Raw genomic sequence first — 72,089 nt, forward strand, 5'->3', positions numbered from 1 at the left:
GGGGAATGAAGGATGGGGGGATGGGAATAGGAAAGCTAGTAGAATGAACTTTTCTATGTTCATATATGAATACATGACCAGTGAAACTCCACATCATGTGCAACCACAAGAATGGGATCATAATTAGAATAAGTTATACTCCATGTATTTATAATATACTCTACTGTCATGTATATGTAAAAAGAACAAATAACAAAAAAAAATCCTTAAAATTAAAAAGGTCTACTCCCCCAAACTGGATAACTGAAAGCAGAAATTAGGACAATAAGATCAACTTCTTCCACAAAGTCATTGAGGCAACATTTATGGAATGCTCACTGAGTTCAGAGCATTGTGCAAAGCCTTTGGGAGACTAATAACAACAACAAACTAGAAAGCAAGAATATTAAGCTTACAAGAGCTTCTGGTGTAGTGCAAAAGATAAGCTAGGCAGGAGGTAGCTTTCACATTGCCTAGAGGACTCATTCATTCAGTCAGTATGCAAGGGAACTTACTATGAGCTAGCCAAAATACTAAGGACTGAGGTTACAAATATGAACAAGAAGGGGAAGACAGGTTTCCTTCCCTCCATCCTCTCAGCATCAAAGTTCTTATGATGCTTAAACCTTGGAGAGGAGACACAAAACCACACAGAAATTACTGAGCTTCAAAAGTACTTTGCCTCTGGCAGGATGGTGCATGCCTATAATCCCAGTGGCTAGAGAGGCTGAGGCAGGAAGATCGTGAATTCAAAGCCAGGTTCACTAAGCAACTCAGTGAGACCCTGTCTCTAAATAAAATACAAAATAGGGCTGGGGATTTGGCTCAGTGATTGAGTGCCCCTGAGTTAAAAAAAAAAAATGTACTTAGAGAACTCAAAGCAAGAATTCTTCCTTACCACCAGACATGCTGGAGAAAAATGTCTGGGAACATCCTTGGAGGTGACACGGGCTGCTCTATTTTGGGTCCTGAGCCTTGCACAGAAGCACTCCAGGGTCTTTGCCTCACTGACTCCTGCAGCTAGATCTCCTGACAAATCAAGTCCACATCCTGTGTCCATCAGTGCTCTCCTTTCTGACTGCTCAAGATTGCAAGGCATACAGGTGACAAGAACACGTTGCTCTCCTTTACCACAGTGTTTCCTGAGATCTAGTTGAGAACCTGGCTAGTCTCCATGTTTCAAAGAACCATTGTGCTCTTTGATTTGTCTAGGCAAAGGCCCAGCCTCGAAGACCCAGGTAAGGTTCGGCCTCTGTCCAGTCACCTCAATAGCAGAGACTGGTGGCTGCCATTTATAGGGTAGTTCTACATTCTTTCTGACTCCTACAACCCTGGTCAGCAGCCCCAACCTACCAGCCATGAGGTCTGGAATTAATTGCCACAGATGTGATATATCTGCCTCACTTTCCCTTTGTGACTAGATTCCCTCCTGTGAGACATTCAGCTGGCTCTTCTGAAACACTTCCCTTTGAGGGCTGGAATTTGCGCCCTTTATTCTCATCTGAGGTCCTTGCCTTCTTGCGATTAGTCCGATGGTGCAGAACCATGGAACTGATCCGTGCCTGACTTTGTCACCAGTGCTCTGAACCACCATGATCTCCACTAGCATCTGCAATGAAGGCCACGTTTGTGGCACTGTTTTAGATACTGTGCACCCAAATGACCATTTCCCCAGCCTCATCCTATCTTCTTCCTCACACCCCTGAGTCTCTTCTCTGACAACCCCCCATGCAAGCATTCATCACATTCAAGTCTGCCCTAGGATAGGTAACCCATATCAAACTTGGCCACCCTTCCTGACTCTCCCAGTCAGGATATCATCCCACCTCCCCTCACTGGGGTCCCCTTAGCACATCTGTACTACCCTGGGAAACCTTTTTTCCTTTGTATCACAGCTGCTTCTGTACCCAACATCATTTCTAAAGCATGAAAGCCAAGCACATTTCTTTTCATCTTTGTATGCCTCTAAGGTCACATCTGTGCCAACTAGACCCTCAATCACTGCTTGCTAAAGAGACAAAGAAATAGTAGAAAAATGCTAAGTACAAATTAAATGGTATGGAATGGCCTCGCTGCCCCTCTGCCCCTCTGCTCTCAGCTTGCACATTGCCTCTTATGCTAATCATTCCAAAGCACAGTCTTTCTCAGGTCAAAAGCAAACAGTAATTCCCACTGCCTATTGCAATAAATCCACATTCCTCATCCTGAATCAAACCTGCTCCCACCGGATCTGGCTGAAATCTGCCTGCCCAACCTTATCTCCTGACACTTCTTCCCCTAACACCACACATCCATCTCATAAGGGTCCATTTGTGCCTCCCCAATTTTTTTTGTTTGTTTGTTTGATGCCTCAAGTTCTTCCTCCTGGATATTTTCTTCTTCTATTCCCATCTTGCCACTTAGTGCAGTTTGCTTATTGGCCTAGATGAAACTCAGTACTAAAATATTTTAGGATGAAAAATGTCACCATTTAAATGCTATGAGCAGATTTTGTCTGGCAAGAAATGAATCTTCCTAAGTCCTTTAGGGGGTAAACTGCATCCTTGTTTTGGGAAGCCATGAAGTTGGACAAATGAAAACAATGATTTATCCAAACTTCTCCAAGGGAAAAAATCAGAAAGTTTTGAAACTAGAGCTGGATGTTTTTAGGTGGAGAAACTAAATGTTCTGTTTCTTAACAAACATAATGTGTACAGTTGTGTAGGAGTAAGGTTGAGAGGCAGAGAACATAATTGGAGTCACAACAAATTTAGCTGATACTGTATCAGAACTTGATTTGTTTCTGAAGGATATGGGATTTCTTTATTGAGAAATGCTTGCTAATAATAATAGCAACCAGATGTTACAAATTTACTTTGTGCCAAGGGTGCCAAGGTGCAGATAAATTCTCAGGAGGATTAACTCCTACAATCCTTATAAAAACTTTATGATTTTTCAGATGAAGAAAAGAAGAATCAGAGAAGAGGCAGGGCCAAGATTTAAACACCAGGAGTTGAATTCCACAGCCTGTAATCTTAATTCCAACTATCAAAGATTTTGTTTTAGCTTTCTAAAAATCTCATCCTTTAAAATTTTATTTCAGAATACGTTTCATAATCACTATAGTAGTGTATGCTTATTCTTTGAGATTGCAAACTCAAAAAATTTTGTTGTAGGGATGTCAATATTTTGCTACTTTTAAAATACATTATCTTGCATTATTTGCATACTTCTTATATTCATAGGTCATATTTCTCTCAGGGAATCTGGAGTGTCCTTGAAGGAAAGAATTATGTGTTTAACTTCTACTCTATTTCCCACAGTAGGTCTAACTATAGCATCCCTAAATACTCATTGAACTGAATTAAATGAGTGCTCTGCCAACCTTACTCTTGAGCAAGGCAAAGTTGGTGAAAATTGTTAGAAATATAGTAGATTTCTAGAGCTTCAGGGGAAGGCCGAAATGGCTTCCAAGCTCCAAAAATAGAACAATACAACAATTTAAAAATAATTCTGCTGTACAAACATGAAAAATGTTACCTCAGGCCCCCAGAGCTGTATACTGGATTTGAGCTTTAAAACACCAAAGGAAGTAGTGTTTAATTTAGGGTTTTCCTGTCTAGGGATCTCAAGTTGCACAAGGGTAGAGATCAGTGCTGTGGAGATAGTTATAACCCATGCTTTGGCTCCCTCTACCGGCAGAATTAAGAGGTTGCTTTTTTCCTTGAAGAATTCTTGGTTCAGACTCTCTTGCTTAGAAAAGTCAAGCTCTTCTTTTATGAAATGGAAACTCAAAACCGGCTTGATCTTTCTCCCTAGATGGCAACTAAAATGCATTTCCATTCTTTTAACATTCTAACATTGCTGTCTCTAAAGCCACACTCATTATAAACCTGTTATTATCAGAGGACTACCTAATATTTGTGCTGCCGTGACTTTCCCGGTCTTCTAATTGTAAGGTTTAAAAAGCACAACCTGATTGCTCACAGGATGCTTCACAAAAGCCTGGTTTTTACCACATTCTCTGCTAACTCTGTATGTGTGTGTGTTTGTGTGTGTGCATTTTCCATGACATAGACCAGGGACTTTGATCTCAACTAGTGCAAGAAATCAAATATCTAAAATTCTTTGTTTGATTCATGAAGTGGAATTAGGCACATGCACATTTTCCCTTGGCATGTAGTTTCCTTCCCAATTCCCCTTTCCAAGAATTTTTGTATGTGAGTCTGAATTGTTATTTAATCATGTTAATGATTTCTCAAAATTTGAGCTTTGACTCTAATGCCTCAAGCAGAATCCCTCTGTATGGTTTTCCCATAGGGACACTGGGCATCTCTTCCTCCTTTTGAGCTGTGAAAACCAGTTCCTGAGAACCAGGATCCTGAGATGTCACAAGAGCCTGGCATGTTGCAGAGTTCAATAAAGATTTGCTTAAATAAATATGACTTAGAGCAGGATTCTTTTTTAAGGGTCAATTTTTTGCCCATGTGAGAATTCCTCCAGCGTGTAATGCGAAGAAATACATTCTATTAATTTTACAGGAGCTTACCAATTTTATGCATACAATACTTGTCAAGAAACTGTTTACATCAGGGTGGAATGAAATAGGCCTGGCATCAGTTAGGGCTCTACCACTTAATGTTTGCAGAGGCAATTCACCATTATAGTATTCTTGCACGTTCTTGTTGGGTGTGCCAAGAATGCAAGACTGATCACTCTTTCCTTGGGTCATTTCTCAGGGTTGTGTTTGCAGTGAGCAATCTTGAAGGATGAGGTAATGTCTCCTGGTGGAACAAAGAACAGGCTTGCTTACTGCTCACCATAACATAGTGGGTCCCCAAGCTCAGCATTCCTCTTATAATGGAAACCATTTTGTGTGCAAACACGCAACGGGGGCCCATATGCTTTGTTCCTGTGAGAACTGGGGTTCAAAAAACCAACATAAAGATGCTGACGCTCTGGCTACTGCTTTTGCTGTACTTTCATCTCTGATCAACATGTGCTGTCAGCACCCACAAACTGTGAAAGCTAACACATTAGACCGCAAATAGAATAAAATTTGACTCTTCATAATTCTCCACACTCACTAGCTGGGTGTCCCTACGTGAGTCATTTAACTTCTTTTAACTGCAGTTTCTCTTCTTTATAAAGGGGTTTGATGGCAGTTGCCTCTCTAAAAATGTAAAGATCCCCACTGCACTAGACTCCTCCTGGGAATTCTCTTCCTCGCTTAGGTACACTGACAGAGACTGCTTATATGCCTGTTGACGCCGGGCGGGGTGGGGGTGGGGGAGCTCAGGAATACGGGGTGGGCCAGGGTTGATCCAGGTTTGGGAATAGAAGACTCAGGCCAGCCTGCCGCGCGCGCCCCTCTGCAGCCTCGAGATTCCTACGTAGGCGGGGCCCGGAGAGAGGCTCGCTGATTGGAGCAGGGGAGCCAGGGGTCTTGTCTGGCAGCGGCAGTTGCATAGCAACCTCAGTGCTTTTATTTAGATCACCTACTCCGAGTGGCTCCCGGGTCGTGCGGATGAGGATTAGTGGGGCACCGAAAGCCCGCTCCCTGCCCCCAGCCCAAGGTACCCCTGTCATTTTGTGACGATTGCGCCCTTCTGAGCAGCGGCGCCAGGCTCTCAGCGAATCTCCGCCGCCCGGGATCCCCGGGAAACCCCGCGAGCGCGCTCGGGCGCGCGCGCCCTCCGGCCGCACGCGCCAGCACACGCTTGCTCTCCGAGCTCCCACGCGCGCGATCGTACTCGGGCTGCCGCCCACTCAGCTGCGTGTCCCGGGTGCGCGAGCTCCGGGCGGCTGCGCGGCACGCTTGGAGGTAGCTGCTGGCGCTGGAATGAGCTTTTGGAGGATTCTCGGATGCTGCGGCGCGGGGCGCGTCGCCCCCCTCAGTCCACCAGAGCCCGGATACCTCAGAAATTCGGCTCTGGGTCTGTGGGGAGCGAAATGCAACCCAAACCCCCTTTTTTCCGAACCCCGCGCAAAAAAAAAAAAAAAAAAAAAAAAAAAAAAAAAACACGCATAAGCACGCACACAGACGTCGCCTCGGTCCCTGCGCGCCTCGGCAAGTCCTGGCCGCTGGCGGCGAGGGAAGAGCCGGGGCCCGAGAGGGGTCGCTGCCTGCGCCTCGCAGCCCGGGGGGCGGCCGCTGGGCACCACCGCTCACAGGTGCGACGTAAGTGCCTGGCGTCACCGGCCCGACTCAACGGCCGGCCGGGGCCTGCATCTCCGCGGCCCCGGCCGGGCTGGAGCGGCCGCGGGAGAGACCTGGTAGGCGGGGACGCTTGGGGCAAGAAGGGGGCCGGGAGGAAAGGGCGCGACCGAGATTTGTGCGGCTTGCCCGGGGCGGGCCGAGACTGGCTGCCCTCACCCCCACCCGTTAGGACCGGCGGACGGCGGCCGCCCTTCGCTGGCCCGGCTCGCCGTTCTCGCGACGGGCACCGGCCGAGAAAGCCGGGCGCCCAGGTTTGGGGCGGCTGTCCAAGCTGGCCCTAGTCTGGGTTCGGCAGTCCCGCTCCAGCGACAGAGACGACCAAAAGGGGCAGTGGGGAGGGCGCGGGGCCGTCGCCTCTGGCTTAACAGCGCAGATGCGCGGAGACTCCAACAGGTGGCTCCGTGGCGCAATGGATAGCGCATTGGACTTCTAGAGGCTGAAGGCATTCAAAGGTTCCGGGTTCGAGTCCCGGCGGAGTCGTGGGTTTTTTTCCCCCCCGCCCACCATCCTTTCTTTTTTCCTAAACACCTTAATTTGCTTCCCAGACTCTGCTCTCTCCGCTCTGCGTGCGGTTCCTGCAGCCCTTTCGCCTTCAGCGGCTCGCGGGGTCGCGCGCTGGCACCGCTCTGCAGCCTCGGCCGGGCCCAGCGGCCAATCCAGGGCCCGGGGAGAGCGGCCCGGACAGCGGAGCGGAGGGAGGCCACAGCCAGGCGAGGTCTTCGGTCCTGGCGGGCACCCCCGTGGCCGGAGCGCGACAGTGGCCAGGAGAGAGGGGCGAGAAAACCCGTCGTTGTGCGGTTTCTATCCCGCTCCGAGAGCTTCGAAATCCGCACGCCCCGGAATCCCGAGTGGGATCCTGTCAAAAACATAGATTTCTGGGCGCCCCTCTGGGACTCCAGTTGAGGGGAGCTGAGGCGGGGCTCCGGAACCCGCATTTTGGATGAAACCGCCCTCCCGCTCCGTGATGGTAGCGTCCGCCCGTTTCCGAGGCCCACTGTGCCCCTCGGCTCCCCCGGGCAGGAATTACTACTCACTTGTACCGGTTTTTCGGACTTGAGCTTTGCCCAAGGTTAAGATTCCACCTCCCTAAAGGCGAATAAAACAAGAAACGAATGGAGATTTGAAAACTCATTGCCACAATGAAACAGGCTATTCATGCAAAAGATTTTTAAAAATCCAAAATTGTCAAAGAGAGAAAAAGGTACAGGGAGAAGTAAACATCTTTGTTAATCCTACATCCAACCTATCTGCAGGAGCCGTTAGTAATAACGTTTTCTTGGAAGTAGATTCATATTTATTTCAGGCACATGTCCGCTCTTTTTGTATGTATGGTCATTCTGTTGGTTGTTATTGATATATATGTGACATGCGTCCTGAAAGCATTTAATAGTAGACTATACTTATTTCACTTAATACATGTAGGGCTGCCTTGCTCTTTGTGCATCATAAAGATTTAAGTCATTAATACTTGAATATTTAGGTGTTGGTTATTTTCCTATTGTATACAATGCTTCAGTGAACATCCTTATTTAATTGTACACAAGTGCAAGAATGTCTATAGGATAGGTTCCTAGGAAGCTGAATTGTTGGCCCAAAGATTTGTTCTGCATTTGCAGTCGGTGTATTCTTTAATAGTTATTGGCACATTGCCCTCATAGAGATTATACCCATTTTTCTCCCAGCAATGCTAAGTGAGAATGCCTGTTTCCCCCGCACACCATGTTATCAAACAGGCGAAAAATGGTTTCTAGTTGTAGTTTTAACTCATGTCTTTTGTCATGCTTAAACTAAGCATCTTTTCATACAAGGATAATTTGTGTTTTCTGTTCTTGAGCTGTGCCTTTTTTTTTTTTTTTTGTACCAGGGATTGAACCAGGCATGCTTAACCTCTGAGCCACGTCACCAACCTCCCCTTTTTTTTTTTTAATTTTTTTTTTTTTTAAACAGGGTCTCGCTAAGTTACCGAGGCTGGCTTTGAATTTGTAATCCTCCTACCTCAGTCTTCTGAGCCTGGGATTACAGGCATGCACCTCCATACCTGGCAAGAAAGTAATTTTTTAAATTACTTTGTAGGAGTTCTTTACACATTAAGGAAAAGAGCCCTTTGTGGTATGTTCCAGTATTTCTTTTCATCTACTGATTTTGCTTCTGATATTTAGCTTGTTTCTGTCTTGCAGAAATGTATATATTTGAATTTATCAGTCTTTTCTGACGTCTACATTTGAAGGTCATACTACACTCAGATTATTAAATGCTATCCTTTTAATGGTTTTATTTTTATGGTTTTTTTTTTTTAGATGTTGATGGACCTTTATTTTATTTATTTATATGTGGTGCTGAAAATTGAACCCAGTGCCTCACACATGCTAGGGAAGTGCTCTACCACTGAGCTACAGCCCCAGCCCTGTTTTTATGTTTTGTTTTTAAATATTTGCTTAATCCAGTATTTTTCTGTAAGGGGTGAAGTGGGAGTTTTGTTCCAGATAATCACTGATGATGAACCCTCCTCCTTTATTACATCCATTTTATTTTTTCCAGTACTGGGGTTAGAACTCAGGGATCCTCTATCAGTGAGCTATATCCCCATCCCTTTTTAGTTCTGATTTTGAGATAGGGTCTTGCTAATGTCTTGCTGAGGCTGGCCTCAAATTTGGGGTCCTCAGCCTTCCTAGTCACTGGAATTATAGATGTCTGCCACTGTGGCAGGCTCTAACTAATTCAAAATACCACTTTCATTATTTTCTAAATTCCCACATGAATTTGGGCTTTTGGAATATTTCACTGATCTAAATTTTTAAATTCACTTTAAAATCTAGTAGAATCAGTCCTCTCTTATCCCCTTTAAAAAAGATCTTTCTGCCTAGTTTTATTTAGAATAATTGTAATACTTAATATAAAGTAATTGTTCAAGGATACACAGCTGATAAGCTATAAGCCTGATTGGGAACCCAGGACACCAAGGTCTATAGGTAAACCCTCAATTCTGTTATTTTTCTCACATGAGCTTTAATTATAGTGAGTAGGAGATACTATTGTTGAAGTCATACTGTGCATCAGTATAGGGAGAATTGAACTAATTAGGATGTTGAATCTTTGTCTTTAAGAACTTTGGGAGGGAGAAAAGTATGCCATTTTATTTATTCAGCCCTTCTGGGCACTTTAGTGTCAGTTTTCCTTCATCTAGTTCTTGACTTTTTTTGGTTAACTGTACTCTTATCCTTTTTTGTTTGTTTGTTTTGATAATGGAGATTGAATCCAGAAGTACTTTTCCACTGAGCTACATCCCCCAGCCACCACCCTAGTCCTATCTTTCTTGAGACAGGGTCTTGATATGTTAGGCCTCAAATATGGGATCCTTTTGCTTCAACCTCCTGAGTTGCTGGGATTACAAGTGTGTGCCACTAAACCCAATTTAGTTTATAGTTTTTGTTGGGATATTTTCTTTCATTATATTCGTTAACAGGTTGTTGTTTTTATATATAAGAAAGCATTTGGTGTTTTAAAAAATAATTTTATATTCAATCATCTTATTGGATTATTTTATTACTATTTAAAATAGTTTTTCATTTCAAACCATGATGTGATACCACTTCACACCCACTAGGATGGTTATATTAAGAAAGACAAATGGCAGTTATTAAGAATATAAGCAACAATAATTGGTGGTGAGGATGTGGGGAAAGTTACACTCTTACATTGCTGGTGGGACTGCAAATTGGTACACCCAATCTGGAAAGCAGTATGGAGATTCCTTAGAAAACTTAGAACGGCATTTGACTCAGCTATCCCACTACTCGGTTTATACCCCAAGGACTTAAAAACAGCATACTACAGTGAGGCAGCCACATCAATGTTCATAGCAGTACAATTCACAATAGATAAATTGTGGAACCAATCTAGATGCCCTTCAATAGATGGATGGATAAGGAAACTGTGGTGTCTATCCACAAGGAATATTACTCAGCATTAAAAAAGAATAAAATCATGGCATTTGCAGGTAAATGGATGAAGTTGGAGAATATAATGCTAAGAGAAGTTAGCCAATCCCAAAACCCTAGAGGCCGAATGTTTCCTCTGATAAGTGGATGCTGATCCATAATGGGGGTGGGAGGAGGAACTTGGGATGAATGAAGGAACTCTGGATAGGGCAAAGCAGAGGGAGAGGAAGAGAGGGGGCAGAGGGGTAGGAGAGATGGTAGAATGAGATGGACATCATTACTCTAGGTACATGTATGATGACACAAATGGTATGTGTACATTGTGTACAACCAGAGAAATGAAAAATTGTGCTCTATTTGTGTACTATGAATTGAAATGCATCCACTGTCATATATAACAAACCAGAACAAATAAATTCATTAAAAAAAGAAAGATTATACAAATCTTGAGAAGCATCGAAACCCTTATATATCGATAGTGGATATGTAAAATGATGCAGTCTATTGTTAAACAGTTTGGTAATTCCTCAAAAAGTTAAACATTACAGTTACCTTGTTATTGTGTCAATCCATTCCTAAGTATATACCCAATAGAATTTAAAACATATGTCCACACAAAAATTTGCACAGGAATGTCATTAGTAGCATTGTTTTTAATAGCCAGGAGTAGAAATAACCCAATGTCCACCAGCTGATCAATGGATGAACAAGATGTAGTGTATCTTTCTGGTGGAATATTATTCTGCAATCAAAAGGAATGAAGTGCTGATTCATGTTACATAAACCTTGAAAACATTATACTAAGTAAAAGAATCTAGTCACAAATGACCACATATTATATGATTCCTTTTTAATGAAATGTCCAAATTAGGCAAATTCATAGGAGTTAGTCATCACCAGGGCTTGAGGTGGGGAAACCTGAAGTGACCAATAATGTATATGGGGTTTAATTTTGGGGTCATGAGAATGTTCTGGAAATAGTTTGGTAGTTGCATAACTTAGAATATATGAAAATTCACTGAATTGTACACTTCTTAAAGGTATGAATTTTATGGTGAATTATATCTTTATTTAAAAAATGAAAAAAAAAATAGTTTTTCAGTTGACTAATTTGTTTTCTGGAAATATTCTATCCACAAATTATGATGGTTTTATTTTCTCCTTTCTAAGTTTTATGCCTCATATTGTTTCTCTTATAATAGAATCAGCTGGTGTGTCCATACAGTGTTAAGTAATTATTTATGATAATGTTGATAATGAACTTCCTTGACATGTTTCTGCTCATTAAAGGAATGCTTTTCCAGTAAACATGATGCTGGCTTCTGAGATTGGTGTGCAAGTGCAAACACACATGCACTCACATACGCATAGATTTTATCACATTAATAAGATCCCATTGGTATTTCTCTGCATTCCTGAAACAATTTTTAGTTATTTTTTTGTACTAGAAAATGCAGGCAGTGTTTCCACAAAAATAACTGTACAGTGATTTGAAGTACAATAAATGAGGGCAATGCATGGCCTTCCAATAAAAGATATTTGAAAACGACAGAGAGAGAGAGAGAGAGATATCCCACTGGATTTGGTGGTGCACACTTGTAATCCCAGTGACTCTGGAGGCTGAGACAGGAGGATCACAAGTTCAAGGCCAGCCTCAGCAATTCAGTGAGTCACTAAGCAACTTATGGAGACCCTGTCTCAAAAAATAAAAAAGGATGGGGATGTGGCTCAGTATTAAGTGACCTTAGGTTCAGTTACTAGTACCAAAAAAAAAAAAAAAAAAAAAAAAATCCCTGTTAATCTTTGGAACTAATCTGTGTCATTTATTATGATTTTTTTCAAATACTCAGCTCTTTTTATAGATCTGAAATGAATCCCCCCTGGTTGTGGTACATATATATTTTTAATATTTTAATGTTTGCAATTATTATATATTTAGAAAGATTGGCATTTAATTATCTGCCATACAACAACAAAATGCAGCACTGTTTGTAATGGCTTCCAACTGGAAATGACCTAGCTATCTATCAGTGGTGGTCTTTTTGAAGAAACTATGGTAGACTGATGAAAAAATGAGATTTATAGGTTGCTATGGAAAAATTATTCAGGATTATATTTAAAAAGCTGATGTGAAAATGAGTATTTTTAAGAAGTCTCCATTTATGTCAAACAATGCTGATAATAACACTAGTATGTTTATGAATTTATGGTTGTGTGTGCATGGAAGATCTGGAGGGATATAGTGGTTACTTTAGAGCACTAAGTCAGGAGGGGACAGTATGAAAGAAGTCCGTCTTTTTTTTTTTTTTCCCGGTACCAGGGGCACTTAACCACTGACCCATATATACTCAGTCCTTTTTTATATTTTATTTGAGATAGGGTCTCGCTAAGTTGTACAGGGCCTTGTTAAATTGCTGAGGTTGGCTTTGAACTCATGCTTCTCCTGCCTCAGACTCCAGAGCCACTGGGATTATAGGCATGTGCCACTGTACCTGGCATGGGACCACCTTTTTCATTGTAGATATGGGTATAATGTTTGAGGCTTTTTCATAATGTCCCCTTTTTTATCCTTGTAGTATAAAAATTAATTTTAAAAAAGAGTTAAAATAATCCTGATGATGATGAAGGAAAAAAGCATGTGTCTATTTCTAGATCATTTTCAAGTCCGTTAAACATCTATAGGAGCTCCTCCTATTACGGATGGAAAAACAAAATGTCTCTTTAGATTGATTCCAGCAGAGACCATATTCTGAAGGTCTTGCGCACCATCTTAAGAGTGTGGTCTTTACCTAGAGGCAGTGGGAAACCACTGAGATGCTTTTAGCTGGAATCCAGTATGATTAGATGTGTGTTTTGTATCGTCCCTCTGGCTGCAGTATAGATTATGGGCCCCGGAATAATATAAGACTGGAGTCCTGGAGACCAGTTGAGGGGCCATGGTAGCCAACGAGGAGGGAAAATGAAGGCTGGAAGTAGGGAGGTGGCCTGGGGACAAAGCTGAGTGTACAAACCAGAGCTGTTTTTCAAGGGAGTCCAAATTAATAGGCCTGGATGAATTAATGGATAAAAAGGAGAGAATGGAAGTAGTTAGAATCTACCAGTTCTTCAGCAGATGAATGTGCTGAAATAGTCAATGGGAGAAGAAAGAAGTGGGTTTGAGAAGAAAATTAGTTCAGATTCTCATGTGATGAGTTTTGCGGTCCGCATGAAACACCCTAGAGATGTACAGTTGGCAGCTGGATATAATACAATACCAAGCACAGAGCAGGCTCTCAAAACGTGTTTACAGAATGAAAGAATGCAGGAAGGAAAGAATTTAAGGAAGGTAAATGTGGAGAGAAGAAAAACATAAGGGAGCTCAGGAAATAGGTCTAGGGTTGGAATTAAACTTGATTGTCCTCCTTTCCATGAGCACACCCTACTGGAGCATACCTTTATACTCTTTATAATGCTTTTATTAGTCTTTGTTATTCATTAAGCTAACATTTCTAGTACGTGAACCCAGTTTAGCGACAAGCCAAAGTCACTAAAACCTGTTTCTTTGCTTAAAAAGTGAAAAATAAAATTAATTCATTATTCAAATACAGATGATTTGACATGATTTTTTGACATTATCAAGGTGAGAAAGTAGTTTGCATCCAGTGGAAACCATACTTTGAATTTTGATCTTTTCCTGGGCTAGTGATACTCTCTAGATGCTAGGCAACGGTAGTGAGCCACCATTCCCAGTCAGCCATGTACTCACAAGAGTAAACAACTGGTAAGTCTAGTGTCCTGTTGCCAGCATCTTTTGGATTCAGATAGTCAGCAAATTATGAGGTATTCTATATTCCATTATAAAATAGTCTTTCTACTAAATGACTTTGCCTAATAGCAGGCTGAGTATTCTGAGTACACTTACAGTAAGCTATTGTTATGCTCGGTATATAAGACATATTAAATGCATTTTCAGTTTATATTTTCAACTTAAAATGGGTTTGCAAGGACATAATCCCATTGTAAATTGAGGTATGCAGATTATTTGTAGAATAGGAATCTTTTTTGTTGTTATTGTTGAACCTAGTGGCACTTAACCACTGAGCCACATCCCAGGACATTTTTTTTTTTTGTTATTTTATTTAGAGACAGGGTCTTGCTGAGTTACTTAGGGCCTCTCTAAATTGCAGAGACTGGCTTTAGACTTGCAATCGTTCTGCCTCAGCTTCCAAAGCTGCTGGAATTATAGGCATAAACCACTGCACACAGCATAGACCAGGATCTTAATAGAAAGTACCCTTTTTAGTCTCTTTTTCTGACCTTAACAAACAATAATATTTTTGGATACCATTCTTTACTTTGCTCTGAAGATTTAAAATAAATTTATGAAGCTCACATTTGACATGAAAAAGCTACATAAACAAATTAAAATTTATAGTTTTAATTCCTTATAATTTTTTTCAGTGCTGAGGATCAAAACCCAGAGTCTCATACATGATATATATATATATATATATATATGTATGTATATATAGATAGATGCAAAATTACATAGTAATTATAGTATTATTTATACATCTTTGATCTCTTTAAAGTTTTTGAACATATTAGCAAACTTTGTACTTCCTAAATATCTGTGATTTTTCTTTAAATAACCAAACACTGGAAACTTAATAAAAATGTTAATTATCTTACAATGGATGAGGTTCTTTTCCCTTTCAGCAGTCTAAGCCTGGATGGATCTTTTGTAGCCATACCTATTTTTATTTCAAGGGACATGTGATGGATTCTCTGTTAACCAACTTTATTTCCAAACAAAAATCCCTAAATAGAGCCAGTCTATATAAATATGATGGTTACATGATGGTGTTAGTTTTTAAAACACATTTAACAAATAAAGAGGTGACATAAAAGATTGTGGTACGGTTGGTGAGTCTTAATTGCGGAATTTCTTCTTCTTACGGAACTTTTTTCCTGCTGCATTTGCTGCTTTTTCAGCCATGATCTCTGAGTACTTCCTTCGGTTATATCTGGAAAGAAAAAACAAACCCAGGTTTTCTAAAGAATAACACATCAGATATTAGTAGTTAATATAACATTATGTAAGGGGTTTTAAATCTCAAGATTTTTTGCACTTTTCCTATTTATCAGTAAGTTGCCATCACATGTCACGAGCCACACTGAGAACTAAGGATAGAGCAGTGGACAGACAGCTATAGCCTCTGCCCTCACACAACTTGCTAAAGACCCATGACAATGTTAAACACAGGACATAAATGGAGATAAAAATGCAAAAAGAACAAGTAAAACAAAAGTTTACACTTATCTGAAAAAACAAATATGACTGGTACATATTTCCTAGAACTTTAGAAAACATACTAATGGTTTTCAAAGTGTGATCTGAAGACCCCTTCAACAGATCCATTCAGTAAAGACTATTTTTTTTACAAGTATACTAAGGCAGCAATTGTCCTTTGCCCTCATTCTCTCCTGAGTATACAGTAGAGTTTCCTAGATGCTACATGATGTGTAGTATCTGCAGAAACAGATGTGAGGCTCTGTCTTTTTTGTTTTGAGTACCAGGGATCAAACCCAGGGGGGCTCTTAACCACTGAGCCACATCCCCAGTCCTTTTTTATTTTTTATTTTGAGACAGGGTCTAAGTTACTTAGGGCCTTGCTAAGTTGCTGAGTCTGGCCTTGAACTTGTGATCCTCCTCCCTCAGCCTCCCAAGTCCCTGGGGTTATAGGGATATGATACCATGCCTGGTTTCTGATTGTCTTTAATTATGCCAGACATTAAAGAGATTTGCACTAAATTGCTTTTGTTATTTTCATGAAAGTATATATTCATGTTTATATATGAGGGTTATTTTAAATGAGTTAATATTTTATAATTAACTGAAATTTTATAGATTTCTGCATATTTTAAAGAAATACATAGATGTTACAAGATGAAATATAAAAATTCATTACCTTCTGAATTCAGAATCAGCCAGCAGTTCTTCCACAATAGTTCTTTTCCTTTGCTTCTTGGGAATTCGTGAATGGTAGAAATCAGCTGGATTGTCAACAATGGTTCCAACCTATGAACAATTGAATAAAATAAGTCATACAAAACCTGATTAAGTCATACAATGCCTAAATGCCACTGTTTACTCCATATTTCAGTGTAGTTTTGAACAAAGTATATTTACAAAAGGAGTGTAAATCACGAGCTTATAACAGTATTATAGTTTATCTTGACTTTTTTTAAGCTAAAATAAATCATCAATGAGCACAGTGATGTTATTAATGACAGAGTATATAGTAGATCCAAAATTTCTTTTATATACATAGTACTAACAGTACAGTTAAATTCACAATGAATAATAAAAGGAGAAAAGTAGAAGTTAATAAACTGCTCAATTTCCAATTCAAATACAAGTTCCATATACAGACCTACCTGATCTCCTAGACTATCATAAATACTGCCTTAGTAACTGCTCTGCATTTGTTCATTCAACTGACTAAAATTACAGAATGCCTACCGTGTGCCAGGCACTGTGATAGGTTGAGGAAACAAAGACAAACATTTAGTCCTTAGCAAGGTTCCAGTTTTAAAGAATATCAAAACAGAAAACTGAAGAATTAAAGCATAACATAATAGACACTGAACAAAATATTACAGAAGCTTTGAACACTGAGTGACAAATTCGGACCAAAAGGAAGAAAAGAAGACAAAAGGATGTAATTTTAGCTTGGATTTATATAGGTAGAATTAAATACTGGTATGTACACATTCTGAGAAAGGGACTGAGTAACTGAGCTTGTGTGAGCTTAAGAGGGCTATGACAAAAAGAAGAGTTGGTTTACTGGTTTGGGTGCAGATTATAAAGAACCAAATAAAAGGGTCACAAAAACTTCTTAGCAGAGTTGTAAAATGAACAAAATTTTTTTGTTGTTGTACTGGGGAAGGAACCCAGGAGTGCTCTACCATTGAACTATATCCCCACCCCTTTTTACTTTGACTCAAGGTCTTGCTAAGTTGCACAGGCTGGCTTTGAACTTGTAATCCTTCTGCTTCAGGCTACCAAGTTGCTGGGATTACAGGTATGTGCCAAGCTTAAAGAATACATGTATAACTGGCTACATTTGGAAGACGGATTGTAAGACAGAGCAAAACTTGAGAGACCAAAGACTATTAAAGTAATCAAGAATGAAAACTTTAAGGATAAATCAATTGGAGTTTCATCTGAGAATGCTTTGAAAACCAAATTTTTAATGACTTTTCAGAATTTGCTGGGGGAATTTGCTCCGTCATGCATGGTCTCTTGCTCTTAGGCTAGCTTTCTTTTTACACTTATGTTAACCCTTAAATTTAGTAAGTTCCATTTAGAAAGTTAACCTGGAAATCCACCTATCATATTTAACAACGTCTCTCTACCTGGGAACCCAATACAAGATGGTTGTTATCTGAATTATGTTTAGGACATTTTCTGGCCTAAGCAGATATGGTCCAAATGTCAGATATACACATTAAAAACATTCGTCTGTTTTAGGAGTGAAAAGATGACTATACTATCCAAACTAAAATCTATGGACTATACCAGTATTCTGTTTGTTCATACCTGGAAATACTTAGGGAAGCCATCTCTATCACTTTTCTTGTAGAATCTTTTTGGGTCCATGCTTGCTCTCATCTTCAGTGCTCTGAGATCATTTTTCAGTTCATCTGTCAATTCTGGAGCTTTCATACCAAACCAGCCATCACCTGCTGTTTTTTGTCGCTCTTTCTAAAGTTGAAATTTCAAAAATAAACATCGTAACTTTAAATAAAACTATGAGTATGTTCATTTCCCCTAAAATTATACAAACAGAAAACTTTGTGAATAGAAAAGTTTCTTTATAGAAAGCATTCATCTCCAGAATCACCTTTATAAAAGGAATTAAGTAAAATCAGAAAAAGAGACGATGACTTTTTTTTTTTTTTTTTTTTAGGAAATCAGGCATTGCATTACCAGAGTCAGAAATGGATCCTCCTTAAAATCTATTTTTTATCTCAGCAAGTAACTGATGACTTGCTGGGAGAATCACACACCTTCAATTTTTTTTTTGAGAAAGAGAGAGAGAGAGAGAGAGAGGTTTTTAATATTTTTTTTTTTAGTTTTTGGTGAACACAACATCGTTATTTTATTTTTATGTGGTGCTGAGGATCGAACCCAGCGCCCTGCACATGCCAGGCGAGTGCGTTACCGCTTGAGCCACATCCCCAGCCCCCACACCTTCAATTTTTACTTAAAATAATCCTTGTAAGTGACAATACATAAAAACATTTTCATGTCTGGAGCTTATGTGTAAATGTTAATCCTTCCCCACTTTTTGGGGAAATACAGGGGATTGTACCCAGGGTCAAGCACTGAGCTAGATCCCCAGCACTTTTTATTTTCAGACAGGGTCTCACTAAGTTGCTCAGGCTAGCCTCAAACTTGGGATTTTCCGCTCAGCCTCCCAAATAGCTGGATTACAGGCAGATGCCATCGTAACCAAATGTTAACATCAGTTACCTACGTGTCTCAGAGAGCCACTCACTGCAAACTAGTCCAGAAATTTGTATGATTTCTAAAATAAAAGAAAAATTCTATTCTTTTGAAAATTCCTAGTAATTAATCAGTTTTGTTTCATTCATACAACAAATATTCATATGGTGCCTATAATCTGTCAAGGTACCCCATATTAGTGACATTACTGGTGTCCCATCCTCAAAGTTCCCTAGGGAACTTTTATGCTTATTAGTTTCCTTTAAAAGTGCAACAGGGAGCTTCTAGCCTTTGGTAAAACAGTATCTAAAAACTACAAGAAGCTGAGTGCACTGGCACACGTCTGTAATCCTAGTGACTCGGGAGGCTGAGGCAGGAGGATCTCAAGCTCAAATTCAGCCTCAGAAACTTAGCGAGACCCTGTCACTAATAAAATATAGAAAAGGGCCGTGGCTTGGTGATTATTAAGTACCCTTGGGTTCAAACCTTGGTATCCCCCATCGCCACCCCCAAAAGCTAATAGATATAGACAGTGAACCTATATGTTGGCTACTACTGTCCCTAAGGTATATTTTTAAAGAGCTATATCTGTGTATACCATTGTAGCTGCAGAGATGTGTAAATTAATATTAAATGAAATGTTATTTTATGGCCCTTAGATATCAAAATAATTTTAAAAAATACTTATATACACCTAGGTTTAACTTTAATTGTACAAACATGTTATATAATCTGAAGGTACAAACACACAAACATTCTAAGTTAAAGTCACTGTACTTACCCTGCGTTTTTTCTGAAGTTGACGTTTTGATTCACTATATGGTGGGACACCATAGTTTTTTTCAAAATCAGGTGTAATGATGGCTTTCTGCAGAAGCTATAAAAATACAAAATTGTATTTTCACGTAATTTTGCAACATTTTGAACTTATATTTTAAAATTTTGTGCCATCAAATTTGTTAATCTGTTCCTAAAAATCTGTATTTTTTGTTACTTGCTTAGGATAATTAAAATATTCTCATAAAACAATGTGATTAAAAAGAGCTACAGGGTAGTTAAAAGTAAAAGTGATCCTTAGCCCTCAAATTTTTTTTACAGGAATATAGCTCAAGCATTAATCTGGCAATGCCATTTGAAATTACTGATTAAGAAATTACTAATAGTCAATTACCTAATTTGGGTCCAGGCTTATAATTTTGGGCTGGTACGGTAGCATTCTAGGCTTTTCCATCATTCAGAAAGAAATTACAACAATTACTTAACAGCTAAGAGCTTGATATATGTTAAAGCCTATAATAGGGTCCAGGACAGTAGTTCTTAAATGGAGAAACTGGCAATGTTACATTTTTGGTAGTGAAGGGAGAGAGAATGCTACTAGCATCTAGTGGATAGAAGTCAGAGATGTGGCTAACAATCCTTCAATGCACAATAGATCATCCCACAACAAAGAATCATGCAGCTCAAAACAGCAACAGTGCTGAGATTAGGAAACCTTGCATAAACAAATCAGATCTGTACTGGGTGTTACAGATGCACAGAGGTACAAATAAGGACTGGGGGAATCCAAGTATGTTTCCCATGGCTGTGAACTCTGTATTGGTTTAGAAAGAGCAGAAAATTTCAGTAGTCTTCAATGGCAAAAACAAAGCATTTTGAAGGCTCTGAGAAACCTCTGAAAGACTTAGGCAAGAGAATACTTACTTAAGCAGATTTGTGATTTTACAAAGAGAAATCTAAAAGTTTTCAGGATGACTTAAAGAACAAAAAGAAAGCAAGACCAATAAGGAGATTGCTAGAGTATCTCAGGTGAGAAATAAAGGTCTGTACTACTTGTTGATGGGCTCAAAAAGAAGGAAGGCACCATTGCAAGGGCCTGGTGATTAAATGCAAAAGGGAAAGAGACTTTGGTGTCATTAATCAGCACACAGAATACAAAAGGAGAAGCTAGTTTAGGCCAGGAAGAGAAAGAGAAGAATTAGTGAAGTCAAGTGCCTGAGTGCATTGAAATGAATAGATACTTACACTCAAAAGTCTGAAGTTAAAAGAAGCATCAAGGCTAGAAAATACAGATTTAGAAGAAAGCAGTGCAAGTTGTTGGCCAAAGCTAAAGGTTTAGGTAAGATTATCTTAATAATAATTCCTTCTAAAATTGTATGTCTAATCTTTGTATGTAAATAAGCATTCCCCCTACCCCCAGCCCAAGGTGAGGGCAGCAGGCTAGGACAGTAGTTCTCAAATGGAGAAACTGGCAATTTTTAACATTTTTCCAGAACAGTTAAGAAATAAAAATATAACAAGAAACAAAACAAAACACTCTGGGATTATAACTGGTGGATGCAAGAAAAGAAATACTGATCTTAAATTTACTTTTCAAGCATCACCTTTTATAGGTGGGATTTTGTCTTAAAAAGAAATGACTCTTCTAGCAAGATGGGGAAATAGAACTGATTAGGCCAAAGTGGTTTCACCATGGGAAAATTGGTCTTTTACCAAGAACTAAGCATTTCTAGAAATGACACTTCTAAAACAAGGCAGACATTTCAAATAATTTACCTCATTTTTCTTCTTCTCCTTGATCTGTGTTAGGGTTCTCTTGTTAGACTGTAGTTTGTCTGCGTTGATATTAATATACACACCACCCAACTGCTTGATACTCAGACCAGGATCTATGCTGCTACTTGTCAATTTCAGACTGAAAGAGAAATGATCACTTAAAGATGAAGTAGTTACATTTTAAATCTAGTACATCCAATTCTAGGATGAACAATTAAAAATGCTTTTGGGAACACATCCAAACTTATTCCCCAAATTTTTAAAAAAAAGTATTAGGCCATCAGTAGAGTGCAGCAGTATTGACAGTTCAGGGCTAGCCCCAGCAACTTAGTTAGAACGTCTCAAAATATAAACAGGCTGGGAATGTAGATCAGCTGTAAAGTGCCTCTGGGTTCGATCTCCTGTATGGAAGTGGGAGGAAAAAGGATTAGGCTATATAATATGCCAATATATTTCATAGATTAGATAAGGAAGAATTACAGAAAAAGGAGGAGGAAATATTCCTACCAATTCAGCTTAACTTCATATAAAGGCAAAGAGTTAGTTAATAAATGTACATATTGGGAAAAGGCCTTCTACTCTGAACTTCCAAGTTATAAAAACCTAGAATTCTTCCCTCAGTAACTAAAGATATCTGGTACTGAGTATGAAATGGTAATAAACATCTATCTCACAAGAGCTTTTTAAAAGTTAAATGTCATGCCTCAAACCTACCAATTAGAATCTTCTGCATCTTGTCTGGGCTATATTTATATGAAGAGAATTTCTACTTTGTATGATCAGAGGGTTCTTATAGGTAAGTACACTTGGACTTAGAGTCATTTTCTTTCCTGATTATTCATATAAACTGAGTGTTCAAAACATAATCAGTCTGTGCTGGAAAGTGAAGTCATTCTATTGCAGTATCTTGGCAGCAATTCTCAACCCTGAATGTATATCAGAACTAATATGGGGGAAGACTGGTTTTTTAAAAAAACCAAACATGCCTAAGCCTGATGTCATAGCCTGACTTGGTTGGTTTATAGCAAAGCCTATGTATCTGTTAATATACACAGCCCTAGAAGGCTGCTGGCATTTCTAGTGGATAATACTACCACCAGCCTATGACCAGGAAAAAAAAAATAAGTTTAAAACAGGAATATAGAAACTAAAGAAATAACCCCAAACATTAGACCCTTTTAGTGGATAATGGATGGGACTAGAGATGATTATTTTTCTCATACTTTTCTATATTTTTCAATTTCTTTACAATGGACATGTAAGGAGAAAAAAGTAACTTTTTTCCTCCCCTTTATATTGCTCACAAAATAAAATCACAGAAAAATCTTAACAGATGATTTCTATTATATCATCAAAAGGAACACTTAGTCACTGAGAAGTATGTCTGTCAAAGGTACTCACAAAGATGAGAGAAATGCTAGATAGAAGAGCACTTCCATAATGAACTAAAGGCAGTAATTTTATCAATTCCATGTTTTCTAATATTGCATATTTTTATGGTAAATTAATCATCTGACAAATACATCAACATCTACTTTTAAAACATAAGGGTAAAAACTTACAGTTTAGATTTTGTGTTATTCAGTAAGTCGTCTTCATCACTACACTCATCATCTTCATTTCTGTCATTATCTGATAGTTCTTCACTGTTTTCATCATCTTCCTCCTCCTCCTCTTTTTCTTCTTCAATGGCAACTTCACTTGCTTTGTCTTCCTCTTCCAAATAAAAATTTTTCTCGGCACTCAATCCAGGAGTTGTATCAATTACAAACAGTGCATTTTTGCATGATGTATTTCCAGAGTCTTCACTTAATGACTCATTTTGGCCACTATTTTCAACAAAACACAGAGTGTCCTCTTCACTTTCATAGTTTTCAGATTGCTGGCTTTCATCACTGCTAAGAACTAAAAAAACAGAATCACTCACCTCCTGAGAAGTGTTGAGTTCAGACTTGCAGAGTTTGGTATCACATTCTAGGTTTTCACTCATTTTGCTGTTGTCTTCACTGACATCTACTCTAGCAGACTCTTCATTATCATAACTGAACTTTGTTATGTCACTTGTTTTTATGGTACTGTTTATCTCTTCACTCCATCTGTTCACTTCCACAACTGCAAATGTTTTTGCTAATGATTTCATTATAGTCTCACAGTTCAGATCTGATTGTTCTGATGTGGTTTTCTTTTGGGGAGTTGAAAGTTTCTGGGACACTAATGGTTGAAGACTCCTGTCGTGAAGTTCAGAAGAACTCAGCTGAGAACCTTTCCCATTAATTTCTTTTCCCTCATCTATTATTTCATTGTCCTCTTTAAGAGATATTGTTTCTCTAAGAGATGCAACATTGGTCTGTTTTTCCTCACTTACATTAAGATGTTGATGTTTTTGCACTGTTAGTACTTTGTCTGAATTTCTGTGGAATGGATCATCATTAAAGTCATTATAAGTTTCATTATTACAGAAATTTGGTTTATTTGTTTGAGAAGGAAATCCTGCTGGTAACTGAGAATCCTGAATGGTATCTGCATCCTTTGAATTCACAGGTGTATCTATGATTTGGTTTTCATTTCCTGGTACAATCTTTGTATCTTTCTTCTCAGTTTCTAGCTTTAATTTCCTATACACATTTCTGGTTTTTCTCTTAGGTGTAATTTCAGAGATTGAACTGTAGGAACACGACTCAGTATCAGCTTTAGTTTCTGCATTTGATTGTTGGCTTAGATCTCTTACTTCAGATTTAGCCTTACTTCTGATTCTTCTTGTTACTTCTGTGGAAGTAACAACTCTAGAAACACCTGAAGCATGAGATTCTGCTTCAGAGACAACCTCTTCAGTAAGAGGCTCATTTAATGGAGTTATTGTCTGCCTTTTCCTAATAGGAGTCACTGGGGTGAGTGGAATTATGATCTGCCTTCTCCTAGTTATTCTTAGAATAGGCTCCTGGACCTCAGACACAGATGAATAATTTGACTCTTCTTCAGAGTTCTCTCCATCAGTAGATGGTTTAGTTATCTTTGCTTGTGAGTCTGCAGCTCCACTCTTCCTCTTTTTGCTTTTAGAAGTTCTAGGGACTGAACTTTTTTCCCCAGCAGTTTGCAGTGATTCAATAATACTTTGGCCATCAGATCCACATTCCTTCCTGTTTTCTGGAATCCCTTCAGCACAACTCTGCAACCCAAAGAAAATAAGTTAAGGCAGGGTTGGGACAAGGGCAAAGCAAGTAAGGCACTTCCTTGCAGGAGCAAAATTTAGGAGGGCACTATAAAAATCCAATAGGCGGCTGGGGCTGCAGCTTAGTGGTAAAGCGGTTGACTCACATGTGTGCGATCCTCAACACCATATAAAAATAAAGATACTGTATGTTCATCTACAACTAAAAAAAATATTTAAAAAACATTCAGTAGGCAAAATTATCACAAAAAGCAAAACCCATGATTAAGAAAAAAAAAAAAAAAGCTAAATGCTAGATCTGACTCTTTATTTGCCTTATGTGCCTCACCTGGACCTGGATCTGACTTTGCAAAGAAAAAAAAATAACCGAATAAAGAAAAATTTTTCTCCAAAGAAAAATAAGCATTTCGATCCATACATAAGGGACGAGAGGAAGTACTCTCAGCAAAAAAGGTATTTAGGTACACACTAGTGAACTAGTCACTGCCCTTGCTTTGACAGACTAAAGAGAGTTGCCGCTCAGTTCCCTTCGCTGCAGAAAACGAAGAATGTGGCAGAGGAGAGCCACCAGGAGGCGTCACCACAACCTCTACACGTCATTGGAGTTGGGTGATGGGCCACTGCCAGTCTCCCCAAATGAAAACGATGTCCTTTTCTCCAGTCCCACTAAGTGATGTTCGCCCACCGTGACTGAAATTAGTCTTCCTTGATACAGTGGCGTTAACAATCTTACAAGGTTTAATCTCTGTGTCTGCATGAAGTCGTTGAACAACACAGGGGAAGTTAACTAACCTTTTCCTTAACTACTAAGAACTGCCTTAAAAGACCGTGGTGAGGACTAACCAGTTCACAAGACAGGGCAGGAGCAGAGCTTTGGTTTACCGCAGCACTGTGAAAGCTCGTGCCTTCTCCAGCGGCCCTTCCCGCCGCCCCACCTGCCTAAGCGCTACTCTGTGGAGCGGAGAGGAGAAACAGAGGAGACTTGGGATCTCCTACCTTCTGCTGGGAACTTTCGGGCGATGTATCTCGGATCCTGGCCCGAGAACGTGCAGACCTGGTGACCACCATTTTCCCGGCTCCCCGGCATCCACCGCGGCTTGCCTCCGCCCCTGCGGCCCGGAAACGCGTCAGAGAAGCGCCTCATTTGTTTTCCCAGATGCGGAGCTCGCGAGATCTCTTACTTGGCCTTTGCCCCGGGCTCTGGCCGTACTTTGGCCGGGTTGGGATTTCCAAGCTCGGATTTTAGTGTTCTCTTTACGCCCCTGGAAGACAGATCAGCCTTCTGCTGGCCGACTCCCCGAGGACGCGACATCTGCAATGACAAGAGGGCCTTTGTCTCCCTTTTTACAGGAACGAGTTGGAAGATCGCATCATTTACCTAATTTTCCATTCGTTCAGAAATTACAAAGGTCTTGATGTCGCCAAGAGTGTGGCCAGAGGAAGATGTTTGCCTTATTTGTACTTTTTTTCAGTAATGTACTTTTGTGTTGTGATGTTAATTATAAATAAATAAAGACATGGCTGGGACGAGGATGTCCCAGGAACTGGGAGACTAGTTAGGAAGCTATATAAAAAGTGATGTGGTGCTTCAGGATTGGGAATAAGCAGAAAAGAATATGAAAGAAATTGTAAAGGAGAGGGATAAAAGTTTTTGTTGTTTTTTTCGTTTTCAGTGAAAGAGAATGACCAGAATTAAGGTTTTTGTTTGTCTTTCTTTTAATATTAAGGGTAGAGAACTAGAATTATGTTAGAGATGGTACAAAGGGATTGAAGAAGTAAACGGGAGTTATTGTTGTAGGGGAGAAAAGAATGCTTTATTAAAATCTATTCTCCGTGGTCCACTTCTTTATAATAGAAAACCACGGTTTCTTTAAAAGTCACAGCACACACATTTCAGTGAATAATACATTGCCTCCTAGCTAAATTGCTCCCTTTCAGCCTCCCTTGAAGACAAGTATGCTAACCGAGTTTTGGTCAATATAAATTAAATATCTAGTTCTTTAGGGATAGTTTTTAGAGGAGAACCTTCCTGACTTCTTAAATTCCTTTTTTTTTTTTTTTTTTAATTCCTGGAGAGTTGCGTTCACTGGTTTTTATCTAGCAGCAATTCCATGCCCCGAGGACACAGCTGGGCTTCAGAGTTACTCTGAGTGAAAATGAAAAATCATGAGTTCCTGACAACTTGAGCCACCACATCAGCTCTCTCAACAGCTTACATCTGGATTTCTTTCATGTAAAATAATTTGTCAATGTTCTGATTAATTTTTTTATTGCAAGGCTTTGCAGCCAGTTTTAATTTTCTTCTTTCCTATAATTCCATACACATAAAATGAAATTTCCAACTTTTAAAAAAGTAACTAGAGGAAGGAAAGATTGCTGCTTGAGAAGGAAATCCATATTTTCACCAGCAAGAGTATATATCCTGGGGCTGGGATTGTGGCTCAGTGGTAGGGTGCTTGCTTTAACATGTGAGGCACTGGGTTCCATTCTCAGCACCGCATATAGAAAAACAAAAAAAGTCTATATCTTGGAATTTAATGGAATACTGTCTTCAAGATGCTAAGGAAAAGTATCTGGGCATTTAGAATTTTACAATGTCAAATGATTACTGATGATTGAATAAAAATAAAGACGTTTTCAGACAAACAGGACCTACAGAGTTTACTGCCCAAAGACCTTTGGTGAAAGAACTGCCAAGAACATTTTTAAAAAGTGAACTTGGAGGAATAGAATACAAGAATAAACAGTGAGCAAAGAAATGGGGAGAAGAGCTGAATCATAAGTTATACTTATCATAAAACCATCTTAATATGAATCAACAGACACACCAAAATCATCTGTCACTTTACACATTTAGTTATTGCTAAGGAACCATTTTTGGGGCAGTGCAACTATATACAGTCATATTCTGATGTGTTTAGGGGAGTTGGGCAACTTTTAGTCTCTAATCAAATATGACCTTCCCAACATTACCTACTCTTGTCCCAACAGGAGCAGTTCCCTTTCTGGTAATAAGATTTTGAAGGTGTTCTCATTGAATTTGTGTTTACATATAAACTGCTTCATTATTCAGTAAAAGTATATTTAAAAACGGCAAACAGAGGCCTCTGCCCACAATGTCCACATCACACTACCTCCTCTGACCTACTCTAAAGCTAAGTTCTTTAGGAACATATTTCTGTACCTTATTTTGCAACCCAGCCTCACTTCATTCCACATGCCCCCCAATCCTTTTCACCACTTCTGTCATTAATCAATGCAGCCTTTTATTGCTTTTATTTATATACAGATCTCCTCCACTTGCCGTCGAATATACTGTATATACTCCTGGAAGAAAAAGGGTTGTCTTGGGGTTGGGGTTGTGGCTCAGTGGTACAGTGCTTGCTTCACATGTGTGTAGCACTGGGTTCAATTCTCAGCACCGCATATAAATAAATGAATAAAATAAAGGTCTGCCAACACTAAAAAATATTTTTAAAAAAGGGGTGTTCTTTTCATCTGTGTCCACCTGTAGCACCTTGCACAGTGCTTAGCACATAGAAGGCACTCAATAATCTATTGAATGAATGAAGCATGAATAGCATTACATGACTTAGATATTAAAAATTACTCAATTTATTTTCAAATCATACTCAATTTAAGTCCAAATAGTTCAAAATCAGTATACTGCCCCCAGATGCTCCAACTATTGAAACAACTCAATTTAAAAATATACAACTCACATTTTATTTTAGTTAAATTCATAATATAGGCAAAAGTAAAAATTATTGTAAATATTTAGCTAACAGTGCTTTATATCTTGCTTTTATAGTACACTACAACAGACACATAAAAAGAATTATCTAATTAAAACATTTTCCTAAGTGTATCTCTAAAACCATAAAAATATTAATGTAAATCATGTTACATATATTTAAAAAATTAAACTGACATCCCATCACCAAGTTTATGGGGAAAAGACAGGTACATATGTTGGTACATTTGAAAGTTAATGATGAAAAAACAGGTTCAGAATCATAAGTTGATGTATTTGAGTATGCATACACAAAGAACACAAATGGTTTAAATTATTAAAATAGCTGCACATTTCTCAAAATGCACATTTGGCAACAAGATGAATTGTTCGCCAATATACAATACATATATCAGGTGCTTACATCCCCAAAGATTGAAGATATTGGGTGGAAAATCTAGAAAGAAAAAATGGGTCTTAGACCTATTATTACTGAAAACTGATACCCTTAGTTACTACTTATTAGTTCTGGTATAGAAAAGTTTGAATCATTCATGCAAAGTAGATAATAACTTTTTATTTTCCATTTTACACACAGTTGTCTAAGTCATTTTTGAGAACTGAAAAATTATTAGCTGTTATTTATGATTCAAGTTTTAGCACTGACCATCCGTAAATGAATACTCTATTAATGTACTAGCACAATGTGGTTTTCAGAATTTATACCACATAAACAGATTTTATAAGACACTTAGGTCCTTCTGGTGTTTATGATTTCTTGGATGGGAATTTAATGCAGTATCATGGAGCAAATTCCAAGTTACAGTACATTATGTTAATTCAAGGCTCCAGAGTATTTTGGAAGTGTAATAACAAGCTACAGTTTCTTTTGTACTTACTGGGAAAAAAACATATAAACTCTTTCTACCTTGGGTCACACGATTCACATCTCCCCTGAAAACATATCTGTTATGTACACTATTCCTAACTTAGCTTTCGGTTTTAAGCAGTTATTTGGTAGTATCACCACTTTTCATTTCATGGCTTTTAAAAGAGTAAGTCCTTGCTGGGCACAGTGGCATGTGTCTGTATTCTCAGGGATTTGGGAAGCTGAGGCAGGAGGATTTTAAGTTTGAGGCCAGCCTCATCAACTTATAGAGACCCTGTCTCAAAAAATAAAAAGGGGTGGGATATAGCTCAGGGTTTTTTTGTTGTTGTTGTTTGTTTTAAGGTTATTCAGCAACAGAAATTCAGAGTACAGAGTGAAACAAAAAACTCATTAAAAAATTCCATACATGATCCCCTTCACAAAATGAATCTATAATCTTGCTTCTTGGGGCGTAGGGCAGAGATAAGAAAAAAGCTCCTGATGAAGCTTGGATATTATCAACAATGTTGTTCTTTTTCCCCTCCATTTTCAAAATAACCCTTTACACAATCCATTTTTATAAGTTATGGGTTTTAAAAAATGATAAATGTGTGATATTCAAGTTCCCCTTTAAAATACCTCAGCCAGCTTACTTCACAAATTTAAAATGACCACTTAAAGATTTACACTATACGAAAAATGTACATTTTCAAATTAAGAAGTTAACTATATACTAATAATATTATACAATTAATATAAAAGCTAAAAGTCTTTAAGAAATTCAAAGTCTAAACAAGTTTTAGCAGGTAAATCAGTTGATTTCATGTTATGATTCTAATGATTAATTTTTCTAACCAGAAAACCACAAAACCTTACTTAGGAAAAGATTCTATTGTTGAACATGGAACCATACTTCTTTTCCCTAAGTTAAGAAAATTTGAGATGTAGAAAATTTTAAAGAATTTTTCAAACTATTTGGTTTACTGATATAAGTATATGGAATTAAGGAGAGCTACAGTATATATCAAAGGTAACAGCTATTTAATTTGTAATTTTTCTGATTCTTAAACTCATGAGGAATTACACTAAATTACCATATAATCTTGATTATATTGTTCTGCTTTAAATTAATTAAGACTAGGCTGGGAGAGTGACTCAGTGGTAGATCATGTGCTCAGCATGTAAGGCCCTGGGTTCAATTCTCAACACCAAAATATCATAAAATAAAATAGTTAAGATCCACATCTCAAACCAAGCTGTTTGAACAGACAATATTGGCCCTGAATTAAAGAATTTTTAAAAAGCATTTTCTGGCTTTAGTCCCTCCTAGTCCATTACTAATGGGGAATACATATCATATATTTTATTCAACTGAATCTTAATCCTTAGCTCTGTGCACCCCTCCACTCTCCAGAGCCTGTAGGGCCCAGCATGTGGTAAGTGTAATACTTAATGAATATACTTGAATGAAGAGCAATATACCAAGGATGGATTAAGAATTACAAAGAATCTGGAGATAGTGAATGCTTTTACAAAAGCTCCCAAACAATATTTTCAAAGTTTCTAGTTTCCTTTTCAGGTTTACTTTGGTTTGCCCTTTTAAATAATAGGAAGAGAAAATATGGCACAAGAATATACGGTTAAATCTCACAGCTAAACTACAAGCAAGAACACATAAAATTTTTTTAAAGTTTCCATTCATATACTGAAGAATGAATTTTATTTACACCACTGGTAAATCCCAACTGCTCCAATTAATCTGACATATAATTATTTTACTAATGACAGGAAAAAAATATCTTCCAGTATTTTCATTTTAACAATTATAATAAAACTGCTTAGTTATATTATAGAGTAATAGGCAATTAATGATTTTTGGGGGAAATAAAAAATATGTATATACATTACCCTGATGTCTAGGCCAAAATATATCTAACAACAAATTTTCTTGATTTTTATTACTCATAAAAATAAAGGAAAAATATATTGCAAGTATTTTCTTTCTAGACAATTTCAATTAGAAAATAATAGTTTAATGAAAACAATACAGTGGTTCATGTGACTGGACTGATGGAGGCAAGAGAAGTAATCAAAAGTTGATAGACAACATTCTGTCAAATACAGCTAAAGAATATGTGCCTAAATGACACTATTTATAGGCAACAGATTGATTTTTATACATCTCAATTTTATCTTATATTCAAGGAAAACACAGGTAAATAATGACCCTAAGTTGTAGTTAAGAACCCCTTCTTTTGGCTTGCAAAATGTAGCCTTTGGACTTAATAATTCCTCTACTTTTCACAATGACAGAGTATCGCAGCAGCCACAGTGGTACCCACTCATGTGCTTGAATGTCAGGAATGCTTTCCTGAAGAGCTTCTTGGAAACTTGCTTCAGAGAGCAGTTCTAAAACAACAAACAAAACCCCAAAGAGTTAAATTTGAAGACAGAAAACACATAACTATGTAGGTAAGCATTTAAACACAACAAAAGAAACATCCCAAACTTAATACAAAATTAACTTATTGTTTCATGTGTGCTATGAATCTGAACCAGAATATTAAAAATAGCCAGGCAGTTCTTTTAAAAAGTACCCATCTCTGTATCATAATTTCCGATGTGTAGAGCCTGGATGTTTTGTTTTATTTTTTAATATTTCCGGGGAATTCTAATGTTCAGAGAACATACAAAAAAGTGAAAAAAAAAAAAAGAAAAAAAAAGAAAGGTCACTCATAACCCTGCTAGCTGGAAATGATATACCATTTCTATTACCTTCAATTTCCTTACAACTTTTTTTCTGTGTACATATGTATTGGAAATTAAAAATGATTTACAGTGTAAGTGGAAAAATCATTTAAAAATCTTTGCCAAAGCTGATCATGGTGGCACATGCTTGTAATCCCAGCAGCTCTGAAGGCTGAAGCAGGAGGATCACAAGTTCAAAGCCAGCCTCAGCAATGGTGTGGTACTAAGCAACTCAGTGAGACCCTGGCTCTAAATAAAATACAAAATAGGGCTGGGGATGTGGCTCAGTGATTGAGTACCTTGAGTTCAATCCTCGGTACCAAAAAAAAAAAAAAAAAAAAAGAGAGAAATCTTTGCCAATAGTCATTTTTTAATTTGCATTTTATTAATAAACTTATTATTTTCTTTTTCTTCTGGTTCTGGGGAACTCAGGGCCACTCCACCACTGAGCCACATCCCCAGGCCTATTTTGTATTTTATTTAGAGACAGAGTCTCACTGAGTTGCTTAGTGCCTTACTCTTGCTGGCTTTGAAATCGCGATCCTTCTGCCTCAGCTTCTGGAATTACAGGCATGCGCCACCACATCTGGCTCTAGGAACTTATTATTTTCATTTCAAGCTTATATCTAAACCCTCTACTACCTCATCCCATTCCTCTCCTAACTACCTGTCTTCCAGCCACAGTAATTTCCTTGCTGTATCCTGAAAGCCTCAAGCACATTCACAAACTGGGGTCTCTGAGTCAGCTATTCCTCTTTCCAGAACACTTCTTACCTTAATAGAGGCCTCCCTGACTGTCCCATGTAAAAAAACCACCTCAACTTAGACCCTCTTTTTCTTCTTCAGCCAACTTTTCTTTAGAGCATATACCCCTACTTATAATTTTAATACTTATTTTCTTGTCTGTATCCTTCCATTAGAATAAGAATTCCATGAAGACTAGAATTTGTCTTAGTATTACATACCTATAGTACCTAAAACAGTGCTGAGTACATAGTAGGTGCTCAAATGTCTGTTGAATAAAGATGGAAAGATCACAGGGGTCAGAAGCAACCATATAGATAAAGATGAAGTGACTATCTACACTGTATGATTTGGGAGTGCTAACAGATCCAACTACTCCAAATGAACGGCTGTTGACACTTCATATATAGTAAACTCTCTATATAATATAATATCTCTATATAATAGTATCTTCCATGTTTGAGCTCATTTAATCCATATAATCCTATGTGTTAGATACTACTATCTCCCTTTTTGGGGGAAACTGAAACAATGAGAGGTTACAGTTAGTAAGTAGTTTCCATTAATATAAATGTCTCCTGGGAAAAGTAACAATAATATGGAATTATGTATCAGATGTCTAACAAGAGAAGGACCCTGAGGGAATGAGGCATAACACATATTTAATGGCAATGGGTGGAGAGGTAAAGCAAATAAAAGGGGGAAAGTTCCAAAGTCAGGATCACCTACTTCACAATTTTACCCTAACTGTGGTTAAACTATTACTGTAACTTTTAGGGTACAGAGTAGTGAAAAATAAACCCATCCTGAGGAATAAGGGTAATTTTAGAACATAGGTAGACTTCAGGGAACTTAAAAAACAGAACTGTATTTCAGATGGCAAACAGAGTTCAGTGTTTTATGATTTGGTTACTTAGAAAATTTGACACAAAATTAGAGAACTATGCTACTCACTAACTGAACTATATACTTTCAAAATTAATTCAACTACATTAACTCTTTACAACTAGTAAACAGAACAAATCAAGTGAAGAACTGCTTCAATATAGATCAGAAAGTCTAAAGATTCATTAATGATATATGCAGGAACACCCTATAAATTTTAAGCAGGTTTGGAATAAAAAAGATAACCATGTATCAAATTTTATCAGGAACACAAGAACATAAAAAAGATTAAATCTGTCTCATGATGTATTTTGCCATACTAATGACAAATTAGCACACAACATTTAGTACATGAAGGGTGTATAGGCTAATCATCAGCTATTGGCAACAACAACTATGATCAGTAACCCTTGAAAGCAAGGATCTAACAATATATAGAAAGTTAAAGTTTAAATGGCTTATATTTCAGACTAAATCAACACAACAATTCTTTGTTACTTTTCATCAAAGTGACTTTTTTAAAAAAAATGTATTTGGGCTGTGGCTATGGCTCATTGGTAGAGCGCTCACCTGGCACGTGGGAGGAACTAGGTTTGATCCTCAGCATCACATAAAAAAAAAAAAAATTAAATAAAGGTATTGTAGGTGGCTACAACTAAAAAAATACATTAAAAAAAGAATGTATTTAACTTGCTTGTGAAAGTTTTATTGGAGTGGGCAGGCAAAGTCACTACAGTTACTCTGATATCATTTAAATGAAACAGATAACAAAGTAAAGTTTCAGACTGAAATACTACAATACTAATGTTTCAAACCAGAGATAGCAGTGTTTCAAAACAGGATAACAGAGAAATTCTCCAATTTCATCTAGAACCTAGGTCCAGGTTCAAACTTCACCCTATGCCAGGTGAGTGACCTTGGCTACTTTCTTAAAACTTTGAGACTCTATGTCCTCATCAATAAAATGTCTTGTTTTAGCTATGGTGAAGATTATAGATAATCTTTCTGAGGCACTTAGTATGATGCCTGGCAATCAAGGAACAATAACTATTAAAACTCTTTTGATGAAACAGTCAAAAAATAAGAATGGGGCAGAATGTCTTAATAGGTTATCCACAAACATTCTAAAAGTGAACAATCAACCTACAATATTATCTTTTTAGATGTGGAAGTAAAGCTAAATGTTTTTCTAAGGGATCATCTGTGAAATATAATTTCATCTAATACATAAATATATCTTTTTGTGGTGCTGGGGATTAACTCATGTATGCTAGACAAGTGCTATACTCCCAGTCCCTTCCTTCAATTTTTTTTGAACTAGAATCCCTGTAAAAATGTCACAGAGATTTACAACTTTCACAAATCATTAATTTGTAACCAAACATTTCTCACCTATACCAAAAATACTTGTTACAGCTTCTATGTGAGATTTATCTTTGCAAGTTATGTTGAACATTCTCTTCCCAGTCTTTCTAGTTATCCTGTAAAATGTTGATAGAAAATTATTCTATAGGGGATATCAGTCAATGGTAGAGTACTTGCCTAGCATAGGTAAGACCCTGGCTTCAATCCTCAGTATCATACATAAACATAAACACAAAATTATTCTTTGGAAGGTAGACAGGTCATTCTAATTAAATAATGTTTCTGATTAACACCAAACATATATGTCTTGGCAGTGATGAGTAATAAAATATCTGATCAATTACCTATTCCAAGATACTACATTTTCAATTAAATTGTACCTGCCTCTTTTTCTAGAGAATTATATTAATTAAATGGCCCTCTGGTCCAATCTTCACTGTATTAGACAAGACTTATATACATTACTATTTAGAATGCCTTAAAAGATCTTTTCTTTGTAGTTTAATATTTATAAACCTCAATAAATCAGATGTTCAGGAAAAGATCCCTTCACTTTTTCCCCCATTGGTATAAAAAAAAATAAAAGCATGTATGTTTTGAACTAACCATTAAGACTAGTTCCAGATAATACTTATCTAGAACTTTTATCATTGCACACATTTAAAAATTAAATATTAACAAAATGCCTTTTTTTTTTTAAAGCAGTGCTAGGGCCTAGGCCTAACTAACCCCATGGGCCTGACACATGCTAGGCAAGTATTCTATCACTGAGCTACACCTCCAGCCCAACAACAAAGTGCCTTTGTAAGACAAAAGATAATGATCAATCTCTATAGATCAAAATTGTCAGTCTTACCTTTTGGATCATTATGAGTCAATAACTGTATGTCAAACTGTTTAGCAAATGCAGTTAAATCAGGTGGCATCACGCAGCAAGAAGCAAGATTTACTTGGTTACTATTTGGTTTTACCTAAAAGTGAAAATAAAATCATTTCTTTACTAAATAAAATAATACAGAAAGTAGAACACAATAAGCAATAAAGGGGGCTGGGGTTGTGGCTTATTGGTAGAGCACTCGCCTAACAATATGCGAGGCCCTGGGTTCAATTCTTAGCACCACATAAAAATAAATCAATAAAATAAAGGTATTTAAAAAAATTAGCAATAAAAGGGTTTAGTTATAGAGTATAGGGAAAATCACATTTTACAGTGCTTAAAGTTTGTAAAATACTTTTACATGAATATCCTTATTTATAAGTGCTTTTCCAAACCATGTCAGTGATAATAGGGAAAGGAAAAATAACTCTAGGAGGAAAAATCCAAAATAGAACTACACTATTAAAAAATCTCTGCTAGAATCATTTAGTAATGTGATACATCTGCTTCGGAGACAAACATGATTTTAAGTTTGTCTCAGCAACAGAAAAAATATGTCTTAAAGGTTGAGAATCAAATACAAGTAAATACATTTAATGTCAAAATATAAAATGTGGCTATTAATCAGCACATTTTGAAAGAGAAGAATTAGATAACTTCCAATAACTTCCCTGATTAACTTCTATACAGATTCTGGATCATCCAAGTCTCTCCAGAAGGTTCTTGACCATGTCTAGCTACTAAATCTAAAGGAGAAGGTACAATAATTTATCCAGGGTTTTTCTGCCCACAAGAAACTGAAAGTTCTGAAAGAAGGCTGAATATTTAAATAGAGAATAAAAGGAATAGAGAAAATTATAAAAGAGTAAAAGGTAAAACATTAGTAACTTCCCTCATAATTTTGCAGGTAATTAGATGAAAGAGTAGGGATGATTAATTATTGACATATCAAGCTGTATAAACAGAGTCCTATACATCTTTAAGTAATAGTCAGCAAAATATTTGTTACATATAATATTCCCTTACTTAGGAAATTAAAGAAAAATGTAACATTTTCATCACTTATGTAAAACTGAAAGAAACAGCATAATCAGCTTGCAATTAAAGCTTCAACACACATTTTCTAGTGTTTCTACCACTCATTTTAAAAGGAATATTTAGTTCAAGTTGACATATATTCTAAAAACCCCCAAACCCTCAAGGCTTTAGATAAAGCCTGCCTCGAAGCTCCCATACGTGGAGTAGGTACCATTTAGTAAGTGTGCATTATGTGCATTATGCTTAAAAGTAAGCAGCAAAGGCTAGAAACAGTAGATTCCTCCCCAGAGTGCACAAGATCTGGCCATCCTTTACCTGTGCCCACTGATAGAGCTGCTCCAACTGTGTTTTATCTAGATCTGAGGTACCTATAGCAACAATCTTCTTGCTTTGAACTAAGTTTTCTAATTCCTCCCAATAAGGCTGTAAATGTTCCAAGGAAAGATTAACTCCATCTTCAATAGGAGGTGACGCAATGATCACAGAATCCAGTTGTGCAACTCCAAGGACTGAACAGGCTGATGGGAAGAAAAACACAAAAAGGATCAATGTCTGCTACATAATAAAAACAAGAATTATTAATGTGCTCAAAGTATCTACTGAATTCTATTCATATCATTCACTAATTTTCCATATAACAGATTATTTCAGTTTACCTGTCATTTAGAATATTTCCATCTTCTGTATGCCGTCTCTTTGTGGCATACCAGTGGGTTTCTCTGACCTGCTTTCTTTCTAGGGAGCTCAAAGCTACTATAGGCTCCTCTTTCTGGAGAATAGGCTTCCCTTTTGTTTTTTAGGCCCCATGACTTTTTGGTGGTTTCCTTATCTTCATACAATTTTCTTCTCTAGTTCTACCTATTTACTAGTATCTCATATGGATGATCATAAGAATTATGACCTTATTCTGTGACTAGCAGTCATAGCAAGAATCAGCCTGAAACTGAAAACTAAGACTACCTTTACAAAGGTAGATAATTTCTTAATTTATATAAAAAGAACTTAAGAGCTTATTTTAAATGACTATATTCACTCTACACTTATATGAAAAGGCCAATTATTTAACTTTGCAACATATATAAATGCTGAAAGAATGCTTTTAAAGTATTTAATACTGTAATACTATAATCATTTAACCAAGTGCCAAAAATAGACATAAGATACTTATTTTTAGTTGTTGTCTTTGATTTTAATATTTTATTTATAGTATAAAAGAGCTAATAACATGATTAAGGAGAACTTCTATACCTAAGCAACATTTATTAGTCAACATTTAATAATCAATAGTCAATAATTAGCTAATTAAGTCAGAATTAGCTATATCTTTTACAGTTTTCTTCTATATCAAAACACGAATATATATAAGTCAATATAATTCTATAGAGGCCTTAAGAAATTATCACTTTAAAAGGTAAAATTACAATTTGCACATGTCCTTTCTTCAGTCTAGATCTGAACCCAAGTTATAACCAATAAAACTAAATTAATTTAAAGTTCACTATTAAGAAAGTTAAATTTTTGCTTACCCATGTCAATTGCATTCCTAGTTGATGATGAAGAATTTGATCCTACAATGAACAGTTTTGCTGAGTAAAAAAAAAAAAAAAAAACTGATTACTATATTTAGGGGTATGTCTTACTATGTAGTATTAACATGACAGATAATCCTTAATAATTTTTGTTTCCTAGTCACATAATTTTATAGTTTTTAAGACATAAAAGTTTATATCCACTATAACTTTTTAATTATATACTTAGTTGTGAAAAACTTATTAAAATTAAAAGCAATTATTAGAAGGCAGGTCAGACACAGGAGCTTATATTACTTAAAATATATATTTTTATGAATTAAAAATACAGCATATTACATCCAATAAACTATAATCTATAAAAAGACTAAATTAAAGCTGTTAAACTGACAAAATTGAAGGGAAAAATTCACAATTCTACCTTATCAATAGAATCCTTTTCATTTTCAGATACTACCTGCAGCTTTGGTCATATGAAGATATATTTTTTCTACTTCTGTTGGTTTACCTTTAGGTAATATTTTGAATAAATTTCTATGTATATTTAGTTATTTAAAATTTTTTTATAATAGTAATATGCTTACTCTAGAAATGAAAACAATCTATAAAACTAGAAAGACCAAAAATAGCCAAGAATCTCATTACTCAAAGCAATTACTATTTATATTTTTGTGTACTCTGTTTAATGTACAATTTTAGATACTCAATTTTTATACATGAACATTATCTATAATTCTGATAGGGTATAGTTCATTAAATGAGTTCCTGCTTATTGAACATTCAGGTGAGTTATATTCCTGCAGTAGTTCCAGCTTTTTGTTATCACATAAAATACTAAAACAACCATCTTTGAACTCTTTGTTCAACTTTAATTTTTTAAAATATTTTTTAAAAAATATTATTTTGGTTGTGAAGGGACTCAATATCCTTATTTATTTATTTATTTATTTATTTATTTATTATGTGGTGCTGAAGATCAAACCCAGTGTTTCACATGTGAGAGGCAAGCGCTCTACCACTGAGCTTCAGCCCCAGCCTCTTCATTCAACTTTATACTGAATCATTTCCCAAGGATGAATTGTTAGAAATGTGATTCAGTCAAAAGATCTGATGTTTCTTGTTGAGTCTTATTCTATTTTACTTACTTTCTACTATAGAAAAGATGTGGCCCAGTTTATCAGAACACCAACACTGAAGAGTTTTTCTCCTAATAATATAGGATCCTCAACATGCAAAGTCTATGCAAATATTCCAAAATCTGAATAACTGAAATCTGAAACACTTTTGGTCTCAAGCATTTTGGATACTAGATCCCATAACTACACTCTATGAAAATCCTCTCCATCACTCTCCCTTGATTCATGAAATGGCCTCCTGTTTTTGAAAGATGAGGCATTTTTAGAGAGGTAGAAAGAAGAAAGTTCCTCATATGGCGAGGATTTTTATATCTATCAAATATTTCATGCCCTATAGGAACTGAGGACAACCTGTAAAAAATCCAAAATAAATCTACATCATGAATTATAATTAACAACACAAAGTATGATGTTTTTACTTCTATTCCTACACAAATAGCAATGTTAAATTAACAGAAAGAAATGGATTTTGGAGTTGGGCATACCTGAATGAACTCCTGGTTTAACCATTTACTCTATAACAACTTTCTTTTCTTTACCTTCTTTTTTAAAAAGTAGGCTCTTGATATGTTGCCCAGGCTGGTCTCAAACTCTTGGGTTCAAATAATCTTCCTGTCTCAGCCTTCCAAGTAGCTGGGACTATAGGTACAACCCTCTATACCCAGTTGTATAATAACTTTCAAGTTATTCAATTTATTGAATATCTAGTACAATGAGAATAATAGATCTAACTTGTAAGTTTGATTTGATAATTATATAAGAAAATACAGCACTTAAGTGACAATCACAGTGCCTGGTATAAATCAAGACTCAATAAATAGTAGTCAGTATTATTAGAATCAAAAGACAATGCTCTATCTCATCATATGTGTGGATCTTAATAATAATACTTAACAATGACCACAATAACATGGTAATTAAAAACAGATATACAGCATGCATTTTGTAGCAAGCACTATGCTATGTACTTTCTTAGTTATTTCATCCAATGTATACAGAAGCCTGTATACATTGGATGCATCGTTATTTTATGGATGAGGAAACTGAAGCTCAGATTAAATACTTTGTTAGACCAGTAATCTACAAACCCAAGAATCTCAATCTGGGCTAGCTCAAGCTTTTTTTTTTATTTTTTTATTTTTAGAGAGAGAGAGAGAGAGAGAGAGAGAGAGAGAGAGAATTTTTTAATATTTATTTTTTAGTTTTCGGCGGACACAACATCTTTGTTTGTATGTGGTGTTGAGGATCGAACCTGGGCCGCACGCATGCCAGGCGAGCTCGATACAGCTTGAGCTACATCCCCAGCCCCAAGCTCAAGCTTTTAATGACTATAAGCTAAGGACAGAACAGTACATTTAAATTTCTGGGATGTATTAGTCACTATAAATGTTGAATGGATATGTATTTTCTTGTTGCCCAGACTTCTTTCTACACTTTCTGGTGACATCAGTCATTAGTTACTATCATCCCCCAGGAAGGGAGGGTTTATGCTTTGGGTAGACACTGCTCCTAAGCCTTCCCTTTATCCTTTCCATTACTTCCACCCTAATCTTTTTTACTGTTCTGAACACAGGTAAATTACATAAGAACATCATGAAGAACAGGAAGTCAAACTTATACTCTTACTCCACTGAAGTAACCAGCACTGACTTCCTATAACTCCTTCTTAAGAGTTGACATTAAAGCTGGGAATAATCCCAGCAGCTGGGGAATAAAAAAGGGCTGGGGATGTGACTCAGTGGTTAACCGACTGGGTTCAATTCCCGGTACACCACCCCACCACCACCCCTGCCCCCCCCCAAAAAAAGTTGACATTAACATTATGTTTAAAAAGGAATTTTTATATTTTCCACACTTAGTGATGAAAGTGCTCTTGACCCACAGTAAAGGAGGGCTTATTCCCATACTTAACAAAAGCTTACTATCCCTTCCTTCCATTATATAACAAATTGAATTGTAAAGTTGTAAAGAACTTTACCAGAAACTTTCATTTCTTCTCTTTCATCAGGATTTATCTTTTCTACTGCATGAGATACAGTACACTCCAAGACATCTGGAAACTCCTAAAATAAACACAATATTTATAATGAATATAAAACTAGTGCTTCTGATTAATCATAAATTTTCCTATTGTTCATTAAACCCTTTAGAAGAGAACCAGTAAGACAACAGGATTTTATTGGCATTAAATTACACATAATAGTGGGATTCATTTGTTACATACTCACCTAATAAGAACTTCCCATTTCTCTCCCCTATTTCCTCTCCTTAGTCTTCTTTCTCTACTCTGCTGGTTTCCCTTCTATTATCATGAGATTTCCCCAACTTTTCCCCTCCCTTTTCTCTTCTTTTTTTTTTTTTTAAAGAGAGAGTGAGAGAGAGAGAGAGAGAGAGAGAGAGAGAATTTTTAATATTTATTTTTTAGTTCTCGGCGGACACAACATCTTTGTTGGTATGTGGTGCTGAGGATCGAACCCGGGCCGCACGCATGCCAGGCGAGCGTGCTACCGCTTGAGCCACATCCCCAGCCCCCCCTTTTCTCTTGAGTTACATGTGAGGGAAAATGTATAACCCTGCACTTTCTGAATTTGGCTTACTTCGATTAATATGATGCTCTCAAGTTCCATCCATTTTCCTTAAAGACAAAATTTCATTCTTCTTTATGGCTGACTAAAACTACTTTTTGGGGGTGGGGTATTGGATATTGAACTCAGGGGCACTCCACCATTGAGTCACATCCCCAGCCTTATTTTGTATTTTATTTAGAGACAGGGTTTCACTGAGTTGCTTAACACATTGCTTTTGCTGAGGCTGGCTTTGAACTCGAAATCCTCCTGCCTCAGTTTCCTGAGCAGCATAGATTACAGGCATGTGCCACTGCACCCAGCTTACATTTTTATATGTTCATTTTCTTTATCCATTCATCCACTGACAGTTACCTTAGGTAATTGGTTCCATAATTTGGCTACTGTGAACTGGGCTGCTATAAACATGGTTATGCTATAACAGTACAGTATAGTGACTTTAATTCTTTAGGATAAACATTGAGAAATGGAATAGCCCTCTCTAGCATTTGTTATTACTGATATTTTTGATGGCTGCTTATTCTAACTGGAGTAAGATAAAATCTCAGTGTAGTTTTGATTTGCATTTCCCTAATCGCTAAGAATGTTGAACACTTTCTTAAACTGGTTGGCCATTTGTATTTCTTCTTTTGAGAAGGGCCTGTTTATTTCATTTGCCTATTTATTGGTTGAATCTATGTGTGTCTATGTTAAGTTTTTTTGAGTTCTTTATATCTTCTGGATATTAATCCTTTGTCAGAAGAAAAACTGGCAAAAATTTTCTCACCTTTTATACATTCTCTCTTCATACTCTTGGTGCCCTTCCTGTGCAGAAGAGCTTTTAAATGTGATGTCATCAATTTATTAATTCTTGTTATTATTCCTTGAGCTTTAGGAGTCCCATTGAGGAAGTCACTGCTTATACCTTTATGTTGCAATGTTGATCCTACATTTTCTTACAGCAGTTGCAAAGTTTCTGGTCTAATTCACAGGCTTTTGATCCATTTTATATGGACTTTTGTGCAGGGTTGAGAGGGATCTAGTTTCACCAATGATTTTCCCAGCACCATTTGTTAAAAAGGCTGTTTTTTCTCCAACGTATGATTTTTAGTGCCTTTCTCAAGGATCAGTACCTTTGTGGGTTTGTCTGTGTCTTCTATTCCTTTCCACTGGCTTAGGTGTCTGTGTGTCAGTACAATGCAGTTTTGTTACCAACCTTTGTAGTATAATTTGAAGTCAAGTATGGTGATGCCTCCAACATTTTTTTTTGGCTCAGAATGGCTTAAGACAATAGGATTGTTTACTTGAGGTCTACATGGGCTTCTCAAAGGTTGTAGAGCCTGGACATAAAGATAAAATGCTATGTGTATGTGTGTCTGTTTTCTAGAGAAAAGTATCTCATTTTCATTCAGTATTCAGAAGAATGCATGACCAAAACTTCTTTTTAAAAAAATAATCAAGCAGGAGAGGAGTACTCCATGAGGAGTTAACAACCACTAGATATAATACACAAATTTTACTTAAAAAGAAACCAATGAGCTGGGCACGGAGGAGCACGCCTGTAATCTCAGAGGCATGGAAGGCTCAGGCAGGAGGACTGCAAGTTCAAAGCCAGCTTCAGCAAAAAAGCAAGGTGCCTCTGAGCTACTTGGCAAGACCATGTTTCTAAATAAAATTAAAAAAAAAAAAATCGGGTTGGGGATGTGGCTCAGTGATCAAGTGGCCCTGAGTTTAATCCCCAGTAGCTAAAAAAAAAAAAAAGAAAAAAAAGAAACAAATGAAATATAAACTATTCTTCTGAATATTATGTTAAAAACATTAAAAACTTTGCATGTTTTTAACAAAATGTTAAAAACTTTCTACAATCACAAACTTTAAAAAAAACTTCTCTTAAAAAATTTTAATGTCATTCAAGTTAAACTTGTGAGGAATGTAGGTGATTTTTGAAAGTATTTTTTAGAGTAGTTTTAGATTCACAGCAATACTGAGCAGAAGATACAAAGATTTCTCATTTATCTCCTGCATCCACACATGTATTGCCTTCCCCATTATCAACATCCCATCAGATGGTACATTTATTACACTTGATAAGCTTATACTGACACATCAAACGGGTTCACTCCTAGTATTAAGCATTCCATGGATTTGGGCAAATGTACAACAACAATGTATCCACCATTATGAGATTACTGCCATAAAAACCCTTTGTACTAAAGAAGAAAAAAAATCTTCTGTACTCCACTTATTCATCCCTCCCTTCCTTATGAGCCCAGCAACCACTGATCTTCATACCATCTCCATGAGTTTTGCTTTTTCTAGAACATTAAATAGGCGAGATTACACAGTATGTGGCCTTTTCACATTTGACTTTTTTTCACTTGGTTAATTAATATGCATTTAAGATTCTTCCATGTCTTTTTGTGGCTTGACAGCAAAGAAACAATATTCTATTGTCTGGATATTACCAAACTTTACATACAACTATTGAAGGATGTTTGGTTGCTTCCAAATTTAGCAATTATGAATAAAGCTGCCATACATATATCTGTATGCAGAAATTTTCATGGACAAAAACTTTCAACTCCTTATGACAGACACCAAAGAGAAAAACTGCTGTATCACATGACAATAGTATGTTTAATCTTGTAATTACAAACATTTTTTTAAACAATTTTTTCCTTGACTGCAATTTTTTTTTAAAAAGCATGGCCCATTCTAATGTATTAAAAGGAATAATTTGTAAGGATAATGATAAAAATGTTAGTACATATCAGTAAGAAACATTCATTTACCAAACAAGATTTAACAAAACAGTGAGGCCTTTCCCATGATTGAAAAACACATTACAAAACCTAGTACATACCAAGAGTCCAGTTACAAGCCATGCATACATATGATAAATGGTCATTTCAGAGAAGCAGAAATCAAAGACATTAATCAATGTCTGCATAGTAGCTATAGGGTTATAAATCTGCAGTATGCACAAGGGAACAAGTGTTTCCAGCACATGTCCTCTTTCACACTTTTAAAATGGTCTGGATTTAGGACGGTTACAGACAGGTACTTTTACAATAATAATCACATACTGACATTTAATGAAATATTGTTCCTTACTGCTTCACGATAGAAATTATTTCTAGGGACTATATTATTGAAGTGGATATCAGATATTCTAAGTAATCTAACAATCAAAGCTGCCTGATAATCATTCATCTACTAGACTAATATCAATAGGAACAAAGCACTGCTGGTGAGGAAACTAGTTGGGAATTAAGCATGAGAATCCCATCATCTTGTCTAGGTTGAAGAGTTGCCTACAGAGCTCAGATTTTCTGCTTATGCTTAATTCAACTGAATCAGATTGCCATCTCAGCAACTCAGCCACAAAGGGTTTGATGGCTCATTGACTTTTTGACTTCTCTCCCCAAACTTAGGAAGTTAACTTCCTGCTTACTTCACTTCCCTTTTGATCTGCAGGATTTCTGCAGTCACTTTCCACTTACCCTGACCAAATCTGGGCTGATTTGGGAACTCCACTCATTCAAGGTCTTTTGGATACAATCTCGAAGCTGCAAAAGGAATGATTTTTAAACTGTTAATCAATCTCTATTCACTCCCCTTACATCTATAAACAAGAATGCATAGTTTGGTAAATTAAGCAGGGGAAAAGCAAAAAACATCAATAGGATTTATCATACAAACCCTTAATTCTACAGGTTTTTGTTTCCTTCAACAGATAAATTCAGACCTGTTTTTATTCTACTCTTAATTCTCAAACATTCTTAACCCAAAGCATTAGTCTAATTATTTTTACACTGTTTATGTACTAAGAAAACTTTAAACTTACACACATTCATAAAGAAACAAAAAATGATTTCAGAATAAGGTTATAAACAGAGGAACTTGGATTTAAGCCAGACACACTAAAATTCTTATTAACCATTATGCTACATTCCTTGAAGACAAGCAACAAAATAAGTGTAGCCAGAGGAACACCTACATCAGAATCCCTGTGGTGTTTATTAAAGACTCAAACTCTCGCTCAATCCTAGACCTGATGAACACTCTCCAAGTGCAGCCAGGATTTCCATTTTAACAGGCATCCCAAGTAATTACTATGTACCCTGAAGTCTGGGAATCAGAGGACCTTACAGAAGTCAACGTGCATAATGATAGTCCATGAGTCATTTCCTAACACCTCAGTACACATCTAACTTGTTTTCAATGTTTTCTTGGATAAACATTATTTATCCAATATGCTATCCACAAGAGCATGTTGTAAATTCATTAAGGAGTTTATTCCATTTATATCTCTTATGTCAATGTGTTTCAAACTTACTTGACAGTAGCCCAAAGTAAGGTGTATATTCACTTAGTGAGTGAAAGAAGACTTAGCTTCATATGAAGGAACAAAAAATTCACAAGACAATATTTATGGTCACTACATGCCAGTACTCTAGCGGCTTTTAGTCTTTTAATCAGAAAAAAATATGTTCTATGACTCACTAAACTAATTTGTGACCACTAATTGGTCAACACCAGCAGTTTGAAATCACCATCTTAAAAGATAACAAAGGTTACAGTACTTTACCTTCTTTAGGCAATCAACAGAAAAAGAAATGAGCAATGAGAGCAAGCCCCTGAACTGCAAAAGCACTTTCTGAACAGGGACAATAGAGAGTAAACTTCTAAACAATAATTGCTTATGATGAAAACTGACACAAGCACTTTACCACTTCTTAATATTAATAATCACAAGGGAAAACTGGTTTTAATTTAAGGGTACACAACCACTTATGTTAGGATTTACAATCCACAACAATCATTTATATGCTATCTATAATAACTTACTTAAATTTAAGTTACCAGGTCTATGTCTTTATGCAAAATTTATTTCTAACAAAATTGAGATCAGTAGATAAAAATTAGTTGATAATCTTTCCAGATAAATCAGTAACTGTTGAGGAAGCAGGACTGATAAAGTCAACAATTTTATCAGGACTGCTTTGGTTCAAATTGTGGGAGAAGTCTAAGAAATGTTTCTTTGGAAGAATGATTCATTTACATACAAGACTTTCCTGATTAATTCTTCAATTCAGAAAGATAAGTATATTTTCAGAGTATTTACCCCTTTTCTGAAACCATCTCTTTAATTAATCTTGGTTTCTGCAAAATTCAGGATAAATTGTAGCAAAGTCTAAAGTTATATAAGAAATTCATTGACTATATCACAAACTGAATGATTTCTAATCTTGTAAGTTACATGCTATCTATAGTGACTGAATATTAACCTTATACCTTTTTGTTTCCTGCTTTCTTCATCATCACATATACAGTATCACTAAAGATAAATATCATCACAATGTAGTCTATATTAGATCTGGAATGGCTTAAGAATTTTAAAAATACCCCAATTAAACTGATCAAATACTCAACAACAAAAAAAGACAACACAATCTTATAAAAACTTATTTAAAAACAATATTTGAACCTAGTTTCAATACTCAGCACTGTCATAAATAAATAATTCGTAAATATTTGATTTCATAAAACACTAGTGAAACACAAAAATATGTGAAAAGATCAAAGAATCAAAAAAGCATTAGAACTAGAAAAGATCTTTTAAGAACTGAACACTCAACCAGCCTGGTGGTGCATGCCTGTAATCCCAGAGGCTAGGGAGACTAAGACAGGAGGATCAAAGCCAATCTCAGCAAAAGTGAGGCACTAAGCAACTCAGTGAGACCCTGTCTCTAAATAAAATACAACAAAAACAAAAATAGGGATGGGGATGTGGCTCAGTGGTTGAATGCTCCTGAGTTCAATCCCTGGTATCCCCACCCCCACCCCACCCCACCCCAGCAAAAGAACTGAACACTACCAGATGTATAAATTTTCAATAATGATTTTTTTTTCACTTTCTTTAATCTCTTCAATGAGGTTGAGATGTTTCAAGTGGTACAACCCAATTTGGAGCTCTCTATGTAAAATTCTTTACATAGAAATAAAACATGCCTATCCTATTCTAATTAAACTGTTATAGTTTCCCTACAATATGCTGCTATTTCTTCAAGTTTTCCTCAAATATCCTAGGGTCTTTAGTTTTGTCCTACTCTGACAAGGCATCCTAAACAAAAAACTACAGACCAGAATTAATCTTCTGAACAATGTTTTTCAGAAAACTTCGTGGATCAGGGCACACTGTCCCAGTGTAGTTCAGTGGTGGAGCCCTTGCATAGCATGCGTGAGACCCTGAGTTCCATTCCCAGCATCGTGTTAAAAAAAATAAATAAATAAAAACAGGATAGAAAAAAATTGAGATGGCTCAGTATACAAAGGTTAACATCTTTTTGTGAGATCTCTCTTTCAGATATATTGATACACACATATAAATATAAAATTATGAATGCATGAGTAAAATACATTTCTTACTATTTGGAGTAAACAACTTTGAAAGCCACTACTGTGTTACAATGAGAGAAGAGAGAAAATCTCACCCAATATTGTCAAAATACATGCAGAACTTTCAACTACATTGGTCATCAGTGCTAAAAGAAATTAAGGCTTTATGTACCAAATATAGAAATACTTATCTTTCAGAGAAAGAGTCAAAGTGGGTGGTTTAAACAAAGCTGGAACCCAAACACAGAATAGGGAAGGAATTCTGGTGCATATTAAAGTGACAACCAAGAGTTCTCACCTCCTGAAGGGTGCTGGTTCCCCACACACACCAACTGCTACTTCCCCTATGGTCTGTGGACAACAGCTCTCATATAAACAGCTAAAACTGACTCTGAACAGCTGATAACGTCATAACCTGACAGTTTAGGCAACCGGTTCTTTTAATCAAGATTCTCTTTCCGATGGAACCAGGTTATTTGGAGCATTTTCATATATAATCTCTAATTCTCACAACAACCTCATGAGGAAGGTAGCACCCAACTTCCAAACTACTTTCTAAAAGTCACACAGCTCCTAAAGTAATTGTTCATTATTTTTACGTTTAACCAACACATCATAATCGCACATATCCACTGGGAATTTTTCAAGTACTAAAATTATTCCGTGCCTCCAATTACCTGTGCAGTGAATGGATGACTACTCACTGGCTCAGGAACAGTCAGCAACAAAGGGGTAGCAAGTGCATACTTCCAGATTAACATCTGCCACCTCCAACTAACTGGTGATCAGTCTTCGGGAAAATAAAAGGCGGCCGATAAACTTCCAGTAAGAAAAAAAGACATATCTACCCCCTAACCAAATTTGAGGGTTTCGTCATTTGCTTCACAGCAATAATGTCAACATGATCAAAGTTAAGCGTATTATGAATACTATCATTTACCAAAGGTTAATCTTTAGAATATTCCTTTCGAAAGGAAAGGGTGGGGAAGGGAGCAAGAGATGGAGAGAGGCACCCAGCCACGTACTGGCGCTCCCCGACTCCCCTGCCAGGGAGAGGGATCCAGTGCGTCTCAGAGTTCTGCTATCCGCCGTGGCAGAGGCGGCACTCTGTGCAGTTGCACCTGCTGAGTTTTTAGGACGCTCGGTCCCAGGCGGCAGGTCCGGATGCGAGGTTGCCTAGACCCCGGCCGCAGTCTGCCGCCTCGCCACCCCCCCCCGCCCCTCTGCGCCCAGGCGCGCCCTCCCTCCCGCACCTGCCCTGGCCCGCGGCCTGCCCTAGAACCTGGGTCTGCGAGGACGCTGCTCGCCGGCCCTCACCTCCTCGCTGTGCGTAGAAGGACACTTCTTCCGCAGGCGGCCCCAGTTCAGCAGGTTCCCAGTCTGCAGGTGCAGGGTGCGGGCCCGCGCCAGGAGCGCCCCGGCCGCGCGGCTGTCGGTGCCCATGGAAGCGGCTGCCCGAGGAGCCAAGAGGGGACGGGGCGGGCGGGAAGGCGGCTATCTCGTAGGACGCGGTTCCCGAGGCCGCAGGGGCGAGCGCGAGGCTTTTGACCCTCGTGGAGGAAGCCCGATGTGCGCTCCGGCTGGAGGAGGCCGGACGGTGGCGGAGCGGCGGCCCGGGATGGAGGCGCTGAGGCTGCGGCTGCGGCTCCGGCTGCTGCGTCTCTGGCGTCTGCCGCCGTCGCTGGAGAGTTGACTCCAAACTGTAGAAGCTGTTTCCTGGAAGACAATGACTAAGCAGAAATCGTGGCGGAGAAAAGTGCTTCGTAACCGTTACTCATCCCACGGCGGAGAGGGGCGGGGCGCGAACGGGCGGCGGGACTCCGACCCGCGGGTGACTGGCCCCCGGCCTGCGGCGGGCGTGGCGGCGGGGCGGGCGGCGCGCGGACCGAGAGTGCGGGCCGCGCGGCTGGCGGCACAGCGCGCGGCAGGGCTCCCCCTGGCGGCTTGAGAACTGTGCTCCCGACGTAGCCCGCGCCCTCCGCGGTCTACCGCTCTCCGGCGCGCTCCTCCACCAATGGAAGCCGCGCTGTTGGGTTCCTCACACGCCCCTTTAAAAGGACAGACAGATGAAGGGTCCGCCCAGGCTTTGAAACACCAGATGGTTTTGGCTTTGGCGGGCAGGTTTTAATGCGCAAGTGCGCTTTCTCTACTTTACCATCTTTAAGAACCTTCCCCCCAAATGCCAATTTTTCTTCATTACATAAACGTCTGTTAATTTACCCTGGTATGGTGTGAAGTCAAAGAATAAGACTTACTCTTTGCCCTTGCAAAGCTTAAGTTGCCGACATGAGGCCTAAGCATATTGTTACCAATATGTCCCCAATGCTGAAGTATAACACCAGAGAAGCACGCTGAGGCAAGTTTGAGTGGAAAGTTGAAGCTTTATTAAAGGACAGCAGAAAAGACTTCTCCCTGGAGGAAGAAAGGGACCCAAGAGGTGGAATCCATGGAAGGGGGAGGTCTTCCCTCTTTTATAGCTAAGGTCTACATTCAGCTTTCCCGCATTCCTGTCGCATTCCTGTCCTTTATTCTGTTATCTTGCAGTGAGGGAATGTAGGTGGAAGGCCCAAAGGGTGGAGGACAGGTGGGCTGAAGGAGTAATCTGGTCAGGAAAGGCTTTTGGATTTGCATTTCCTCTTTTGCTGGAAGCTGCTTCATTAACATTTCCTTGGGATGGGCTCCCTCTTCTTCTTACTCAATATTAGACCTGATTTACCTAACTACCTATCTTTAAATCTGGCTTCAATATGATACATTAAGTAGTATTATAAGAAAATCATAGGACAGTTTCTAGATGTGTTCACATTAAACGCAAATGGCACTCCTCCTGGTGGTGATGTGATTCTTTACTGCCGTTTTCATGTGATAAACTTGATATAACATCAGTTTCAACATTTATTTAGCTTTCCTCAAGAAATCTTCAGTTGTTGGGGGAATCGGATATATTAAATGGCAAAATGAGATTGTCATGAGAACAAAATCTACTGAAAAGAGATGACCTCGTCTTGGTAATTAGATAAGACTTAGGGCAGAGATGAGGAAGGTGATATTCTAGAAGGTTAGTAATTTGAGCCTGATGTTGAGCAAATATTTGTTGGCCATATCAACAGAGTTAAGAGTTCATGATGAGAAGGGTAATGCTAGAAACTAGAACAAATATGGGCTTCTTTAGTGAATCTAAGCATTTGATTCTTAGGCTGAATTTGCTGTGCTATCACATCTTGACTTTTTTAGTCTAGTACTTGGCTCATAGCAAACATTAAGTGAGAACTCCTAATACTGTTACCGCTGTTGACCGGTGACGAGTCCTTCCTTCCCCCATGTTGAAGAATAACACTAGAGAAGCATGCCGAGGCAAGGTCAGAGTAGAAATTAGAAGTTTATTAAAGGACAGCAGAAAAGACTTCTCCCGGAGGAAGAAGGGGACCCAAGAGGTGGAATCCGTGGAAGTGCGGTTGTCTCCCCTTTTTATAGTTTTGGTGATGGAATGTAGGTTGGAAGATCCGAGGGGTGGGACACAGGTGGGCCAAAGAAGTAATCTGGGCAGGAAGGACTTCATTATCACTTCTTTGGGATGGACTTTGGCCTAGGGCCTTTTCAGGACTTCATTAACATTCCATGAGTTGTCCTGCGTTTCCTGGAATCATTCTCAGCATGGCCTCCATTTTAGATTTTACTCGGTATTAGACCCGATTTACCTAACTACACTGACTACCTAACTTTAAATCTGGCTTCAATATTAATATCTCTATGTTTTCCCCTTACAGGTCAGTTCTCACAAGGTTGGTAAATTCATAACATGATTTCACAGCAAGCATCATATGAACTTTCTTGTGGTTCACAGCAATTCATTTAAGTAACTTGTTGAAAATCTCAGCTAACAGTAGATATAGGTCCTTCAACTTTAAACTCTTTACCCTTCCATATTACAGGTAATTTAAATTCTTCAATGTGTTTGTGCATGATTTATATGCTTTGAATGCCTGAACAGCTTTAATTTACCCATATTATACTTAATGATAGCCTTGCCATAACACCACAATTTTGGGGTGAGGAAAATTAGTTTATTCTGAGGATAAAATCAGGGAATAGAAATCAGAGGAACATCATTATATAGTTATTTTGAATGAGTCCTTTTTCTCCTGTCTAGGAAACAGGAGTAATGTTTAAAACACTTCCATCTTTGGGAATCATATAAATTTTGTGTTTAGGTATGTAAGAAAAGAAGCTACTGAAGGAAATAAAGAGAGAAGAGGTGGCTCAACAGTACCACAGGTTTGTTGGGGACAAACCTGTGGAGGGGCACCCAGTGGAGACTGAGACCCATCTTCTGCTTACAGCCTGGGGTAGTTATAGGGGCTTGAAAGGAGTAGGGAGATTTTTGAGGTTAGGCCATTGCTAGCAGATTGTCCGGGAAGGTCCTTGTGGTTATCACCTCTATTCTTCGAGGTAATCACTGGTTCATGTTGAACCAGGTGTTTTCAGGATTTCAGTCCCAGATAACAATTTCCTTTCTTTGCATAATGATGGAGTATTGTAAGGCTCACGTTAGGCTGAGTCAGTGACCATGAGGTGACTCTTATTCTAAGATGGAGGATATGTTTCAAAAAGACATTGCCTCTGTCAAGTCCTTCCTAATAAGATGCTTTAAATTTTTTTTTGCAAATGCTGTGTAATCATTGACCATTTTTTTTTTAAATTCTCCTTGACACATTATCTGCTACCACTCTTTATTCTCTTCTTTGAAAGAATTCTTGCTTTTCCTGGAATATACCCTACCAGCGTCCCAAAGTATCTGATCACAGAACACTTCTGAAATCCTGGTGTACTGTTGGAAGCCCAACAGGTTGTCAGGGAAGGGTCCTTGTTCTTTCATCTTTCTCTTAATAGTATTTCTCCTATGGTGCCTCTAGAAATTTGTATCTCCTATGCTTTTAGTTGTGAATAAATGTCTTCCTTAAAGATTCATCTAATACTAGATGATGAAAGAAATTGCCATCAAATGCATTTGAAATTTGCTCATACTTGCTAATTCTGTACAGTTGTGTTTAATATCTGACTAGTGTTAAAACAACTTTGGGATTTATTTAAATTGTCTAATGTTGGTTTGAGGCAGAGAAATTTAAAACCAAGTCTAATCTGTCAGTACACAATAGAATGTGGAGAATTGGGTTCCATTTGACTGTCCCCAAATATGGTTTCATCCCAACATGCACACAGACTGAAGACAGAAAACATATTTGCCATTAAATGAAGAATTACCATCTTTATTTTAGAGAGAACCTGAGGCTGCTGGGAAATCATGATCCCAGAGTCCTAATAAGGCTGAAATAGTGAACGATAGAAGGACCTCTGGTAAGCCACGAACTTTCCTCGGTGTTGAAGTCTCACTTGTGGAGTGAAGGAACTAGAATGGGTGGTACTATCTCCCTATGGCTGGCTCATCTGCCAAAAAGAAGGATGTTTCTGAATAATTGGCAACTGAGAAAATGAAGTTGTGAAAGGTTTTATTATCATAAGAGTTGAAATTCAAAAATAAAATATAGTTTAATATTTAGAGATACTATTTGTTTCTATTAGACTATATTGAGTTGAGATAGTCATATTTGCCTATTCATACTATTTCTGATGTTGAATCATCAAATGCAATTTGTTTAGTAGGAATTGAAGACTGGTAGCTGCCTATGCACCTGTGGGTTATCTTGGTTTTGAGGCAGGGGGATTATAAGTCTACTTTTTAAGCTGATCTTTCAGGGGTCTCCTATGCTCACTATACTTTGAGAACCATTTTTTTTTTGTTTGTTTGTTTGTTTTCTTTTTTGGTATCGGTGATTGAACTCAGGGGCACTTAACCACTGAGCCACATCCCAAGCCCTATTTTGTATTTTATTTAGAGACAGGGTCTCACTGAGTTGCTTAGCACCTCACTTTTGCTGAGACTGGCTTTGAATTCTTGATCCCCCTGCCTCAAAGCCTCCCAAGCTGCAGGGATTACAGGCATGCACCACCACATCCATTTTGAGAATCATTGGTTTTATATGTGTATTTTCTTTGACATCTGACCTCAAAGACTTGATTTGTTAAGGGCCCCAATTATCTTGCCCAACATTTCTTCCTTTAAAAAAAAAATACACACACAGACACATATATAGCACACCTGTAATCCCAGCTACTCAGGAGGCTGAGGAGGGAGAATCAAGTTCAAGGCCAGTCTGGGCAATTTGGTGAGACCCCATTTAAAAAAAAAAAAAAAAAAACAAAAACCCTAAGCCAGGCCTGGTGGCAAGTGCCAGTAGTCCCAGCTTCTTGGGAGCCTGAGGATGGAAGATTGTTTGAACCCACAAGTTTAAGACCAGCCTGGGTAATAATATGGTGAGACCCTGACTCAAACCAAAACAACCCCCAAAACATCTTTTATTATAGATATGTAATTTTATTGCAGCACTTGTGGAATATGCAGAAAAGTAGAAAGAAGAAAAATCATCTCTACTACTCAAAGATAACTACTTTATCAAAATACATATTGTGGGATTGGGGTTGTTGTTCAGTGCTTGCCTGACAAATGTGAGGCACTGGGTTCGATCCTCAAAACCACATAAAATATAAAGTAAGGGCTGGGGATATAGCTCAATTGGTAGAGTGCTTGCCTTGAATGCTGGGTTCAATCCCCAGCACCAAAAAAAAAAGTATGTGTGAAATATATATATATATATATATATAATTTAATATATAATAAGATAAAAAAGTAAACAGATTAAATTCACCTTTAAAAAGTATATATTGTTACATGACTATTTCTCATAGTGTCATAATAATTGCATATCTTCTTAACATCATAGCAGACATTTCCTCATATTATTAAAAACTTTTTAAGCATTAATAACATTTCTTTGAGACAGGAACTCATTAAATTGCCCAGACTGACCCTGGACTTTTGATCCTCCTGCCTCAGTCTTCCAAGAGGTGTGTGCCACCACACCAGGCTTTGTATTATTAACATTTTTAAACCAGCATTTTTTCTTATGGCTATTCATCATAGAAAAATTAAATATACACAGAAACAGAAAGAAAATAAAGTCCATAACCCACCATCCAAAATAGGATGTGTATCTTTGTCTAAGCTTGCTTTCTTTCTTTCTTTCTTTCTTTCTTTCTTTCTTTCTTTCTTTCTTTCTTTCTTTCTTTCTTTCTTTCTTTGCTGGAGATTGAAAATAAGTCCTGGCATGTGCTAGCAAGCACTCTATTACTGAGCTAGCCCTCTAATCCCTGTTGTTGTTTAATCTATATTCTATCTATAATTGTCTTTATTTCCTTTAGTTCTTTTATTTATTTATTTATATATAACAGCGGAATGCATTACAATTCTTATTACACATATAGAGCACAATTTTTTATATCTCGGTTGTATACACAGCATATTCACACAGTTCGTGTCTTCATACATGTATTTTGGATAATAATGATTATCACATTCCACCATAATTAATTACCCCATGCCCCCTCCCTGCCTTCAGTTCTTATTAGATTAAAATTAGGGGGTTAAGTCGGCAATGCCTAGAGAATGGGGCTTGGACTCCACCCTCAACCACAGCAGTTCTGTCCTGGTGTATTTTGTTTGTTTGCACATCTTCGTAATATTTAGTTTGGACAAAGGACTCGTCCGTCAAAACTTGTTTAAAAATCCTTGGCTTAAATAAATTATAACATTCTTTTCCTCTTATTAGCCCAGGAACCACAGTTCCTCATTTGTTAATAAGAAAGAAGTTTTGCTGGCCTCCTGAAAAGAATCATTACATACTAGGAAAATTTCTACCTCCTTAGTTTCCTTGAAATTTAATCATAGATCCAGCCGTTTCTCTGCAATGTCTTGACATGTAGCATTCAGTTTGTTTGTATTTGTATTTCTTTCTAAGATTTGTTCAGTTCATGCTGATATTTGCTAGCTGATCATAAAATAACTCTGTAGTGATGTCATCTTGGAGATTAGATGGTTGTACTATGAGGTTGGAGTCGGGCCCAAACTTGCCTTTTGGGAGTTTAGTGGAAAAAGGAGCACTGGCAGGTTTCATTTGAACATTCACCATTTAAAAACTGTTTGTTAAGAACAAATTAGGATGCATCTAAAATTTAGTGCATTTGAGCATAAAGAAGAACAAAAGTATTAAGTACCCATTATGTACAATGGGCTGTGCTAGGGACAGATTTGGGAGAAAAACAAAGACTACACTGTCTTCTCTTAGGGAGTTTGGATCAGAAGTCTAAGAAATAATTAAATTAGCCTAACATTTAGAGGTTCATAAATGTTTGTTTCCTACTGAAAATAAAGAGAACTTATGAGCCATTTTGACCTTGCTGGAAATAAATTTAGTCAGACTTGCTATTTGTGACCTGAATCTGGATTCTTTGTAGTTTATATATTAATGGTGCATTAGATAGAAGGCCAACAATAAATTCTGTAATAACTGTTACCTAGTTATATGTTAGGTAACTTTTTAAATGAAGCAAACTGGCCAAAGAAAGGACACACTTTTGTCTATATACTTTGCAAGTGCTATTCTCTTAATCTAGAACACTTTTCTTCCTGTCAGTGTACTCCCCTTTTCTGTGGTTAACCAATTTTTTTTTCTTCCATACTGGGGGTCAAACCCCAGGGCCTCCCACATGCTAGGTAAGTGCTCTACCAGTGAGCTACATCTAAAGTTACTTCCCTACCTCTTAAGTTTTGAGATAGGGTCTTGCTAAGTTGCTCAGACTGGCCTTGCCCTTGTGATTCCCCTGCCTCAGCCTCCCTAGTAGCTGGGATTACAAACATGTGTCATGGAGACCAGCTGGTTAACTGATTTTTAAAGTCCCTGTTTAGAGTGTGAATTTTTTGGAAAACACTTTTAAGTCTGGGTTATACATCCCTCTTTTGTGTTTTCCTAAAACATCTTGCAATTAAATGAAGAATTACCATCCTTCTTTTAGAGAGAAACTGAGGCTGCTGGGAAATCATGAGCCCAGTCCTAATAAGGCTGAAATAGTGAACAACAGAAGGACCTCGGGTAAGCCATGAACTTTCCTTGGTGTTGAAGTCTCACTTGTGGAGTGAAGGAACTAGAATGGGTGGTACTATCTCCCTATGGCTGGAGCATAGGAAGCACTTTTACTTTACTGTATCAATCTATTCATTATGGCTGGGGAGAGCTGTGATATGAGGTGAGAGGCAGAGATTTGGGGAGAGACACAGACCCAGGGATGAGGGCCTGGGAGAAGAAAAAGCCCTGCTTTCTGAAGCTGGAGGCTGAGTATTGGGAGCTCAGTGTTCTCATACAAGGAGCTGATGTCACAGCTGGACAGTCTGGTTGTGTCAGGACAACCTGGAATATATCTTGTTCTGAATCTGGAACTAGTCACGCAGATGACTTCAATTTTATGAGCAATATTATGTATTTTTTTAGTGAAAAAGCCTATTAAAAACAAAAACACAACTTGTCTCTTGATGCCAGAGATTGAAAAAGTTAAACTCTCAGTGTCATCTGAACAGTGGAATTTCCAGAGCACAAGGAAAGAGTGACTTCTTTTTGAAAGTATTTTGAGTCTATACAGCTGTTGAAAAGGAAGCTTGCATGAGCCACCCAGTTTGGAATACCCCAGGTGTGTGGAAGAAGTGGACTGACCACTTCCCACCTGTGGTGCGGCTGTCTCATCCTTAGAGCGGGGATCAGACTTTTATGAGAGCCACTAAAATTCACAGGTGCCTCAGTAGCACTTATTTATACATGCCCACATGGACTTTACAGATCAGATATGTTGTAGCAGGGCAGTCATGAAGTCCGTGCTTAGTCTTGTTCTGCTTTCTGAATATACCAAATTCCTTCCTGGCCCATAGGTTCTTTGCCTCTTTCCTTCCCTTGGGCCCCTTCAAATCCTCTCCCTCTCTCATTGAGCCTTCCCAAGTAACTCTGCTGCTCACTAATCTCCCAGTTTGGGGAAATGTCAAGACATTCGTAATTTGTACTGAAGTGGTCAAGGTAGGACTATATGATGCCTCTGACATCAGCTTGTGAGGCCCTTCACCTGCTTCTGTCAATTTCCTGAGCTTGCCATACTTCATCTCACTTAATTTCTCTAAGCCATCAGTTTCCAAAATGTAAAAGAAGACTTGAGTAGAACCCCTGTGGTAAGGGGTGAGGCATTTACCAGAGAAATGGATGTAGCTGCTGGGCATAGTGCCTGACACACACCAGCCCTCCTAGGCCAGTTCTGCATAACAGAGTTTCAGAAGTCACCCTTTGCCCCTGGGTCTCATGGTGTTCCCCTTGTGATGCTGGCATTGGATGTGGCCTTATTATACAATGAAGTTAGTAATCTAGTGTGTATGTCCTTCCATAATGGGGAGGATCCCTGCTGGGATACAGAATAGAATGTGCTAGGGCAGTTTAATCACAAGCTTATTTATTAACCAAAGCAGGGAAAGTTTGGCTGAGACCCTAACTGGCATTTGGGCCCTTGGTCTTTATTTACCTTATTGCCTGCTTCCTCTTGGTCCTGTAGGTTTTTCTTAATCCAAGAAATGAAGCCAACCCACAAACACAATGATGAGGGCTGGCAGGGGTGGCTGGGGACCATCCTTCTCATTCCATTATCACATGTCCTAATAGTGCTCCTAGGTTCTTGGTACTGACTCCTCCTCCTCCTTGGCCCCAGGAGGGCTGCAGAGATTTTTTTATGAGATTAAAAAATTAACTATTCTGGCCAGGTGCAGTGGCGCACGCCTGTAATCACAGCGGCTTGGGAGGCTGAGGCAGGAGGATTTCGAGTTCAAAGCCAGCCTCAGCAAAAGTGAGGTGCTAAGCAACTCAATGAGACCTTGTCTCTAAATAAAATACAAAAGAGGGCTGGGGATGTGGCTCAGTGGCCGAGTGCCCCTGAATTCAATCCCTGGTACCCTCTTCCCAAAATGAACTATTCCAAAGGTTTCACTATAAGGAAACCAAAACTGATTAGGGCAGAGAAGTGGCATCTCAGTCAATACTTTGAATTTGGGCTGCCTGGTCTCTGAGCTTTACTGTCAGAGATGAAAGAAACAGCAATGTGAGCTGTGGGGATTCTTGGGCTTGTGTCTGCCACTGTGGTCAGAGACGGGCCAGTCTTTGCAAGGGAATTTTTATTTTTACAATTGAGTTCTCAATTGTTCAATCAAAAGTAGCTGGAACTATGAGGTGGTGGGTGGGGTTACATGAAAAAACCTGAATTCTGGGCTATGGGATCAGGATTTAGTCTTGATATAAGCCCAGTGACAATAGGGCATGGGAAAATTCTTTTGAAAACATAAACCCCTTTGATCTGGGCCAGGCATTCCCAGACTAAGAGTTGCTAACATTTGCTAACCACTCACTGTGTACTAAGCAGGCCCTGTGCTGCGTTTGACAAGCATTTTTTAACTTAGTCTCATAACAGCCCTTCAGGGTGGGTATTCTATTCTCACTCTACAGACTCAAAACTGAGATGCTGAGAGCTTGGTAACTGGCCCAAAGTCAAATAACTAGAAATCGGCAGAATTGGAACTTGAACCAAGGTCTGACTGATGCCAAGGTCTGTCCATGTAGAATAGAGGAGAAAAGTCATCATACTCCTCTTCTCCCCACTCAGTGAAATCATTGAAAACAGTTGTGTTCCATTTGCCCTTATAGCATAGTTGACTGCCTTCCAACTCCAGTATCTGAGGAAGCAGCATGGATTTCGGAAGAATCTGAGAGGCAGGCTCCAGGTTGGGGACACAGCCCAGCAACATGGAATTGATTATGGCCTGATCTTCGTAGAAATATGATACAAACCAATACCTGTACTGTGGCAAATGGGCGTGGGGAAGCAAGCGTCCTCATCAATGGAAATGTACCTGCTCAGTCTGGATTTGCCTGTTTGTAGAAACCAACAACTGTAAAGGCCTTTGTTGAGACTTCTGCCCTGTGACCCAGAGGGAGAAAGTTTGTTTTGGGCAGGAATGTTTGGGTTGGGCTGTATCCAGGGCTGAGGTCAAGGTTGGGTACAACCCAGCCTATGTGCTTTTCAGATTAGTTGGCTTTTCTTTTACCTGCCCCCTCTCAGGGTTTTAGCCAGCATCTAACCCAACCCTTTAAAGGCTCCGGTAACATCCAGGCCTGCGAGATGGCAGAATGTGCTCAAAGTTGCAGTTTGGCTTAGAGTTGGAGCTAGAACTGCAGTCCCCTGGTGCACTTCCTTTACCCTGCCAGGCCTTGTAACCCCTACTTGTTTCTGGCAAATTGACACATTGAGAGCTTTGGGTGAGGGAATCTGCATTCTCAGTGTCTTCTGCTGGTGCTTTACTGTTTCTGTGTTAAAGTTTCTCTTCCAGGAAGAGAAATTTTAGTAGGTGTGGTTATTTGTTGCATTTTTGCCTCCTTTTGTTCCCTGGGAACTGTGTGGTGATTGTGGGTGAGCAAGTGAGAGTGCAGCCCATGGATGCTCTGTGCCTGACCTGATAAGGGTGCCTGAAGGGGTCGGCCAGACCAGCAGGTTACTCATTCAGCCAGTGTTTGTTAAGCTTTTGCCCAGAACTAGAGGCAGCTGTGGTAAATACTACAGCTCTTGCCAACAAGAAGAGCCAACAGTCTGGTGGGGACACTGACACACAGTCAGGCAACCATTCTACAGTGAGGCTTCTTCAGCTGGCCTCAGGGTGTTCCAGAAGCAGTGCTGATGGTATCTAACCCAGGGGTGCTCAGGGAGGATTCTACAGGGAATACTTAGGGAGCTGGAAACCAAAAAAATATGCTGTGGGACAGGTGTAGGTTGAGAAGCCCCAGATTAGAGAGCTCATCACACCTAGTTTAGTGCCTGGAGCAAGAGCTGGAAGAGGGGCACAGGATGGAGGGGAAAGCAGAACCAGGTCATGTGTGTCTCAATGAAGACTTGGACATTTTCATGAGAGCAGCAGGGCCTGAGACCTTGGTCCTATCTCTTTCTTTTAATGTAAGCATGTGTGAGAGACAAACTGAATCCAAGGTGAATCCACAAAGTCACAAAGTCTTTCTAAGAGCTCTGGGAGCATGACCTCTAGGCCAGAGATAATAGCTAACCTTGGACCTTCACAGTGAACACCAAACCAGCTTTTGACTTTCGGCATGATTCAGTTTCAGAAACTGGAGCAAGGGAAGCTCTGGGGCATCCTTCTGCTCTGTTCTTTATTCCCTGCCATAGGTTTGGACAGGAAGTAACTAGATGGCATTACTTGGGACTAATGTTGTCACCAGCCATGCTGTAGGGAAGGGTTCAGACCTTGAAAGCTAATGCCACATCTTGTGTAGCTTTTAGTTTTTCTAAACAGGACTATCTTCTTCTAAGTTTTTATTATGAAAGTAATAAAAATTATTTAAAAGTTAAACAGCCCAGAAGTACATACAATAGAAAGAATTTCCTGCCTCCTCTCATAATCTCAGTTTCTCTCCCACAAAACATTATCTTTCCAGATTCTAAAAGATATGTATATGTACACATTTCCTGTAGTACTGTCCTTCACCCAAGTAAAAACAGGCCCTCAGGATTCTCAAAATGTCCCCCAGTTTTTCCTGGAAGTCCCTAAGATGGTGCGTTAAGTGTCCACATGCCTATGTGTTGGATGTAGCTCCGCGTGGTGACTTCTCTGATTCTCTTCCCCCATCTTGTTCCCACTCCTGTGTGTCTGAGGTTCACAGAGCTTGGAGGAGTTCATGGAGGTCAAACACTAACACCATGCCCCAGGTGCTGTCTCCAGCTATCTTCTCCTCTCCAGGCTTTGGTAGGCAGAGTGAGATGCTGGGTTTCAGGCAGAAGTGGGGAGAGGGCCTCTCTTCATTGTGTGAGTAACCTTTGTCATCTGAGTCCCTCAAGCTGCTCTACTTAGATCCTGAGTCTCAGGGGGTCTCTACTGAATCTCCTTTCAGCTTCTGATGGATTGTCTCATCTAAAAAGCCCAATAGGATTATTTTGAAAGCTTTTAGATTATAATAGAAACCAAACAAATTGGTGTTCCTCCTATTTCTATTGTGTGCTTTAAGCCTTCTCTGATTGCAGTAGGAAGTTTCAGAGTTACAGCTTTTGCAACATGATTATTGAAGCAAGGGGCAGTCAGAGTTTATAAGCTAAGATGGCAGTTTGAGAAGAAGAAGGACTCAACTTACCCTTCTGCATACACTCTTTGAGAGGAGCCAACAAGGTGCACCAGTGTTCTTCATGTGGCTGTGAAGACAAAGGGCAGCCCAGCTGGCTGAGTGTCTCTGTGTGTGTGTGTGAATACATTGATTTTCTGAAACTCATCTCAGCTACTTGCTGTCTGTAAGCTCATTCAGATCTTTGATTGGGGTCTCTGCGGTTTCCAAGTGGAGGTCACTTGGGAAGTGAATGGCAGGAAGGGTATGGCAGGAGGCCCCTGACCTTTGGTTCTGGTCTTAATGGTAGCAGTATCAATGTGCGAGGAGACATCCTAGGTGAGTACACCACCTGAGCAGTAACTAGGGTTTTTGTTGTCATTTTTGATTATACTAGGTAGAAATTCTTTATCATAAAATTGAGAAATAGCCATGTCTCTGGGCAAAGAAGCAAGCCAGGAATCACAGGTATGATAGGATGGAAAGAAAATGTGTTGAAAAGAATATAGGAGCTAGTGGTGACAGATATGGGCAAATCTCAATTCTGCCCTTTACCAGTTATATGATCTTGAATCTGTGCCCCAGTGTAATCTTTTTAATTAGAGTTATGGTACTGATATGTAGAATTAATTGACATGAAATGCATTTCATCTGTGTGAACACTCCTGACATGTCTGTTCTTATTTTTGAAAAAGTAGGTGTATGATGGGCAAACATACCACTTTGATAAATAATTAAAGACTTGTTTTATTTAAAACCAATGTGTAGATCTTAATGTTCTCTGGTAATTTCAGGTTTCTTCATCCCAGCTCTAAATGGTTGACGACAACATTCACCAGTTGGGCATGAAGGTGCTTGGCCAGTTAACACTCAGCCAACCACTTAGCTCTTCCTTTCAACAAGCTGTAATTATGCCATTGCTATATTTCTTTAGAATGATACCCTTGATATCCATCTCTTCATACTTTCATCAAAACATTGAAAGCTGATTCCACTGACCATGGTGATTATATACCTGTAATCCTTGGGAGCCAAAGGCAGTATGATTACAAGTTTAAGGTCAGCCCTCAGCAACTGAGGGTCAACTGAATGAGACCCTGTCTCAAAAGTAAAAAAAGACATAATTTTTAAACAAAAGATTGGGGTTAACTGTGGTTGTAATTCAGTGGTAAAGCTGGGCTAAATCCTGAGTACAAAAAAAAAAGTTGATTCTGAGAAACTTCTTTTTAATTATAAATATTTTTGATACCTGTGTTGAAACTTACCCTGCAACTAATGATATCAGATTGGTATTTCTTAAATATTTTAGGCATCAACTACATACTCACAATGACATTAGATAACACACCAAAACTATGTTTAAATGTTTATGGCCTAGAAACTGACAGGTAGCTTGACATAGAAGGACCAAATGTAGGAATTAAATCATCTCCTATGGCTATTTACAGCATCTGAATATGAATATTTTCCCATTTTCTTCTCCAGATCCTTCTGGTAACTACTGGATAGTCAACAGGCATAATCTCAGCAAGTACCAGTCAGGATCCAGCTGGTGAAGGGGCAATCCTTTTAAGACTAAAAATTTAAAAATCAGGGAAGTAGTCAGGAAACAAATGGCCCCATCAGAGCAGCTGGTGAAGAGGTAGCTCTGGATCTGAGGTGTTAACATATTGGTTAGAAGCTGAAAGGGAGTTCCAACCCATCCATAGGGAGGCCTCTTGCTCATTTTAGACCTGCTTATCTGAGTGTAGGAAGCCAGAAATACACTCAAAACATCCTTCTTGCCCAACTCTGAGATTGTAGAATGTGAAACAAAATGTTACTCTCTAGAATTGCCTGAATCTTGGAGAGATGAAACTTTTGCTGTGGAAGAGGCATGGTAAGAGGAGACAGGTGCTGGATACCCAAAGGGCTGAGACCCTGGGGTGGATTTAGGTATGAGCAACAGGTAGGATGAGCATTACCTGCCTTCTGTGCTATCAGCCAGCTCCAGTTGGCCTGAGTTTCTTAGCATTCTCAGAACCACTGGGTTGTAAGAAGGAAGTTTCTGCAAAAATCTAGCTTAATGGATTGGGCAGTTTTAAAAAAATGAGTGTCAAGCTCTTAGTTAGAATGTCATTATTGTAGCCAACATAAAATAATAATCAATGTATTCTTCACCGTTGGCTGCAGGAAACAGAGCTACACTAATGAGTGGGTTCAGCCCTCTGAGGTGACATAATTGGCATTTCAATTAAATAGCTTCATGGCCTATATCCAATCCTCCCTGGGCCTCTGTTAACCAAGTGGGCACCGGTTCTGTCCTGCCAGGAGCTCCTGCAGCCCTAACTAGACTAGACAGGGATCTGATCCAAGCTCCATCCCCCAGTAGACCCTGTGTCCTTCAGAACCTCAAGACCTTCAGTGGCTCTAGGGCCCCAAAGCTTACATTCATAATCCATACCATTCACTGCCCCTCCTTTTGGGCTATACAATGCCCAAAGCCAAACAGTTCAGGACCACTCATTCATGGCCTCCCAAGGGCATCTCTTATTAGCAGACTCACTGTCAGAGTCAACTATGAGCCTTGAAGCCCCTGGGCAACAAAGGGTTACAGGATTATCAAAGGATTAGGGTGCTTTGCTGAGTGAGCACATGTGGAATACTTTCTGCCAGAGAGATTTTTCTGAAACAGATCTGATCCTTCTGCCCCTTTAGGGCTTCATATCTCCTACATCTGGGTTTGGAAAAGTGTTGCCCAGCCCTCCTCTCATCAGACTCATGGTGGGGGGATACTAAAATGCAAATTCCTGAGTTCACTCCCTGACCTACTGAAACCAAATTTCTGCATTCAGGGTTTAGAAACCTAAAATTATAACAAGCTCCCCTAGTGATTCTTAATGCTTACTAAAGTTTAAGAATCAAAGTACACCACAGGATACACCACAGCCTGCTTAGCCTGGAGTACAAGGCCTACCAGGATATGGCTCTGTCACTATCTTGTCATCTTCCCTGGAAGAACCTACTTAGCCCAAGTGATTGTGGTCAGCAGGCTGAGTTACTCCATGCTGTATAGAATAGCAGTGCCCTGTCTGGAATCACTCCATTTTACAAAGCAGCAGTTTACCCTGAGTTACTCTGCTTTGAGTGCAAGTGCCAAGGCAGAGTGACTTGGTAACCTCTCTGGACAAATTGGTAACCACCAGCTGTTGGATATCTAGAACTTTCTGAAAAGAATAACCCTCAGCTGCACAGCACAATCATAAGGCGTGAACTGATGAGCAAATTAATTGTGCTAATAAAAAATGACCATCTGTGAACTTAGTGAATTAAATCGGAGGCACACAGATGCATGGGCATCTCAAACACATACTAGGGAAACCAGGCCTGTGAGCTTATCAGACACACCAGACCATCAACTGATGCAACCCCCTCAATTGGAACACATAAAAGGAAGGGCACCTAAGGCAGGGGTACATTGGCACACACTGTCCCCTTATCACAGTGAATGCTGCACAAGGTTCACAGGCTACAAACTTTCAACTCTTTAAAAAAATTAATTATTTGTTCTAATTAGGTCTATATGACAGCAGAAAGCATTTTGATTCATTGTACACAATTGAAGCACAACTTTTCTTTTCTTTGGCTGTACCTGATGTAGTGTTATACCATACATGCAGTCTTACATGTACCTAGAGTAATGATGCCATCACATTCCACCATCTTTCCTCTATCTATGTTTCCTCCCCTCTCTTTCCTCCCCTTTGCCCAATCACAGTTCCTCCATTTTTCCCATGCCCCCCCCCCCATTATGGATTGGTATCCAGTTATCAGAACATTTGGCTTTTGTTTTTTGGGGATTGGCTTACTTTGCTTAGTGTGGTATTCTGCAATTCCATCCATTTATCTGCAAATGCCATGATTTTATTGTCTTTCAACACTGAGTAATATTTCATTGTGTATATATGCCACAGTTTCTATCCATTCATCTATTGAAGAGCATCTAGGTTGGTTCTACAGTTTAGTTATTGTGAATTGAGCTGCTATAAACATTGATGTGGCTGTGTCCCTGTAGTATGCTGATTTTAAGTCCTTTGGGTATAGACCGAGGAGTAGGATAGCTGGGTCACTCCAAGAAATACTCCCAACTTTTTCCTGGGACTTCAGCTAAGCTCCATCTCCTTGCTTGTGTGGCCTACTTGAAAGCTGCCTGCTGTGGGGACTTTCCCCTGAACAGCTCTGCATCCTGAGTCCTTAGGGCCAATTCTTAATTTTATCTGACCAAGGGCAGTGATTCTTTTGCATTTTTTTTCAATTGCCTCATAATATTTGTTTATTTATTTATTTGCAGTTGGTTTGTTTGAATGAAGAGATACTACAAATGGTTTATATAACTTCATTTTCTTTTAGGTAGGCCTTTCCTCCCCCTACCTATGCCTTCTAAAAAACTGGGTCATATATCCTACAGAGTTTTCCACAGTTTAAAATTAGCTGACTCTTTTGCATTTTTATTTGCTCTCTGCCTTTTCTTGTGGTGCAAGCTCTTGAAGCTCTGTGGTCACTGTTAACTCTTTCTTAGCTTTTCAGTAAATTATATATCATTGTGTAAAGTTGATGTCTGAGTTGAGTGTTATAAATACTAGTAATTAATACTGAAATGGAATAGAAGAACCTGTGATTGCCCTGCTCATGGCTACCAAGTGAACCATGAGTATTTGGTGAACTAATGGCATTGAACATGATGTAGCATGTGAATTTATTTTTAGTCAATAAATTCTAACATTGTGGAAAGATACAAATGTGTTCTGTCTGTATTAATGGTGAAGCTCACTCACAACACTGATGCACCTCTCAGAACTTGCCAGGTTGTTTCTGTCTCTTACTCCCATGCCACTCCTTGCTTAGAACACTCTCCTACTATATTGCCCTTTCTTCCCTCTTCCTTGCTATTCTTTTGTTCAAAAATTAGCTTAGTCACGTCTCCTTTGGGTTAGGCATGCCTCCTCAACTTGCCTCTTAGTGGTACAAACACTGAATCATGACATCTGGGTATTTGTCTTTCTCCCACTGGACTGTAAGCCCCACAGAACAGGAACCATGTCTTGTGCTTGGTTCCCTAGAGCATGCTGTGCTTCTTGGCCCTCAGTTGGGGCTCAGAAACAGAAGGAAATAAAGTTCTTAAGTTAAAGATAGCAGAACTTTGAGTGCAGTTGAGTTGAGTATGTGTCCTTAACAAAACCTGAATGAGAGTGCTCTTAAATTCTGACCTCAGAACAGGGATTACTAAAGAAGAATGAATCTGGGCTATAGATTAACCATGTACATTTTAATGGAGATTAAATTAGGTGTAATAAATGGGACAAATTACAAATAGAGGTATAATCACAGGGTGGTCCTTTTCTAACTTCAAAAGCACACTGTGGGGAAAGGTGCTGGGGTCGGACTGAGGGGAATTTGGATGTGTGAGCTGCAGCTGGAAGTGGGGGCTGAAATAAAGAAAGTTATCTTGCCCCAGAACCTCCAAGGAAAGAGGAAGCAAGGGCCTGAGTCAGCACTGGCAGGTCAACCAAGGGTCAGTGCTGCCAAGATCGAGTAACCACAACAAGTCCTACAGGCAGTGATTGGAGTTGTGGCCACAAACGGCACCATCACTAAGGGTCAGGAGCCAGGCAAAACTGAGCCTAGCTGGGCTTTGTGGCTCAGGCCTGTCATCCTAGCTGCTTGGGAGGCAGAGGAAGGAGGATAGCAAGTTCAAAGCCAGCCTCAGAAACTGGCTGTCTCAAAATAAAAAATAAAAGAGGCTGGAGATGTGGCTCAGTGGTTAAGCACCCCTGGGTTCAACAATAGCAGCAACCCAACAAAAACCAAAACTTGGCTGAGAGTGGTGAAGAATTTGGAAAGGCAGGGCTGGCACTGCTCTCCAGGAGATCTTCGGCCAGCTTGGAAGGCCTTGTCTAGGACTGTCCACTAAAAGGTAGCTGTGACTGAGGGATCCATAGCAACATAAATATGGGAGTGTGGCTGTCTGGGCCTGGGGCCCAGGACCCCCTTGATAAAATTCTTACCAACCTCCTTTGTGACTGTGATTGACAAAGGCCTCCTGTGGTTTTAAAGAAGACTATCATCTCTCTTTCTTCTCTTACTAACCATAAATGGCCCCTTCTTTAACTTTTGCTTTTTCAAAATGAAGTAAGAAGATGAAATGGTGGGCATATGAGTTGGCATGTTTGAAACTTTATCTAAAAGCTAGGAATCTTTTTCTGATGGAAGAACAGTATCCCTAAATGCCCAATTCCTTTACTTTCACAGGCCTTTCAACCTTAACCAAACAAGAAGCCAGTATCTGGCCTCCCTGTATGAACTGAGGCTGCTCCCAGAGGTCCAGGAGTATCAGTGCCAGAGGGTTTATTCCCATGCATCAGGCCTCATGTTTCTTTAGCTTTCTAAAGTTCTTCGTTTTATTTTTCCAGCTTGGTTTCTATCTGCCATTCTTTTCACCTCCAAAGGTTAAACAAAACACATTTATTCTTTGGACTTGTCATGGAACCCTGCTGGTGTGGTGAATGGTGAAGGCAATTGCCCTGTTCCTGCAGCCTCTGTCCTGAGTGCTGGGTGCTGCAGGGGGCAGGGGCATCTCTGCTGGGGAGGTATGCACCTGATTCCATGGAGGGGAACCTAGGGGGCCACACCAGGGCTCTGTGCAGGTGGCTTAAGCATTATTTCAACCTTATTATCCCTCCTGCTCTGTGGTCCCAAGGTTTGTTTTTCACTAGTGCAGTAATCACTGCCCAAGAGATGCCATTCCCTCCTTCTAGCTCTTTGGCTGTAAGTGTAGAAACACTGTGCCTTTGAGTAAAGAGTCTGACAAGTGTACACATGCAGCTCTGGCTTTTGTTCCATTCCTTTCTGCTTCTCTGGCTGCCCTTTTTCATTAAAAGGGAGAGAAGTATGAACACGGGCTGAAGACAGGACTGGGCCATTAGGATTTGAGCCTGATCCTGGCTCTGGCATTGAGTTTCCCTCTTCCCCTAGGCTAGTTCCTGAAACACTCACTTTTTTATTGGCTCTACAAGTAGCTCAGGTTGTTTCTTGAGAACATGCTCAATATTATCAAAAACATTAAATCTTTAAACTACCTTCTCAATGGTACAGCTGCATCCTTTGATGAATTCCAAATTCATTTCTGTCCCTCTCTGGTTTTGTAAGTTCCAGGGTTCAGGTATCCCAGTTAACCTCTACGCAAACAGTTTCAAGTATTTGGACAACTTTTCATGGAAAAAAAGGAATATCAGTTATAGACATTCATTAATTATAGCTGTTTAAAAAATTCACAAGCAAATCCAAGTAGAATGTGGTTTTGAAAGCCAAGGCCCATTGCCAAAGGAAGATTGTGTGAGTGAGTTCCTGCTGTTGGTCATGTGCTGTGTTATGCAACATCTGATCCTTGATCCCTGGATGTTAGCCAGTGAGTAGCTAGTTAGTTTATGGGTCTAAAATGCCCTGGGAACTGTTTGTAACCTTGGTGGGAACCAGATGATTCTATGGAGTTATAATTCTGCTTTGTAAATAGTCACTTGTCCTGATCCATCTGACATAATCCAGCTGGTTTTCAGGTCTGGTAATCTTGCTTTCTGTGTCTCCTAGAGAAAGTATCCTGAATGGGTCAGTGAGGAGCCCATCCCAAGCTTGCAGTAAGGATTCCTGGTCCTCCTAACATCTGTATATCTAACAAGGTGTTTCCTATGCAAGGTTCCAGCTTGCTCTTTTGAGGAAATTTAACATACTAGACAGCTTAATGAAAAGAAAGACCATAGGTAATTAAATTAATAAAATTGAATTGAGCAGAAAAAATTTCATGAATCAGCACTGAGGACCAAAAGCACTTCAGATAGCTCCATTCCACAATGTGTGCAGGGAATATTTACAGCCAGAAAGCAGAAGGGACACATAGGAATAGCCTGATTGGTTACAGTTAGCATTTGCCTAATTTGGACATGTTTTGTCAGTTTGCAGTCTCTGATTGGTGAAAAAGCTTGGCTGTTATGATTAGTGGAGACTCAGCTACCTATTTCAAGAATCTGCTCTCAAATTAGGTTACAGCAAAGTTGGGTTACAGCTTGCTACATATGAAGGCAGCTTCAGTCCATTTAATAACTCTCCCCTTGTGTTCAGACTCTCAATCTTGAGAGATTGATCAAGACCCTGGGCACTGATACCACTTTCTATCACCATGATAATGGACTTATTTGTTCTCAGTGTGGCATACACAATTCACAATGCCAAATTAGCTGGTGACTCTTCATCTTTTTGTTATTCTAACCATAAGATCATTTGATGAATAAAGGAAGCCTGTGTATGAATATTTAAAAATTTCCAGAGTTTATGACACATGAGGGAGACTATTATGATGACTATCAGGGGGCAATACCAAGACACTGCACATTCCCCAACTATTAAGGAAGTACATTTCTTAATAGGAGTCTCCATGAATCAAACTAGCCAAATCAAACCATTCAAAGTTCAGGCAATAAAGATAGTTTAATGGACTTGAGTCTTATTGATCATAGCCTTTGGAACATGATGGCAATTGAGGACTATTCACTGGAAAGTTGCCTAATTTAAAAAGATATCCATTTTTTTTCTATTTATCTTGGTAACACAAGTTGTAGCACCCTGGAGTCCCAGTAAATATAAACATGAAGATTTGGACACTTTGGAATAGCCAGGCTTATCCACCATTCAAGATGCCTGCAAACCAACTGGTGGCTACTCCCATAAACACATCTTGTGTTCCTTTATCCTTGGAAACTTCCTCAATGTATTTAGTGGTAGTGTTTAGAGAAGTGGCAGTATACTTTTTAAAAAAGTGTAAGTAAAAAAGTCAGACACCTTTTAAATTAAGATTTCTGGAACAGTAAAATCAGGGGAAAAATAAGTACAGTACTCAGTTTCATTCAGCTCCTAACATGAGCATAGAGAGATCTAGAGTTGCAATATATGTTTCATTAAGAATTTTTGTTAAACATGAATGTTTTCTTCCATCTTTCAGACAGTGGATTCTACTTTTCTGAACTCCTAGGAGACATGCTTGGCCACAAAATCCAAGATATCTCCCTAAAAGTTAGCTTCAAATTATACACAACCACCACCCACTACAACCAAGAGTAAGCCCCCAGCAACCCCAGTGGAACATTTTCCAGGGAAGGAAACTAACTCATCTTCATCTATTTCAAGGTTGGTACTAATTTTGGTTATTCACAGCTTGGGCTTCTGATTTTGGAAGGAAGAGTCATGTATCATATATGACATTTCACTCAATGACAGACTACATATATGATAGTGACCCCATAAGATTATAACTGGAGTTGAGAAAAATCACACCATCTAGTGACATCATCGTGGCACAATGCATTACGTGTTTGTGGTGATGTTAGCATAAATAATCCTGATGTACTGCCCATCATATAAAAGCATAGCAATACAATTATGTATAGTATATAATACTTAATACTGATAATAAATGACTATATTACTCATTTATATATTTAGTATACAATACTTCTTATTTGTATTTATTTTTTATGGTGCTGGGGATCAGACCTAGGGCTTCTACCTCTTAGATACCTCCCCAGTCCCTTTATTGTGATTTTAGAGTGTTCTCTTTATTCTTTTAAACAGACTTTACTGTAAAACAGTATGTTCTGTTATACCTGCAGCAGCCTCATACATCTCGAATTTACTGTCTTGTGATTACATCATT

The 72,089-nt window shown here is 38.7% G+C and overlaps 2 protein-coding genes and 1 non-coding gene across 3 annotated transcripts; 1 reads left to right on the top strand and 2 right to left on the bottom strand.

Annotated features, from left to right (window-relative positions):
* Positions 1-6,573: 6,573 nt before the first annotated feature.
* Positions 6,574-6,658, top strand: Trnar-ucu (transfer RNA arginine (anticodon UCU)). The gene is given in 2 exon segments: positions 6,574-6,610; positions 6,623-6,658. It is a non-coding gene; the product is annotated as a tRNA-Arg (tRNA).
* Positions 6,659-14,879: 8,221 nt separating this feature from the next.
* Dnttip2 (deoxynucleotidyltransferase terminal interacting protein 2) lies at positions 14,880-25,427 on the bottom strand. The gene is made up of 7 exons (XM_026403088.2): positions 25,329-25,427; positions 22,726-24,329; positions 21,164-21,302; positions 19,392-19,487; positions 17,702-17,866; positions 16,068-16,177; positions 14,880-15,122 (listed from the first exon to the last, which is right to left on the bottom strand). The coding sequence occupies exons 1-7, from the start codon at positions 25,398-25,400 to the stop codon at positions 15,029-15,031; spliced, it is 2,280 nt and encodes a 759-aa protein (XP_026258873.2). The 5' UTR covers positions 25,401-25,427; the 3' UTR covers positions 14,880-15,028.
* Positions 25,428-27,947: 2,520 nt separating this feature from the next.
* On the bottom strand, positions 27,948-50,044 carry Gclm (glutamate-cysteine ligase modifier subunit). The gene is made up of 7 exons (XM_077803748.1): positions 49,539-50,044; positions 45,323-45,388; positions 41,234-41,318; positions 38,117-38,176; positions 36,906-37,108; positions 35,532-35,646; positions 27,948-31,342 (listed from the first exon to the last, which is right to left on the bottom strand). Exons 1-7 carry the CDS (start codon positions 49,662-49,664, stop codon positions 31,173-31,175), a joined length of 825 nt encoding a protein of 274 aa, XP_077659874.1. The 5' UTR covers positions 49,665-50,044; the 3' UTR covers positions 27,948-31,172.
* Positions 50,045-72,089: the final 22,045 nt, after the last annotated feature.

Source organism: Urocitellus parryii, chromosome 11, assembly GCF_045843805.1.
Source record: "Urocitellus parryii isolate mUroPar1 chromosome 11, mUroPar1.hap1, whole genome shotgun sequence".
NCBI classification, from domain to species: domain Eukaryota; kingdom Metazoa; phylum Chordata; class Mammalia; order Rodentia; family Sciuridae; genus Urocitellus; species Urocitellus parryii.

Coding starts and splice junctions, on each gene's coding strand:
- Dnttip2 (XM_026403088.2), bottom strand. CDS start 25,400: ATGGTGGTCACCAGGTCTGCACGTTCTCGGGCCAGGATCCGAGATACA. Junction 17,867..19,391: donor AACTTCAGAAAAAACGCAGG/GTAAGTACAGTG, acceptor TTTCAACTTTAG/AAAGAGCGACAAAAAACAGC. Junction 15,123..16,067: donor GCTGATTCTGAATTCAGAAG/GTAATGAATTTT, acceptor TTTTCTTTCCAG/ATATAACCGAAGGAAGTACT.
- Gclm (XM_077803748.1), bottom strand. CDS start 49,664: ATGGGCACCGACAGCCGCGCGGCCGGGGCGCTCCTGGCGCGGGCCCGC. Junction 38,177..41,233: donor AGAAGAAATGAAAGTTTCTG/GTAAAGTTCTTT, acceptor TTTTTTACTCAG/CAAAACTGTTCATTGTAGGA. Junction 35,647..36,905: donor AGCTCTATCAGTGGGCACAG/GTAAAGGATGGC, acceptor TTTCACTTTTAG/GTAAAACCAAATAGTAACCA.